Source organism: Equus caballus, chromosome 28, assembly GCF_041296265.1.
Source record: "Equus caballus isolate H_3958 breed thoroughbred chromosome 28, TB-T2T, whole genome shotgun sequence".
Lineage (NCBI taxonomy): Eukaryota > Metazoa > Chordata > Mammalia > Perissodactyla > Equidae > Equus > Equus caballus.
The window spans coordinates 40,465,753-40,533,885 of record NC_091711.1 but is presented as its reverse complement, the minus strand read 5'-3'; the positions used below and the strand labels follow the sequence as shown (position 1 = coordinate 40,533,885).

General features: G+C 52.0%; 5 protein-coding genes and 1 long non-coding RNA gene across 7 annotated transcripts in view; 2 read left to right on the top strand and 4 right to left on the bottom strand.

Annotated features, from left to right (window-relative positions):
- EIF3L (eukaryotic translation initiation factor 3 subunit L) overlaps positions 1-23,092 on the bottom strand; it is a 24,330-nt gene extending 1,238 nt beyond the window's left edge. Inside the window, exons 1-11 of the mRNA XM_001501206.7 lie at positions 22,689-23,092; positions 22,097-22,145; positions 20,979-21,189; positions 17,542-17,621; positions 15,149-15,210; positions 12,197-12,266; positions 11,911-11,984; positions 8,113-8,284; positions 5,789-5,943; positions 4,867-5,037; positions 3,559-4,056 (exon numbers count right to left, since the gene is read on the bottom strand). Of these exons, the coding sequence (XP_001501256.1) occupies positions 3,559-4,056; positions 4,867-5,037; positions 5,789-5,943; positions 8,113-8,284; positions 11,911-11,984; positions 12,197-12,266; positions 15,149-15,210; positions 17,542-17,621; positions 20,979-21,189; positions 22,097-22,145; positions 22,689-22,721 (1,575 nt within the window). The 5' untranslated portion in view covers positions 22,722-23,092. The remainder of the gene's footprint in view (positions 1-3,558; positions 4,057-4,866; positions 5,038-5,788; positions 5,944-8,112; positions 8,285-11,910; positions 11,985-12,196; positions 12,267-15,148; positions 15,211-17,541; positions 17,622-20,978; positions 21,190-22,096; positions 22,146-22,688) is intronic.
- Positions 23,093-31,167: 8,075 nt separating this feature from the next.
- Positions 31,168-43,271, top strand: ANKRD54 (ankyrin repeat domain 54). 2 transcript variants are annotated; one of them, XM_023631877.2, is made up of 8 exons: positions 31,168-31,679; positions 33,415-33,462; positions 38,206-38,304; positions 40,604-40,675; positions 41,204-41,251; positions 41,322-41,446; positions 41,648-41,755; positions 42,106-43,271. In XM_023631877.2, the coding sequence occupies exons 1-8, from the start codon at positions 31,355-31,357 to the stop codon at positions 42,178-42,180; spliced, it is 900 nt and encodes a 299-aa protein (XP_023487645.1). In that variant the 5' UTR covers positions 31,168-31,354; the 3' UTR covers positions 42,181-43,271. The 2 variants fall into 2 exon arrangements, with proteins under 2 accessions (XP_023487645.1, XP_023487646.1); XM_023631878.2 differs by lacking the exon at positions 38,206-38,304 and having other exon boundaries at positions 31,186-31,679.
- A 5,693-nt stretch (positions 43,272-48,964) lies between these two features.
- Positions 48,965-51,113, top strand: LOC111772323 (uncharacterized). The gene is made up of 2 exons (XR_002806163.2): positions 48,965-50,067; positions 50,716-51,113. It is a non-coding gene; the product is annotated as an uncharacterized lncRNA (long non-coding RNA).
- A 428-nt stretch (positions 51,114-51,541) lies between these two features.
- On the bottom strand, positions 51,542-54,710 carry GALR3 (galanin receptor 3). Its single transcript, XM_070254037.1, has 3 exons — positions 54,339-54,710; positions 53,026-53,403; positions 51,542-52,337 (listed from the first exon to the last, which is right to left on the bottom strand). The coding sequence occupies exons 2-3, from the start codon at positions 53,382-53,384 to the stop codon at positions 51,557-51,559; spliced, it is 1,140 nt and encodes a 379-aa protein (XP_070110138.1). The 5' UTR covers positions 53,385-53,403; positions 54,339-54,710; the 3' UTR covers positions 51,542-51,556.
- Positions 54,711-57,952: 3,242 nt separating this feature from the next.
- GCAT (glycine C-acetyltransferase) lies at positions 57,953-64,593 on the bottom strand. The gene is made up of 9 exons (XM_001499606.6): positions 63,910-64,593; positions 62,354-62,484; positions 60,997-61,098; positions 60,381-60,527; positions 59,714-59,868; positions 59,499-59,581; positions 59,125-59,296; positions 58,553-58,674; positions 57,953-58,272 (listed from the first exon to the last, which is right to left on the bottom strand). The coding sequence occupies exons 1-9, from the start codon at positions 64,376-64,378 to the stop codon at positions 58,121-58,123; spliced, it is 1,533 nt and encodes a 510-aa protein (XP_001499656.3). The 5' UTR covers positions 64,379-64,593; the 3' UTR covers positions 57,953-58,120.
- Positions 64,594-64,615: 22 nt separating this feature from the next.
- On the bottom strand, positions 64,616-66,974 carry H1-0 (H1.0 linker histone). Its single transcript, XM_005606617.4, has one exon. The coding sequence runs from the start codon at positions 66,803-66,805 to the stop codon at positions 65,933-65,935; it is 873 nt and encodes a 290-aa protein (XP_005606674.2). The 5' UTR covers positions 66,806-66,974; the 3' UTR covers positions 64,616-65,932.
- Positions 66,975-68,133: the final 1,159 nt, after the last annotated feature.

Genomic DNA, 68,133 nt, shown 5'->3' with positions numbered 1-68,133 from the left:
CAAGTGCTAGCTACACCCCTACAGTGCTTTAACGGGGGTGGGGGGCAGACGCTGGAAGAGCATTACCAGTTAATTTCTTCTTTTCTAGATGGCTGATTTTTATTTTCTTCTTGTTAACTCATTTACTTTTATTCTCCAGTCTTTTGAATGAACACGAATCTTTTGCAATAAACATTTAAAATAGCATTTCATTGTCATACACTGTTGATAAGAGTGCAAAGTAATCCAGATTTTACATTTTAGTTTTTTGCCCAAAATCTTTCGTTGAACACTGCTTCACTTGTAAACTCCTACATACTCTAGGTTAAGATTCCAGAACTTTCTGAATCTCTTTGACAGGCTTTTTTCAAGTCAAGGATGAAAAAAGAAAAGCCAAAAAAACCGTAAAGCAGCATTTTGCCAAAGATGAACCAGAACCAATAAGAGGAACAATGATTAAAAAAAACACATGTAATCAAAACCTTTTCGATCTAAGTCATATTACTAATATTTTAACATATTAATTTAACCTGAATATAACCTCATAACAAAATTTTTCTTTTAGTAAGCAAATTGCTAATTCTTGAGAAGTGTTTTATCAAAGACTATCCAGAGAGTCAGGACTCGTGCAGCTGGGTCACTAGGTGAGGACAGAGGGCGTGCAGGTTTGTACGCCAAAGGACGAGCGTATGTCAGGCCCTGAGAAGCAGCTCAAAAGGAATTTAGGTCTTTCCCCTGAGACTGCAGGGGAGACAGTTTTGATTTTTAAAAGCATGATTTTAAACAACATTGAAAAACTGCCACTACTGACGTGTTTCTACTTTCGGTGAGTCTCTGAGCTACGTTCTGCCAAACAGGAAGTCTTCCAAAAGCCATAAACTCCAAATGAGAGCATTCGGTTTAGCAGGATGAGCTTTCAAAAACAAAGTACCCAACCTGGCCGAGCAATCCCACAACCAGGTGTGCACTCGAGAGGATGCTCACATGAAACCCTGCACGCAAATGTTCACAGCAGTGTCATCCACAACAGCCCAAAGCTGAAAACAGCTCAGCTGTCCATCGACTGGGCAACGAATGGATAAACAAAATGTGGTGTATCCATACAGTGGAACGCTCTTCAGCCGCAAAGAAGAGAGTCCTGACACATGCTACGACCTGGATGAAACTTGAAAACATGCACAATGAAGGAAGTCAAACACAAAAGGCCACACAGTTTATGGTTCCATTTCTATGAAATGTCAAGGATAAACCAATCTACAGAGACGGAAAGCAGGTGAGTGGTCTGCCAGGGACTGGGAGAACGCGGGGACTCGGAACGACTGCTGATGGGTAGGCAGTTTCTTTCTGTTGTGGAATTAGATGTGGAGGTGGTGGCACAACGTTGTGAATATACTCATCACGGAATTGTACCCTTCGAAATGGGGAGGTTTATGTTATGCAAAGTATATCTAAAAAAACAGTCAGAAAGGTATTATGTTTAGACCAACACACTTCCTGAAAACAACTACAAATGCAGGATAATTTTTTAAAATCTCCTTATGGCATCAAGGGGTGAAAAGAGAAGGAAGAACTGTTTAAGAGAAAACAGAAACCATTCTAAGCAAAGCACAGAAGCCTCCTCTGCCCTGAGGGCATTTGCTAATTCTGGGAAACTTGGGCAGCGGGGACAAACCCAGGCCAGCCTAACAGAAGACCCTCCTTGTAATGCTGGGATCTTCAAGGGCTGAACCCTCAAGCTAAAGGTGAGCCAGAAGTGAACTGCCATCCAACTCCTGACATCAGGCAAAGGTTGCCAAGTGGAACAGGGATAGAAAAGAAAAAAGAGACCCATCCCCAAGACCTCAGAAACACAAGGCAACTCTTCTGACAATCCGTTGCCTGGGCTTGTTGGCTGGCTGGTCCAGGGACCTCACAGGCTGTGAGCTGCATCGCTGGTGGTCCCAGACCAATAATATCACCAGGCACCTTGCAAGGCAAAAGTTCCGTTCTAGAGGAACAAGGAATGAATCTCCATCCTAGGCTTCAAAGAACGCCAACAGTGTCTCAGGAACAATGAACCATGAGTAGTAAAAGATAACCAAGCACAAGGAAACGCTGCACCATGAGTGAAAAAAAATTACAGCAAGCAAGAAATAGAGCTGAAGAGATTAGAGATAGAATGATTGATCAAATGAAAATGATCCATAATGGAGGAGACAAAACAATGGAAGAAGGATTTAAGAGACATGGAGGACAGAGTGAGGTCTACCAAAAACTCCAGAATGCGGAGAATAGAGCAGAAATAATATCTAAGAGATACTAAGAATATTCTAGAAGAGATGAAAGATTCAGTCTGTTGATTTTAACAGACTGTTGTGAGTCCACATCAGGGTTCCAAATATGTCTGAATAGAACGTTTTCTTTACTTGTGAGTGTATGCACGTGGGCGAAACAAAGAGGGGACATGGTATTTCATGGAAAGAACTAGGAGTCCAGCATATTTTAAGTTTGAAAAAACTCACTAAGAAAACAAAACGACTTAGTTCTTTAAAAAACCTCATTAAGAGACTAAAATGTCCAACTTGAAATTAAAGTCCAACAGTGAAAATCAACACCTCCTCAAGCCCACCTCTCCTCCTGAGAGAAAACCACTATATTGCTTGCGCATCCTTCCAGAAATAACTGTGCATGTAGAACAACATATGAATGGATCTCTTAAAAAAAAAGAAACCTTATTTGAACCATTGACAGCCACTCTATAAAACCATATGTGTACTTCTGTAATAGGCAAAACCACCCAAATGTCCATCAACATAAGAACGGAAAAACTGCGGTCAATAACTGCGGGAGAGGTTGGACTATCACAGAGCAATAAGCACGAAGTGAGTAATACACCTGACAATGCTGGACGGCGACTCTCTCAATATAATGCGGAGCAAAAGACGACAGACACAAAAAGAGCACAAACTGATAATTCCGTCAAATGAAGCTCAAACCAGGAAGCACTAACCTAGGGTGGCACAGGTCAGGACAACGGCTTCCCACTCGCTAAAGTACTTTCAACAGTCTACAAAGCACCCCCCCCCCCCCCCACTTCTCCAACCTCATCTCCTGCCACAGCCTCCACTCTCAGGCTACTCCAGCCACACTGCAACTGTCCCTCAAACACACTGCACTTGCTCCTGCCCCAGGGCCTTTGCTCTGACTGCTCCCTCTGCCTGGAATGCTCTTCCCCCGATAACTGCTTGGCTAATTTCCTGACCTCCTTCAAGTCTCGGCTTAAATTTCACTTTCTCCACAAAGCCTATCCTGAGCATCTTACCTAGTACTGAGACCTGCGCCTTCCACCACCACTACCCTCACCCTGTAGCACTTGGCAACTTCTAACGTACCACGTGATTTGCTTAATTATAATGTTTACTGCCTATTCTTTTTTACAGTAGAATATCAGCACAAGGGCAGAAATCTTTGTTGGTCTTACTCACTGATGTATCCCAAATGCCCAGAACAGGGACTGGAAGACAGTGGCGCTTAAGAAACATTTCGTGCTGAACAGGTAACAGAGTGCCCCAGAGAACCGAGCTCGGGGGGCAGCCATACCTTATCGATGTAGAAGTCAACCTCGGAGGCTGACTGGAACTCGCCGTCGAGGGCAGAGATGCCACTGGTCCACACCAGGTTCTTCATCTTGTGTTTGAAAACAAGCAGCTGGATGCGGAACTCCTGCTCGGTGAGGTCTAGGAAGCCGGCCAGCTTGGCCACGGGCATGGTGGTGTAGAGCTTGAGGAAGCTGCGGATGGTCGAGAGCTGGGCCTGCTGCTGCACTTCATCAGAAAACACCTTCAGCTGCTGCAGGAAGGGCTCCTTGTGGTAGTTGGGGTGCACGTTGTCGTAGTTGGGCACTACAGGCGACAGGAATTTGGGGCAGGAGTAGCTGAAAAGCTCCTCATAGACCTGCGGGTCACCTTTCTGCATGCGTAGCATCTTGTCGCCGTATTTCTCCCGCAGCTGGAGGTGAATGCTCTCGTCTATACGCATGGGGTACATGGTGAGGGCGATGGCCAGCAGCGCGTGCATCTGCTCATTCTGCTTGTTAATCTGGGGGCGGGGGAGAGAGATGGGTGCAGGGTCAAACGCAACCGGCCTTCTGAGGTCCCCACTGCCAACACCGCCCCACCATCCTCCCAGGTACACTCTGCACAGATCTTAGATCTCTCCCTTTGTCCTACACCAGCCAGTTAACTTTCCCAATGTCTCTCCCAATCCTTCCTCTAGCTCTACTCAACTTCTGGCCTAGTTCCAGGTCCTCCTGAGTTGTCTCCTGGATTCTTTACTGGTACCTCTGTCTCAGTCTCTCCAGTTCATCCCACACAGCACTGGCAGGTCAATCCTCCTAAACTGGTTATGATCAAGTCACCAAGAAACCTCTGATGGCACCTCAGTGCCTACAGAACAAAGGCTAAGTACCTTATCCAGGTAATGAAGCTTACCCCAGAATCGACTAGTCTCCTGCCCTCTGGCCAAAATGGCTTACTGTGCTGCTGCATCACCGTAGTTCCACGTCCCAACGCCTTCGCGCTGCCTGAACACCTCCTCCCAATTCTCCGCGCACCTTACACTCAGCTCAGCTAAACACCCACAGCCCAGTGAACACTCAACAAATCATTGCTGGATAAATAAATGTAGGCACTCTTGGGGGATAAAAGTGAAACAAAAGGCACTGTCCTCATTGTCAAGCTGTCAACAATCTGAGGTAACACACATAACTAAAAACACTCTTAAGAGTAAGCGAGTCATTAAGAAATCACGGTGTTGAAAAAACACACAAAACAGCAAAATTTTGGACGGTGTTTACCAAAAACTGTTGTCCTAGGTGTCAAGGGCTCAGCTGGTCAGAAGCCCCCTTACCATCTCATACTTGTACGTGGTCCTCTGGAACATGCTCTTGGTCCTCTGGATGTAGAGGAGGATGTTTGCAAAGACGCGGATGGCATCCTGATAGCGACGCATCATCAAATACGCAAAACCAACGTAATAGTACGTGGTGACCTGGCACTCGGGCACACGGGAATACATGCTCTGCGGAAGGGGGTGGGAGAAGCATCCATGAGTCCCAAGACCAACTCATCCCAGATAGGATCTGAAAGTCAGCAGGGCCTGGCGTCAGCGGAGGTGGAGGCGCTGCAGAGGCCCTGAAACACCCGGAGGAAGCCCTGGCTCTGGAGTCAGAGGCTCTGAGTGCAAATCGTGAGTTACGTGACCTGAGGCCTCCATTTTCTTAGCTGTAAGAGAAAGGGACTGGACCAGGAGGGGCTAAAATCTCTCAGCTCTAAAACCTTCTACATCTCGTTTTTGTATTCTTCCTTGCTTTCTTTCTACTCCTTGCTTTTTCAAATAAGCATTATAAAGGAATGGAGAGAGAAGACAGAAAGACAGACAGACACACATCAAATAAAAAGGTACCGACTTTTCTGTGGCGAGGAAAAACCACCACAGCTAGTCATAGCATGGCCATCTTAGAATGAAGTCTTCTCTTAATTCTTTAGGACTAGTGAAACCTGAAGAGTGAAACCTGCCGTTATCGTCTGTTTGGAAGAGAACCAAACGATTGCTGAATATGCTAAGTGTTATTAAGCAGCAGAGAGAAACTACCTTGTCCAGGTTCAGACTTTCACGGCAATGCTTTCCCCAGTTCTTTTCTCAACTTTCACCTGGCCTGGGGAAGGGTCCCCCTCCTCCTTCCTGAAGTTTGTCCTGAGAGATCAGAGGTTCTCTAGAAGCAGACAGACTTTCTGGCTCCGGGAAGGTGGGCGGGGGAACCGGTAATTACCTTCTTGTTCAGTTCAATGTTCTCCAGCACCTTGATGGCCTGGTAGTAATCGCCCAACAGGGAGTGCAGACGCAGAAGCCCCACCAGGCTGAAGTAGCCAAGCATCTTGTAGAGGGAGTGCCGTCCATACTCCCCAGCCACACTCTCGGGGTCACCTGAGAGAGATAGACAGTGAATGCTCAGCTGCGGCAGGGGAAGGCAGGCAAGCCCGGCCCTGAAACGTCATTCAGCAAGCTCTTCCCCTGCCACCAGCCTCCAAAGCTTCCTTCCTGCAACAACTCTGCCTTGGAAAGAAGAGGAAACAGCATGCCTGGCCTTACGCAAATCTTAAATTTACCAATAGTTGCGCAGAGGATGACAGCTTTTTGCTGGGGGGAGAGGGGGTTGTGATATAAAAAAATTTTTTATATTTTCAAGTACATGCGGAAGCCTTCCGGTTTGAAGCTGATTTGGCCTGAGCTTTATTTAAATGAAGAAGCCTAACTTACGACCTGTCACACACTGTCCGTCTGCTTTAACTACGGCAGAGAATGTACCCTCTGAAGATGGGACCACTGCCCTGCCTATGGCGCCAGGATCACATGAAGGAACGCTGTGCGTGTGTCAGTCTGACGACCATCTCCCTGAAGGAAAGTGTCCGTCACGCTGGCTGGATCTGTGCTCTGAAATGGTAGACAGCTGTGCTGAAAACTGCTCTTCTCCGGAGAGCTCTTCCCTCATGAAGGCTGACTCCTGGGCTACGGTCCTTTCCTTTGCAATACAATGATCACTGGGGTCGACATTTCCAACACACTTGAGAATACCAGAGCCCCTCTTATCAGTAACGGTTACTCATCAAGGCCCCGCCTTTCAGGAAATTCATGAAATCAAAGCTGTTTTCCTAATAGCATTAAGATGCTATTTGCTTTTCTCACTGAGTTGACATTTGCCCTAATGATGCAAAAACAATGCTGGGCAAAACTACTGGCAACTTAGCATAACTCGGGCAGTGCCATCAAACTGTACTAGCAGTTATTGTATTCTTAACCACCACACACTTGCAGCGAAAGAACCAGCCACTTTCCCCACAAAACAATATTTTTACCTGAATGACTGACACACAAATGATGGTTATTTAGATTTGAGTATTAAGCAGACATTTTCTCACAAATCAACTAAGTGAGCCTGTTACACTTCAATGAAGAAAACTGCTATTTGCTGCCAATGAAAATTTGAGCTTTTAAGCAAAAATCAGAATTTTATAAAACATATATCTGCCACTATGAGCTCAACAGCTTCCAAATAAAGACTTATCTGACGAGGCTGATGGCAAAAATAACAGAAGTGGTTTTTAAAAACTGTAGATAAAAAAAAAAACTTCAAAAAAAGTAAATAAAAAATTTAAAAAAGTAAAAACTGTATAATAAAAATGTGTCAATATTTAGAAAATCTTTATAACTCGGTGAACCAGTATTTTACAAAATCATGCATGGGTAGAAGACGCATTCAGGCTGCAGGACAGACCAATCAACTTTAATGCAGTCACGGGCCGCATGACGACGTCTCAATCAACGGTGGACCACGTATCCGGCGGTGGTCCCATAAGACCAGCACCATAAGGCCTAGGAGTGTGGCAGGCTATAGCATCTGGGTTTGTCTACGCACACCTGATGACGTCACACCACGACGACGTGGCCTAACGACGCATTTCTCACAGAAGGTACTCCTGTCATTAAGCAGTGTGTGACCGTTGAACACAGCAGAAGTTCACTGATGAGGTTTCAGATTCCTCACTGCAACCACCCTGCACGAAACTACCACTTGTCAAGCTCTGATGTGCTATCAAAGGAGAACATGGCACTACCTGAAAAGGCTGGTAAGATGCTCCTCCCTTTCCCAGCTTAGTACCTGAGGCCACATGTCCCTCACGTACGTCAACCAAAGCAGAATGTTTCAACTGACTGAGGGCAGCAGCAGCAGGAGAACCCAGCTCTCTTTCAAGAAACTGGACGCTAAAGAGATCTGCAAAAACACCACTCTTCTCACTGAAAAATTTGTTACACAAACTTTGTGATTTTCAGTCTTTTAAAAGTGTAACATGGTCCTGACACCCAGAAGTTTGAGAAGTGCTTATCTAAACAAAGGCCCTGGAGACACAGTAGAAATGTTTACACATGCAGATCGCAGAAATGCTGGATCAGCCTGTCAGCCAACAGACCGTCAGGGCCAGCAGCCCCCGACAGCAGCCCCGGCTACCGCTCACGGCCAACACCACAGAGGAGCAGCCTGAGAGGACGACTCCCGCAGCCTCTGTCCACCTGGAACAGACGGCAAGCAGCACTCACCTCCACTTGTGTACACCTCCAACTGCCGGTTGATGTTGGACTTGTCTACGAGGGAATGAAGGACATTGAGGACACTGTGAACATTCCAGATTTTGGGATTGGAACGAAGAAAGTCAATCTCCTCCTCTGACTTCTTGGCGGTCTTACAGCGGTACTGACTAAATGACTGGAACTGTTGAGGGAGAAGGCAAAGATGCAGCAGATGCAAAACTCAGTGCCAGCCCAAGCGCACAACCCCGAAGATGAGGCGATGCCTGGGGCTCTGGACCAGAGAAGGTGAGAGTGAGACTACTAGTTCTCATGCTAAATCGTTCTATGCACTACTTGTTTTTTCACAGCTATCTTTGATTAAGCTGTGAATTTTGTTCATTACTGAATATGTTACTCATTCCACAGCTAAGTAAAAATCTCTAAGATGAGAGGTAGTTTTTGAAAACAACAGTCAATTTGGAGTCAAATACAGCCTAAAGTCACTTAATGTCTCTGGGCTTCACAATGCAGTCAACTTGGCCACCAGAATCAGGCGGCTGTAACAAATCTGTTCATACTGGCCTTGCCGTGCCACGGTCAGGATTATGAATGATGACACGGTGGAGATGGCATCTTGCTTACCAGAGCTGCCCATCAATTCACCTGGGACAGAAACCCAGTCTGAGTCACCTCTGTGCCAACCACAGCCTGGGCAAGTGGAAGGCACATATGGGGACATAACACAGGTATTTTTGGAGGACAGTGGTTTTATCTGGGACCAGAATCAAGCCAGCCCCATCATTCACCCAAAGAGCGCAAGAGACCTACTTACCTACCTACTCAGTCAGAATTTTTAAAAGTTCCTTCGTTGATTCTGGTGCGCATGCAGGTTTGAAAAGCAGTGACCCAGAAATCTCAATCCTAAACGACCTAAGATTGCTCTTCAACTCTAAAATAGCCTCTTCCTCTAAGAGTGCAAGAGAAAAAGTTTCCAAATTGACAGGGAACAAAGAATAGTATCCAGAATACAGACGGAATTCTCATAAGTCAATAAGATAAGATAATTCAATAGAAAAACGGACAAAGGATACTGATGATCATTTCAAAGAAAAAAAGGACTGGTCACTTAACAGGGAAAACGCTCAATTTCTTCAGATATCAGAAAAATGCAAATTAAAATGAGATTATCATTTTTTTTAAGAAAGCTATTTTTTATTTATTTTATTGATTTTAAAATTTTTCCTTCTTGTCCCCAAAGCCCCCCAGTACATAGCTGTGTATTTCAGTTGTGGGTCCTTCTAGTCATGGCACGTGGGATGCCACCCGAGCACAGCCTGATGAACAGTGTTAGGTCCACGCCCAGGATCCGAACCTGCGAAACCCTGGGCCACCAAAGCGGAGCACGCAAACTTAACCACTCAGCCACAGGGCCGGCCCCAAGATTACCACTGCTTAAATTAGACACACCGATAACATCTAGCATAGAGAACTTGCTATCAAATGCTGATGGTAATAGCATAATTTGATACAGCCTTTTTGAAAGGGGAATATATTACTATATGTTAAAATTCAAAGTGATTGAAATGTTCTGTATCTTGCGTGTGGTGGTGTATACATTTGTCAAATCTCATCAACTATACACTTAAAATCTATATATTTTATTATTTGCTAATTATGACTCTATAAAGCTATTTTAAAAAATTTTAGAGCCAGCCCTAACAGCCTAGCGGTGAAAGTTCAATGCTCTGTCTGCTTCAGTGGCCCAGGATTGCTTCCTGGTCATGGAACCACACCACCTGTCTATCAGTTGCCATGTTGTGGCAGTAGCTCACATAGAAAAACTAGAAGGACTTACAACTAGGATATACAACCATGCACTGTCGCTTTGGGGAGGAAAACAAAGATTAAAATAACTGTAAAAACCAAAGATCTTTCCACCAACAATTCCAGTGATTGCTAGAGACAGACCTATGCATAACACACACAAGGAAATCCACTAGGCAGAAAGAGCAAGAAAGAGCAAGGCAGATTCTCTGTGTAGAAGTTGTAAGTGTTCCAAGTCATAACCAGTGACAATACAGTACGATACCACTTTTTAAATGATGTGTTTTTATATGTACACGCTTATGTAAATGCCTGAGAAACATTAATGTGGTGCCTATCTTTCCAGACAATAATCGATGCCTCTGCAAAGGCAAGGCAAGAAGACGTTTTTACTTTATCTGCAGTTTGAAAAAGAAAAAATCTTTCATCAGTAATAACACATTCATAAATTACTTGTATCAAAAATAAATGAAAGAGTAGCGGGAAAGAGGCTGCCCTCCCTCCCTCGCATCTACCTGGGCAGGAGGAATCATGCCCAGCCCTCGCTGGTCAGTCTTTCTTGGAAGTGGGAGCACTCTAAGCCCCTTAAGAAGGGAGCAGCAGCTAAACCCAGGGGATTAATGATTATCTTAAGAAGGATGATCCTCCTCGACTTGCTCTGAGTCCATGAGACTGCCAATCTCCTAAAACAAGAGGCTGACACAACCCAAGGAGCCAGAGGGGCAGACAAGGCCAGTGTGGTTTGCCGCCTTCGCTGCACAAAGGCAGTGAAGCGTCATCTTGAGCAGGAAGCCTCTTTCAAAAAGAACCCAGGAAGGTTTTCTCAGCTCACTAATCACAATTATCAGCACTTCGTATTCACAAAGTCTCTCTGGTCCACGGACCTCAAAGTTTTATTCAGAAACTGATTTCTCCTGAAATACCCACTGAGAGCTAGACCATCTCCGTAAAACACAGGGAAAGTGAACTTTTCCAAATTCAATCATTTTATGTTTTTTAGTCTATATTATATTTTTAAAGAGTAAAACTGGGCTAAAAGAAAGTGGAGACGAATGATGATGACAGTGACCTCATGAACACCAGGCATCCCCCGTGCAGCCCCGTGGCAGGCACTGCACTAAGCACTCCATGCGCAGCGCCCCAGTGCTCCTCCCAGGACTCCGCTGCAGAGGAACCAAGGCCCAGTGTGGTGAAGCAACTCGCCCTAGGCCAGGGATAGCGGACAGCAAGAGGACATGCACCCCCAGGCCCCAACTGCTGCATTTTTACATCTAGCACGGTTCACAGTGGAAACCCCAGCAGCACTCTGCAGTAGGTGACATTTCCGTTCTGACAGTAACAGCTGTTTCACTCTGATCTAGCACATACTCAAGGAACCACTATCACCATCGAGACACAGAACATTTGTTTTGTAGGTGAGGAAAGTGAGGCTCGGAAAGCTTCAATACATGTCACTGTTACAGAGCTGCCAGGTGGCAGCCCCCACACCAGCACCCACTTCTGACTGACTCCAAAGCCTATGAGGCCTGCTTCTCCCTGCCAGACCATCTCTCCAGGTCAAGTAAGAACTTGGTGAGAGCCCGAAGTTCTACTCTCCTCACTTCCAAGTTCCTATCTGGAGCTCTTAAGCCTCACTGGCTCTTCAGAAAACCATGACTTGGGAGTCCTCCACCATGGGACATTTCACACTACGATGGACACATTTTTATACCATATATCTTTTTGGTTTTTGGTAAGGAAGACTGTCCCTGAGCTAACATCTGCACCAATCCTCCTCTATTTTCTATATGGGACGCCACTACAGCATGTCTCGGTGAGGCATGTGTAGGTCTGCGCCCAGAACTGGAACCTGCGAACCCCGGGCCACTGAAGCAGAGCGCACAAACTTAACCACTATGCCACGGGGCAGCCCCTCCGTGCATCTTTGTAACAACACAAACAATGGTAACAACCGCTCCTAGTTTGGAGCAGTTATTTCAGATTAGGCCAAGGCTGGTCAGACACCTGATAGATGAACTCATCGATGATATCCCAGAGCCACTGGTTGGGCAGTTCAAGGGGAGCAGGACCATCAGCATCTGTGCAAGAGATCACAGTAAAGCTAAACTCAAAGCAGGGAGTGTGCCCGTTCAGTAAGGTGTAGAACACCTTTTCTAGTTTCCCTCTTAAGGACTATGAATCACAAGACTTCCCCTCTTCCCACCTGCACATTAAAATTCTGCTAAAAAGAGCTGGAGGCCAATACTACACCTCATGACAACCTCACCCCTCGGCCAAACCTCAGACTCACTAAGAATGTAGTTGAAGAGATTGCAGTAGTTGTAATAGGATTCAAACCTCTGTTCCAAGGAGGGTCCTCCCTGTAAAGAGAACAGTAACATCAGGACACAGATACTCAACTTCAATGTATTTTTACGGTGACAGATGGTAAGTAGACTTATCATGCTGATCATTTCATAATGTATATAAATATCAAATTACTATGATGCACACCAGAAACTAAGGATATGTTATGTCAATTATCCTTTAACTAAAACAAAAAGGTGTTTTATTCATGGCCTAACATGACTAGTGAAAATAAATACATGAGTCGATCTCTGCTCTCTCCTTAGTATGCAAAGAGCATCAAGTGAGAGGAAGGACAGTAAGTGCTACAGCAGCTCAAAAGGGCACTGAACACCCCCCCACAACAGTCAGGTTTTAGGGCAACAACCTTAACCGACAGTCAGAGAACAGCCATGCAGGGCTGGTGAAGCAGAGGAGAGGCGGGAAGCTGTTTCAGGAAGACAGTACTGATGAAGGCAGAGAGCTGAAAGCACGGCGCTTAAAGGTTGCAGGGTGAGAGCAGACAACACTACACTGGGCTACAGTGGACACGAACAGCCTGGAACGCAGAGGTCTTTCAGTGCCAAACGACATTCCAGTCCAGGGCGTCCGGAAACCCACCATCACTTGTTTTTGTAAATAAAAAGCTTAACTTGGACACAGCCATGCATACTCACTTTCTATGGCTGCTATATGGGCACAGCTGAATAGATTCGATAGAGACCATCCGGCCCTCACAGCCAAAAATACTTACAACCTGGCCCTTTACACAGAAGGATGCTGAGCCCCAATCTAAACTGTATGTTGCTGGCACCTGAAAATCACTGCAGGTTTCTGAGCTGGGGAACAACATGACAAGTGGTGTATCTGTGATGGAACAGAAAGAACAGTGCTTCGGAGTTTTAGCCCCACAGCTTACTAACTGTGGGGTTCTGAAAAGATATTTAATCCCTTTGTAAAATGAGACTATGCAGATTCAATGCCTAATATAGAAAATGCTCTTTCGATGAAAAATCTACCCCCCTCCCCGCCCCTGCCCAGGGTTTTAAAATTCATTGTGTATATGAAAGTACCCCCAAAGTAGCTGGCAAAGAGTTTAAGGGATCAATAAACTTCTGCTGAATCTTCATGCACAGACCAGAGGGAAAATGAGAGGAAGCAGCTACCCTGAAGGCTCTGATGCCATGGCCTTCGCAAAGCAGCCATGTTACACAGGCTGCCAGATTCTTGGCCTAGCCCACAAAGCACCTGAGCCACGGCACTAACGGCAGGAGGGAACCTTTACTTTCTATCAGCCAAGGCAGTCAGAGCTCTCACTGGGATGCCAGAAACACATGGCCCCCTGCATTTAGCAACAGGAACTCCTCCAGCTACCACCACCGATGATGGTTCCTATGCCAAGGCAGGAGCTCTAATCAGGTCAAGTGGTCCTCAGGAGACGAGAGGTGAGTAACTGTGAGAAGCTGGGACCTTCGTAAGTGGAACACTCTTAAGGCGACATTGTGGGGCCAGTTTCCTTCATGTACACATGCACACACAAGCTCCAACAATTAATGTGTCTCCGTCAAGGATCAGGCACCAGATTACAGCAGTGAACAAGATCAAATCCATGCCCTGGGGGAGATCACCGTCTAGTGGGGGAGGCAAACAAAACCAAAGAAATAAGTAACACACTGGATAGTGCTATGTGCTCTGAAGTGCCACAGAGCATGGCAAGGAGCCCAAGGAAGGAGAAAGCTGTGGGAAAAGAGACTGAGAAGGGAGGCAGGGCCAGATCAAGCAGGACCATGACTAAGACTTGGGATTTTATTCTAAGTATGACGGGAAGTCTTGATAGGACTGTGAGGAAAGGAGCGACTTGATGAGACTACGTTTCACAAAGCTCATGCTAGTCCCTAGGTTGAGATTAATCTTAACTGGACAAGAGTGAAAACTCAGACCAGGTGAGTGGCTACGCAGTAGTTCAGGCAAGAGATGATGATGCCTCGAAGTGGCATAGCAGCAAGAGAAATGTCAAGAATGACACCAAGGTTTTCAGCCCAAGTAACTGAGTGAATGGTGGTGTCATTTAGTGAGATGAAGAACAGGTTTAGAGGGAAAATAAGAGTTCCGTTTTGGGCATATTAAACTAGAGATGACTATCAGACAACCAAGAGGAGATGCTGAGCAGGCAAGTGGATATACAAGTCTGGATTTGGAGAAATTGGGCCTAAAGATAGAGATTATGAAGTCACTGGTGTATATAAATAGTACAGATGGTATCTTACGAGATTTAGGGCACTCTAAAATTTAGAAATCAGGAAGAGAATAATTGAGCAAATGCCCGAAGTTGGAGGAATGTGGTAGAAAGAACAACGGTGTCACAATAAGACAGGCCTGGGTCCAAGGAGTTTTGCCACCTGCTGGTTGAATTTGAGAAAAACCAACCCTTTGCACGTCGGTTTGCCTGCTTTGCAGGATCACTGTAAGGATCAGAGATGTGTAGATGTGTGCCAAGTGCCCAGCTTTGCGTTCGGCACATCGTGACAGATTTATGCACAGTTCAGAGGGCAGGAGGCTCAAGAGCAATGCACTGAAGGAAGAAGCAAGGGCACCGCAGGCAGAGGCAGAGGAAGGTGCTTGGGAACACACTATCGGGATGGTGGCCTGCAACCCAGTGCACGTGGTAAGGGCCCAGTCAAGAACTGTGGGGACAGAGAGATTAAAAAGGAGAGACATGCCATGCAGTGTTACTGTTTGTCTGGAACAGATATCCAGCTTTCTGGGTTCGATCATTCCCTCTGTCATTTCTTAAAAGAACGCTCAGAAAACACGCCAACCACTCTTGGGCACCGAACCAATATAAACGAACGACTGTGTTCCAGGGACAAAAATAGCAGAGAGTTTAAAAAACTGACAGCAACATTTAGATACTCACACTGACTTTGGCATATATGTGCCTGTAGTATAATTCTTTGTACAAAATCAGGAAGACAGCATCTGAAAGAGATGGCAGAGGAGTGCTTTAGCAATCCACAAAACTAGCGTCTTCTGGAAGTTTTAGCCCTTTGAGGAGAGTTGAAGGGATAAATGTGATTTCAGAGACTAAACAACATCTAAACTCCAATGCTTACACCCCAAGAATACACGCAACAAGAAAATTCATTTCTCACTTTACTCTGTCAACCTCATCTTAATCTCATTCAGACCCATTTCCCTTCGCCATTTAGAGACTCTTGCCACATATCTGCTTAAATAAACCAGCACATAAATAGTAATAGCTCCATAGAAGGCAATATGACACTATCTATCAAAATTGCAAATACATGGATATCTTGGACTTAGAAATCCTATTTTAAGGAATTTAGCCCAATAATACAAGTGTTAAAAAGAAAGGAGGGGAAAAAAAGGCATCTCTTTGGGTACTGATGTTATGCAGAAAAGAGTTAACAAAGCAGGCCTGAGACTGCTATCCTTGGAAAGGCCTGCTAGTAAAGTGGGTCCCTGTCTGGCATCTGGGAACCTAGATTCCAGGAGGGCTCCCACCACCCTGATAAGGGTGTTCTGCTGTGCCTAAACTGTGTGTGCAAATGTGGTTTAGGCTGAACACCCGCTTTCCTTTCTGGGAATCTGGAATTTCGGTGCATGCTAGGCAGAGGGTGCGCCTAGATCACCAGCCGCCAACCCCGTGGACACAGAGTCGGTAATAAGCTTCTCTGGTAGACAATTTTGCACACATGTTGCCACAATTCCTTGCCCGAGGCATTAAGTGCAACCCGTGAGCCTCCACGGGAGAGGACTGTTGTAAACTTGCGCCTGCTTCCCTCTGGATTTCACTGCAGGCGCTTTTTCCCTCTGCTGATTTTGCTCTGTATTCTTTTGCTGTAAACGCTCACAACTGTGGGTACAACTAGACGCTGAGTCCTATGAGTCCTCTTAGCAAACCATCAAACCTGGGGGTGGCCTTAGGAATCCTGGAGATGCACAATACTCTCCAAAAATATAATAAATTTTAAAAATGGAAAGAAAGGGGCAATTAGTCTATGTAAAAAAGGAACAAAAGAGTCATTCCTATTTGCTTACATATGCATAGAGAATAATGGGAAGGATAAACAAGAAAATGGTAACACTAGACGGCTCCAGAGAGAAACTGAAGACCTGTTGAAGCAAGTGGGGAGGGCATCTTCTACCAAATCTCCTTTTATACGGAGTCCTGTGAATCCCCACCTGTGTCAAAATACGTCTTATGGGACTCCTGTTGTTCTTAACATACACAATATTACATTCTTTACAGGCAAACAGGCTCTATAATATAGGCTCTATATTAAACACAGAATAAAGTCTGAGCAACATAACATTTCTTTCAGAAATTCTAAACCTACGTAATGATGATGATACTGATAATAAAGTAATAAGTGTGCAAAAATGTTGGCTAGGGGGCCAGCCCCATGGCCGAGTGGTTAAGTTCATGTGCTCCGCTTCAGCAGCCCAGGGTTCACCAGTTCAGATCCTGGGTGCGGACCTACACACTGCTTACCAAGCCATGCTGTGGTGGCATCCCACATAGAAGAACCAGAATGACTTACAACTAGGACCTACAACCAAGTACTAGAGCTTTGGGGAGAAGAAACAGAAACAAAAAACTACATCAAAAAAAAATGTTAGCTATAACAAAAGATTCATACATTTAAAACTACAAAACACTGTTGAAAGAAACTGAGGACCTAAATAAATGGGAAGACATCCTGTGTCCATGGATTGGACTTAATGTTGTTAGGATGGCAATAGTCCCCCAAATTCGTCTTCAAATTAACACAATCCCTATCAAAATCCCAGCTGGCTTCTTTGCAGAAATTGACAAGCTGATCCCTTACACTCACATGATAACCAATTTCGACAAGGTGCCAAGACAATTCAATGGGAAAGGATTGATCTTTTCAAAAACTGTGCTGGGAGAGCTGGATATCCACATACAAAAGGATGAAGTTGGATCCTCCTACTTCACAGCATATATAACAGATCCCAGCAGAAAGGGAAAGCTGGGAGGAGGTTAGAGAGCCCATTCCAGAGTGACCATAACCACCCCCAAATCACAGAGGGAGTGGAAACAAATCAGGACCAAGATCTCGATTTCTGCTTTCGTCACGTGAGAGATCTGTCCTCTTCAATGATTCAGCCTTCATTCAACAAGTTATTTACTAAGGATTTACTACATACCAAGCCCTGGAGAAATAAAAGGGTGAACGAAACAGACACAGATCACCAAGCTTTCCATGATGCCCTGTCACAGGATCCCATCCAGCACACAGGACACAAAGAGCTCACACCTACCGTTGCCAACCTGTGGAGCAATGGCTTCAGCCTCAGGCCAAGGTGTATTCTTGAAGAATCTTTCTGTCAGCTTGGTCCAGCTGAAAACCAAGAAGAAAAATTCTAGAACTCCAAAAGAGGAAGGACCAGAGGAAAGCAACCCTCACATTTTACAGAGAAGGACTCAGGCTCAGAAAGGAGAAGATGTCACAGAAACAGAGCCAAGGTCAGAGCCTTCCAAGTCTACAACTTTCCTCAACCCAACTCTGTACCTCAGACAACCTTTCTTAATACGTAGAACACTCCTTTTCTCTCAGTTAAGCGCCCACCAAGCTCTTCAGGATCGTCCCCTGCCCTGTATCATGGACTCCAACCATATTTAACAGCTTGCTGTCCCCAGATTTGAGAACTACTTTTTAGACACTCCCACCCCTCTCCCTTAGCAGTCCTGTGGCCACTTGCTGGAGCTCTGTGCCTACACCTCCTCTCCAAACACGGACACGCAATCAGTGTGTTGTCTCATGCCACAACGGACCTAGGGCATCCAACCCAAATGCTGCTGCCCAAGATGCTGCCCAACCTTGCAAGAGGTTTCTGTTCCTTTCAACCTCCCCACTCTCCAAGCCCCACCTTCCCCTCCTCTTCGGCTCTCAGTGCAGCATGGAAAATGCTCAAGTCCCCCTTCAACATACAGAACAGAAAGTGTCTCAAGGAGCCCATGAGTCCTCTACACTTACCAATTCCCTTTCCTCAACCCCAATTTCTTGCCTCAGCGTCACCTGGCTTCTGCCTCTACCACTCCACTGAAACTGACCTTGCTGAGGTTACCAAGGACCTTCTAAAACACCAAATTCAACCAGCGCCTTTCTCATCTCCACCTTGCTGGACAGCTAATATCTGCTGACCATTCCCTTCCTCAAAGTCTCTTCCCTCTGCTTTCTGTGACCCTTCTTTCTGCTGATTTACTGCCTATTTTTCTGAGACTTCTCTTTGCTCATTTACACTTTCTGCTGTCTCCTTTACTGTTTCCTCCTTCGTTGCCCACAGCCCCACAGGAACGTATTTCCCAAGATGCCAGCCGTTCTCACCCACATTCTCCTAGGGACACATCTACCACAAGCCTGGCTTCGACTGCTGTCTCTATCCGCCTGCACTGTCCAATACAGTAGCCATGGCCCACATGTGACTAAACAACCGAGTTTCATATTTTAGGTAATTTTAATTAAATTTAAAAAACAATACTTAACTCAGTTATTGGAAAACTTTAAAGTATATTTGGAACAAATCGGGTATATGAATCTACTTTTCCAATTGTAAATGTTATGAAACCTAAAAAGATCAAGTATTTCTCGTGCACACAAACTAAGATGTGCTATAAACGTAAGATATGGGATTGAAAAGGCTTACTACAAAGAGAAAGTAAAATATCTCATTAATAGTTTAATACTGGGGCTGGCCCAGTGGCGCAGCAGTTAAGTTCACACGTTCTGCTTCAGGGGCCCAGGGTTCGCCAGTTCGGATGCCGGGTGCAGACATGGCACCGTTTGGCACACCATGCTGTGGTAGGCGTCCCACATATAAAGTGGAGGAAGGTGGGCACGGATGTTAGCTCAGGGCCAGACTTCCTCAGCAAAAAGAGGAGAACTGGTAGCAGATGTTAGCTCAGGGCTAATCTTCCTCCAAAAAATAAAGTTTAATACTCATTATACGCGGAAATATTTTAGATATATTGGATTAAATAAACCGTTAAAATTAATTTCACCTGCTATGCTTTCAAAACTGTAGCTGATAAAAAAATCCTAATTACATCAGGTAAGCATTATTTCTATTGGACAGCACTGCTCTATATACTTCTAACCAGAAAGACCTGGGGGATGAAGGAAACACAGGACAGGGGTTAACTCCTAGTCACTGACCCAACAAGCCTTTAGCTATTTGCTATTTGTAGAAATTCTACTTCTTTGGTGAAGTCTTTCCTGACTATCTCAACCCTGACTGGCCTGTCCCTTCTCTAATGCCCATTTTACAAGGGCAGTCCCCTCAAAACAAGAAGCAACCACTCAAAGCTTAGCTCACCCTGTTATGCACTGAAAAGCTGTAGAGCACAGTCCAGAAATGAGGCTCCAGTGTCAGACTGTGCAGGTTCAAAACTCAGCACACCCACTTAACTAGCTCTGTGACCCATCCTTTCTGTGCCTTGTTTCTTCATCTGTAAAATGAGGAAAACAGGGGCCGCCCCATGGCTGAGTGGTTAAGTTCGCACGCTCCATTTCAGCAGCCCAGGGTTTCAGTGGTTCAGATCCTGGGCACGGACATGGCACCGCTCATTAAGCCATGTTGGGGCGGCGTCCCACATGCCACAACTAGAAGGACCCACAACTAAAATATATAACTATGTATTGGGGGGGATTTGGGGAGAAAAAGTAGGGTAAAAGAAAAAAAAAGAAGATTGGCAACAGTTGTTAGCACAAGTGCCAATCTTTACAAAACAGAGGAACACACTAGTACAGTAGTCCCCCCTTATCCGCAGGGGGTATGTTCCAAGATTCCCAGCAGATGCCTGAAACCGCAGACAGCACCAACCCGATGTATACTGTACTTTTTTCCTACATATGCCTACCTATGATAAAGTCTGCTTTACATATTAGGCACATTAAGAGATTAACGATGAGAACAAGAATAAAACAGAAAAATTCTAACAATACACTGTAATAAAATTTACTATAGATCTTAGCAACCTCAGTATACGAGTTTTTTTCTTTCCTCAAATCCAGAACTTTTGTACTTTCACTTAAAGCACTTCACGGCTTCTCTTTGGCATATCTGGATTGCCAACATCACTACTCTTGCATTTTGGGGCCATTAAGTAAAACAGGAGTTAACTGAATACAAGTACTGTAATAAGAAAACTACGAAGTAACTAACAGGCAGGTAGCATATACAACGTGGATACACTGGACAAAGGGACGATTCGCGTCCCAGGAGGGAGAGTGCGAGATTTCATCAAGCTACTCGGAATGGCATGCCATTTTAAACTTATGAATTGTTTATTTCTGGAGTTTTCCATCTAATGTTCTGGGGCCACAGCTGACTGCAGGTAACTGAAACCACAAAAAAGGAAACCGTGGATAAGGGGAGGCTACTGTACCTACTTCATAGGGTTACTGTGAAAAGTAAACGAGAAAATACGGGAAAAGCAACCTAAACATTGTCTGGTATATACTGATTATACACACTAATTGCCATTGTAATTATTGATACTGACATTATCTTAGGCCTTGTACACGTTCTGGGGATACAGAGACCAACAAAATAGCACGTCCCTAGCCCCAAGGAATGACAGAAAACCCTTGGGCACTCTCTTTACAGAAAAATGATTAAACATCACCCCTTTTTAGGGGCAGCATCACTAAGCCAGTTCCACCCAAAAAGAGGTTATTTCAGCCAGCAGCTAGTACCTGTTTTCATAGATGTCCTGGATCTCATACACTTTCTGGTCAATGACATCACTGGAGACACGACTGGCCTGTAGCTCATACACCTTCTGGTCAATCAAATCCGAGACGGTTTTGTGGAAATACTGGATGAAGTTTTTGATCACTTCGGGGATCACCTGATAGGTCTGCTGTTCATACTGACGTTCGTAAGCCAGATCCTGCTTTGGGTCTCCTAGAGGTTGGATACGATACCTTACAACGTGCTTTCAAACCCAGATGGATGACGTAGGAAAAGGGCAATCCCATCCCCCAAACTAAAGTCTATAAAATCGGATATAATTCTGTTTTAAACACTCATAGAGATGTATCCTCCTCAAGTCACTCCCAACCTCATCACCTTTCTTTAGAACATTTACCACTACTCAAAGTTATTTGTTTACTTCTTATGTTTCCCCAACAAGAATCTAAAGTCTACGAGGGCAAGAACCTTGTCTATCTTGTACCCTCAGAACCTAAAATAGTTAGGGTACGTCAGAAGAGAGAGGAAGACTGGAAGACCGTGGGAAGGGAGAGTAAGTAGGAGGCACTTAATACTTTTTGAATGAATGATTGCCATTTTCTACCTCTATGACCCAATGCAAGTTACTAAACTTCTCTGTGTTCACTTTTCTCATCTGTAAAATGGACATCACATTAATTTACGTACTTTATAGAACTGTTGTAAGGACTAAATGCAATACTTCACACAAAGCGCCCAGCACAGTGCAAGTGCTAAGTCAAGCCATGTCCCTATGACATTTCAGGAAACCTCAAATACCTTCCAAAGAGAGTCCATTTGGACTTGGTTTGAATCACTTTAATTTTTCACAACAAGCTTTTCTTCTTCGGCTAATAGCTTAAATAAGAAAACCACAGCCAGGATAGCAACCCCTCTCTTCTGAGACTTTGAGGTGGACCATGAAAAAGGCCTGGTTTATTAGGCTCTATATCACCCTTCTGCAGAGAGCTAATAACCAACTCCAAACATGGACCATCAAGAAGCAGTTTTAAACAGGTGCGCGTCAGAGCTGTTCCAAGACATTAACAAAGGTGCCAGTCCCTACAAGTGCCCAGCTAGCCAGCCAAGCCAGTGGTCTCACCTGTATGCATATCATAGTCGCCCGGGTAAGCATAAGGATCATAGGCAGCCTGTTAACGAAAGAGACAAAGACAATAAAAGTCACCAAATCGTGAATCCAAAACGCTCTTTCTAGGGCCTATGTGCCAAGCAGGTTACTGAAGATACAAAAATGGGTAAGACACAGTCCCTGCCTTTGAGGACCTCACACGCCTGCAAGAAAAGGAAAAACAGACAATGACAACACAACGTTACGGGTGCAATAAGGTAAGCAAAGCACGAGAGGCCGTGGGAATCAGCGGGGTTTGACCAGACGGAGCCCAGACCACGAGAAGAGCTCAGTTACAGAAACACAGAACCCCATAACCAGCTTCCGTCCCGGGTCCTGGGAAAGGAGAGGACGAGGGGACCGGCGCCGCGAAGTGGGCGGGCAGAGACAGGACTGACGAGGAGCCGGCAGCAGCACGCGGGCCGCGCAGGCGGGGAGGCGGACCGGACCTGGTCGGCCCGCCGGGGCTCCCAGGGAGGCCCGGACACCGGCTCGCCGCGGAGCCCAGCATCCAGAGAGCCCTGCCCCCACCGCGGAGCCCAGCACACCCTTAGGCCCAGGTTACCTCGGACTCGTAGTCATCAGCCGGATAAGACATGGCTGCGGCGCTCGCGAACACCGCGGCAGAGACCGAAGGGACCGCCCCGCCCCTGTGTCGTGAGGCCGGAAGTTCAGCCCCACCAAGGCCTGCCGGGAAACCGGAAGCCCTTCCAGGGCCGCCGGCAATCTCAGACAGCCACGTTAGGAAGGACAAAAACGACGAACACCTAAACTTTTCTTCCCTTTTCAAATAGGGACTTTGCCTGGAAGGTGACTCTACAGTACTTGCTTAAGTTCAGAAGTAAAGACATGAAATAGTTCGGCATAATAAGGGATGGGCAGAGTAAGAGAAACCAGAAGTAGTGCCACACAAAAGATGGCTGACAACTTTCTCGAGTCCACTTCTCGCGTGAAGGGAAATTCAGCTATGCAGGGGCCTGATGTTGGATTTAGATGTAAGCGGCTTGCCTGCGGCGAGAAATGTCTTCAAACGTTCTGGCCTCAAAAGACTAAACTTACTGGCGTAAAAGTTGAGACTCAGTCCCATGCAGTGAGACGGCATTGAGAAAAGGCGCCTCCCGACTTTGGACATTAAGGTTGGAGCAGGCAATGATGTGGCCAGCTGTGGTGTGAGGCCCTGTTGGGAGTCCTGGGACCCAGCCGTAAGGCCGTGAGCGTCCAGCCTCTGGGTGGTGTTCGGAATCCTCTGTGGTGTGGGTTCGCGTCCCGGGGACTCGCTGGAGTTAGGGACGGGGTTACAAAACAAACCAACACAAACTCGTATGTGGTCAAGGGCCTTAGTTTAGGCGTCTTCCCCTCCACAACACCTATTGGAAATCTGGGTTCCAGTCCTTCTTGCTCTGCCACTGACTTGCTGTGTGACCAGGAGCGTGTCTCACGGTCTCTAGGCCCCATCCTCCGCCAACTCTTGTCACACAGCCTTCCTTGCTTTTCCCAGCGAGGCACACTCCGCCTGCTTGGGGCTTTTGCATTCACATTTACCTGATCTAGATTCTAGAATGCAGATGTTCCAGATAGCCGCAAGGCTGGCTCCATCACCCCCTTCAGTTGTTTATTCTGATGCCAGCGACTCAGAGCATCCTACACTTTTAGAATTGCAACGTCCCGCCCCAACTCCATGTGCCGCATTTTTACTTTGCCTTCCGCCTTTGCATCATCACGGAAAAGTGAGACCAAAAGTAAAACTTGAGTTCGTGGAACTAAAGCTTGCGTTTAGGGCCCCTCGATTCCCTGGGATTCTTCCATGGCTCAAGGAGGGCCCCCAGCAATGCGCTCACATGGTCCTATGTTTCTGTAAAATTTGCGAAAGTAATATTTTTACTGCAGTCGCTTAAAACCGCTCTCTCTACTTAGACTTCCCCTCTGTCATGCTTCCTCTTGTGTTTAATGGCGCTTGAGATCCAGCTACAGGAAATCCAGTTGGGAACATTTGAGTTCAGTAGAATATATTTATGCCATACTCTTGGGAGTATAGCTAAGTTATTGCTGGCCTTCTGAGTGTAGCTATACCTCCCATCCACTGTGATGAGTGAGTGTCCTCAATGAAAGGAGTATTTAAGGTGAATCAGAGTACTAGAAAGCTTGAAATTTTACAGTTCATATGTGACAAAAATTTGATACAGGTTGCCCCCAACTTTGACAAAATTCTCAAAATGTTCATGACAAGGGGCCACCTGGTGGCGCAGCGGTTAAGTTCGCACATTCCGCTTTGACAGCCCGAGGTTTACCGCTTCAGATCCTGGGTGTGGACATGGCACTGCCTGGTAAAGCCATGCTGTAGTAGGTGTCCCACATATAAAGTAGAGGAAGATGGGCATAGATGTTAGCTCAGGGCCAGTCTTCCTCAGCAAAAAGAGGAGGATTGGCAGTAGTTGGCTCAGGGCTAATCTTCCTCAAAAGAAAAAAAAATGTTCATGACATTACTAAAAAGGAATTGTGAAATTGGAAGTTTTTCAAAATTATCCATAAAAAATTTGATGGAACAAGCTAGAGGAAAGGCTAAATTTTCTTTCCATTCTCATTATGAAAAATGATGATATAAAATTGTTGGCATATAAAGAGGCGATCAAAGCATATTCCGCCTAAAAAAGAAAAATTATTATAGGGGTGTTTAAGAAAATTAACAAATATATTTCTTTTCTGGATTTTGTTGATGTTTGTATTGTCAGCTTTTAAAAATTACAAATTGCAATTTGTAATTGCATGATTTCTCCCACAATTTGTGTTGTGATTTCTGGTTCTGAATAAATATTTTCTTTCCTGCCTAGTTTCTGTCTTGCAATTTTCTAGTCTTTATTCTTCATGTAAGCTTCAGTCACCAGAAACATGGATCCCTTATTTACAACCATCTAATATATATTTTATTTATTTATTTATGACTTTCTACCTCTTCCAGAATGCACACTAACTTAGCGATTAGTGAAGGCTCTGAGAGGACTTTCCTCACCAGCTACTCCTTCTCACTTTCCTTTGTTGGTTGCTCTTCCTCTCTCCAATCGCTGAGTAGTGGACTGCCCCTTCTCCCTGGGCTTGCTCTTTTCTCCATCTACCTTCACTCCCTGGGTGTCTCATCCGTCCGGTAGTTTTAAATATCATCCATCTGCCGTTGACTCCCCACGTTTATGTCTCCCTCTGGACCTCACCCCTGAAGTGGCCTCAATGGCCCGTGTGAGTACCCACATCTCTAACAGTCACCTCAAACTTAACACGTCCAAAGTGAGCTTCTGATTTTCTGCCTCCCCCTTGTTCCTCTCACAGCTTTCCCCGTCTTAGTTAAGGGTGACTTCATTCTTTCAGTTGTTGGGGCCAAAGCCCTCAGAACCACCCCTACCTTGACTCTTTCTCACACCACACGTTCAGTGCATCTGCACTTTGTTAGCTGTGCCTTCAAAATATTCCCAGACTCGCCATTCTCACCACCTTGTCTCTATCATTCTCGTCCAAGCCACCGTCATCTCACTTATATTCTAATGGCTTCCTCACCCTTCCTGCCTCCAATTCACAATCCGTATTTGTAGAATTGCGTTTGAATTCAAACTTAGGCCATTGCTTGGCAGCACATTAAGTCTGCTTGGAAATGCGACTTTGACCCGAAAGCAGCTGGAACCCCATTACAGACTCTGAAATGTCTGAGCCCCGGGTGTTTGATTTTGCAAGGCTCTCTGTTAATGGAAGCAGTACTTCAAAGGGAAAAAAACTGTGGACAGACCAAAGCTCCCAGAATAATTTTACCTGGGAGAGTTGCCGAGAGGATTTAGCAGCTGAAAAGCTGCCCTGTTTCTCTTGATCTTCTTTTGCCTGGGATTTGAGGCAGGAATCTCTGACTCAAAATCCATTAGGTATGTTTTACGGTCTGCCTGGGCTTTTCAGCTGGGTCCATTTCAAGCTGCACTCCCCAAGAACCTGGTGTGTGTTCATAGTTTACATCCCGTCCTGTTTGTGTCACTCCCCTGAGTGTGATCTCACCCCTCTTACTGCAGCCCTGTGTGGGCCCTGGGAGAGCATGGCTCAGTCTTCACAAATCACGGCTAGAAGCCTCCTTAGGCATCATCTGGTCCAGGAGTCCACTAGATAGAAAAAAACTGAAGCAGCGGGCTGCTTCCTGACCACATGTTAGGCTGTATCCCTTCTTTCACCATAAATGCTGAAGACTCTTATTCTTTCCTACAAATAAATATTCAGTTGCTTTTCTGAAAACACAGGGCCCTCTCTCTGTAGTCTAAAAGATCAGTTAAAATTGTCAAATAGTTAAAAATATAATTGCCATGTTCTATATCTTGATAGGGGTGGTGGGCACATGAGTATATACATTTGTCGAAAATCATTGCCCTTGGGGCTGGCTGGGTGGCGTAGTGGTTAAGTTGGCGCCTGCTGCTTCAGCGGCTGGGGATTCGCAGGCCCAGATCACAGGCACAGACTAGCGCTGCTAGTCAGGCCACACCATGGTGGCATCCCATGTAAAGTAGAGGAAGATTGGCACAGATGTTAGCTCAGGGCCAATCTTCCTCACACAAAAAAAATTTTAAAACGATAAAGTTGATTTAAAAGTTATAAGTAAGATTAACGACAAATAACTAACCAAAAAACTTTTGGGAACTTATACAATAGACAAAAGAGTAATACCTTTAAGAGATTAAAAACATAATTCTCATACCAATAAAGAGTGGGCTTATCTAATCATTAAGGAAGGAAGTAACATTATGACAGCTGGTTTGAAAATAATTTGAGGGGCTGGCCCGCTGGTGCAGCAGTTAAGTGCACACGTTCCGCTTTGGCAGCTCGGGGTTTGCACGTTGGATCCCGGGTGCGGACATGGCACCGCTTGGCAAGCCATGCTGTGGTAGGCAACCCACATATAAAGTAGAGGAAGATGGGCACGGATGTTAGCTCAGGGCCAGCCTTCCTCAGCAAAAAGAGGAGGATTGGCAACAGATGTTAGCTCAGGGCTAATCTTCCTCAAAAAAAAAAGAAAGAAAGAAAATAATTTGAGAATAGTTGATGAGCAAAGGAATGCTAAAATGTGATTGCTGAGTTAGAGCCAAACCTGTTTCCTGCTCTACAGAGGGATAAAACTATAACCTTTGGGGTTCTCTCTCCATTGGACATACAAAAATTATTGTACCTTATCAGTTTCCTATAAGTTAACCTCTAACTTTACCGAGTTGTAAAACATTACTGGGTGCTAATCAATTGTTAAATTTCTCCAGGGAGTCAGATGTCCCTTATATGGGTTTATTAGAAATTCTTTAGCATGATATTAAAAAGTCACATAATCCCCATGTGTCATGTTTTCAGACACTAGGTAATTTTTCTCCACACTAGTTTTCATTATTCCACATTTGATAAAGACAAGAAATGTTTTAATTTCCTGTGAACTCTACTTAAGAAAAACAACAGCACCAGCACAACGGAAAACGGCCACTGCCTTTGGGCTTCAATGCGGAGGCAACAGAGAGCGGTGGGGACTGTGGCAAACCAGAACACCATTGTGCCCCGTTGAAAGGGGGGAGTTGCTATGCAGCCCCAGCCAACTGTTGCCATGTGGGAGAGCTGGTCCTGTATTGCCATATCTTCCTGTTTTTAAGAGAATCTGGAAATAAAACATTTTATGTGAAACCTCTCAATTTTTAGATGTTGGCGACCAGTTCAAATTGCTCTAAAATACTGTGAAGACCAACAAGATGAGGGAAAGAATGAAAGGAAAGCCAACCTGCCTAATGAGGCCTGAGCCAGTGTCCACATCTGACCTAGAACAATACCTTTGGACAGGAAGACTGAGGCCTTAAGAAGGGAAACGCTTACCCCAAAATCAGGAGGTGAGTTTAGGCTGGACAAGACTTAGCACACAAGTCCCTGGGTTCCCAGGCAGAAGCTTTTCCCACAAGGCAAACATTACAGGTACTTTCTTTGTCTCCCACCAAGTGCTTCCTGTTTTATCTGCTGATTGACCAAACACAAATGACTTGTGTGTGATGCTTGCAGTGCCCTTAGGTCCAGTTCAAGGCAGTGTGATGGGCCCCTCTGGTATAGGGTTTGCATGGGCCCTGGCCTGCATCCTACCCTTGTTTACAATAACAACAACAATAGCTACCATCTTTTGAGCGCTAACTGTATGTCAAGCTCTGTACTAGGTGCTTTACTTACATCATATCATTTAGTCCTCTGATGAGTACACGATATAAGCACCACTGTCACCTCTATCTTACGGATGAGGAAACCGAGGCTCAGAAAGGTCAAGTCACTTGCTCAAAGCCATAGCCCCCCACATTGATGGTTCCCAAGTGGATGGTGTTAACCACTGGACTATACTATCTTTACCATTTCATTCATTCATTCATTTGTTCAATCAGTCAGTCAGTCAGTCAAATAGCTACAATGTGTTGGCACCAGTTGCTGAGCCAGGCATTACAGGGGAATACAACTTCATAGACCCAAGTTCCAGTCTAAAACCCTGAGGCTGGGGCTAACTGGGTTCACATTCAACATCCTATTCTTTTTTTTTGTTTTTTTTACATGAGATGTTCGACACTTTATTATTCAACAGGCTTTGTGTTAGATGGTTTTGCCCCACTATAGGCTAATGTAAGTGTTCTGAGTGCATTTAAGGTAGGCGTGGCTAAACTAGACATCCAGTAAGTTAGGTGGATTAAATGCATTTTCTTTTAAATATTTTTTTTTCCTTTTTCTCCCCAAAGCCCCCTGGTACATAGTTGTGTATTTTTAGTTGCGGGTCCTTCCAGTTGTGGCATGTGGGACGCCACCCCAGAATGGCTTGATGAGTGGTGCCATGTCCGTGCCCAGGATTCGAACCGGCGAAACTCTGGGCTGCAGAAGCAGAGTGCGCAAACTTAACCACTCAGACACGGGGCCGGCCCCTAAATGCATTTTCAACTGAACAATATATTCAGCTTATGATGGGTTTATTGGGACTAACTCCATCGTAAGTCAAGGAAGACCTGTATAAATTTCTCAGGGCTTAATATTTATGTGGATGAGAAATAATACATGCATTAGGGCAGCATCCTATTCTTCTAATCCAAAACAACAAGTGGTTCTTGAAACACACGGAGGCTTGGGCTATGTAATTTAGACTTCAACAAAGTTCATTTAAAAATTAGAAGTAACAACCACCTCTAGATGTTTAGGGATCCTGTTCAAATTAAAAGATTTGTGACAACGCAAATATCTTGGTAGACCAGATGGCTTGAAGACCAGACCCACTGGCAGGCAGAAGACAATGCTCTAGGACAAAGGGTTTGGACTTTAGCCCGAGCTCAATGGGCAGGCAGAGCCTAGAGATGTGAAGAGAATTGTGCTTCAGGCAGCAAGCACACCTTGGATTCCACAGAGAGACTGGAGAGATAAAGACTACTTTGGCAGTTATGACACGGAAAAAGAGGAGGAATGAATAATGGTTTTGGGGTACGTTCATCAGGAGTGAGGTGTAAATACCTAGAGGTCACTTAAACTCTCTGGAGCCAGGTTTCCAGCAGACTCTTCATTAAAGAAAGCAGTGTGGGGCCAGCCCATGGCTGAGTGGTTAAGTTTGCGCACTGCACTTGGGTGGCCCTGGGGTTCGCTGGTTTGGATCCTGGGCGTCGACATGGCACCGCTCATCAGGCCATGCTGAGGCGGCGTCCCACATGCCACAACTAGAGGACCCATAACTAAAAATATACAAGTATGTACCAGGGGGCTTTGGGGAGAAAAAGGAAAAAAAAAATCTTTAAAGAAAGCAGTGCGATGGAGAGAGGACTTTTCTGGGTTCCAATCTCAGTTCTTCAACTTTCTAGCCCCATACTCTTGTACGATTCGTATAACATCTCAGGACCTCAATTTCCTGATCTGCAAAGTGGGTATAATAATATCTACCTGGTAAGTCTCTTGTGAGGGAGAACTAAGACATACCATTGAAATGTATAATACATGTGTCAACCACGTGGCAAATGGTCCGTGTTCAGTGTTTATTTCTTTCCTCTATTTCCTTCTAGCTACAAGTGGAATTGGCACACGTCCTTATCAATTACGGTGCAGAGGAGGAGAGTTCAAATAAACAGTATTTTCCTCCGTACAATGATAGACCTCACCTTGGTGTTCTGAGAGCACTGCAAAATCTGAAAGTGCTTTTCAGCTGTCAGAGAAAGACTACATTTTAAGTGAGCTGAATGAGAGGGAAGAACTTTTGCCTGGACACAAGCCTCCGTCCTAAGAGAGCTAGGCGTCCATGAAAAGTCCCTTATCTCTCTGGTCTCAGCTCCTCATCTATAAAAAGGGGATGATCTTCCTTGCCCACTTTGTAGAAGGGTTTGTGGGGTACAGGGTTGTGAAAACTCATAGAACAGTGCACACGTGAGGGGTTGCTAAGCTCATCGTTGTTTGCGACTTCCTTGTTTCCGGCTTTGACTTCTCCCATTGGGCCATGAACATGCATTTCGAAGGGCACTGAGTCGCATCCTGCGTCCAGGACCCAGCACAGAGAGCTACCTGGTTCGGACTGAAGTGTCGCTCTGGTGTAATTACGTTGAGTTATAATTCTTGGTAGATCAGTCATCAATGTCGGGGTTACCGAGAGAACTAAAGGGATCTTCTGCATTCAGAAGCTATCACTCCACAGCTCGTGGTGATAGCTCCAAATTTTAACACACTCTCACTTTCCTACTTACACTCCGCGTTTGCGGGAAGTTCTTTTACGTTCATTGATTTAAAGTATGATTTGACTTCTTCACTTTCCTTTGTGATTGGCTGCAGAACATCTCAACGTGACTGGCTAAGGCATCTGCCCGTCACCGTTCCCATGATCCGACGGGGGAAAATGGAAAAAGGAAGAGCGGCTGACGCTCAGCTTTTTTATTGGCTCCAGTAGTTACGTACAGCGAGGACGTGGGCATCTCAAATTGGTGATTGGTTCTTATGTCCGTCAGTCACGCTGCCGGAAGCCAATCCTTTTGCCCTACGGTGACCGGCGGACGGGAGGGGATTCGGCTGGAAGGGTTTTCATTGGTCCGGAACGCGCCAGCTCGCGACCCGAGCCCGCCCCCTCTCGGTTGCCGTGGCTGCAGGCCGGGCCCGCCCGCTCGCCCGCTGACAGCGAGGCTTAGGGCGGAGGGAAGCGGGTCCGTTGGTCGGCCGGGAACGAGGCTCGGGCGGCCTGGCCCGCGCCGCGCTGTTGCCATGGCAGCCGCCGCCGGGGGCGCGGACGACGAGCCGCGCTCGGGCCGCTCGAGCTCGGATGGCGAGTGCGCGGTGGCGCCGGAGCCGCTGACCGGCCCCGAGGGCCTGTTCTCCTTCGCCGACTTCGGGTCTGCGCTGGGCGGCGGCGCGGGCCTCCCGGGCCGGGCGTCCGGCGGGGCCCAGTCCCCGCTGCGCTACCTCCACGTCCTGTGGCAGCAGGACGCGGAGCCCCGCGATGAGCTGCTCTGTAAGATCCCCGCCGGCCGGCTGAGACGCGCCTCCAGGCCCCACCGCCGGCTCGGGCCCACCGGCAAGGAGGTGCACGGTGAGCGGCGCGGCGGGAGGCGGGCCCCTGACCGCCCCGGGCCCTGGGTCTGGAGTCCTCGGACGTCTGAGCTGCGGGCCGGAGTGGCCCCCGAGTGTCCTTTCAGCGATGATCCTTGTTATTGTAGCTGCTAAGGACCGTGAAGGTAGACGAGAAGTCTTGCTGCCCAGAGCCCGTCATCCTAGACTTTTCACGTGGTAATTCCTGAACAGAAACTTTGTCCGGCTCCAGGTGTTCATTAGTAGGTCGTAAACCGGGGCCCTGGAGAATGCTTTTGTCAGAGAGGGGAGGCCAGAGCCTGTGGCTGCAAGTCCTGCCAACTTGTGTAAATGCGCAGACCTGGATTGAACTCCTCTGCCTCGTTTAGGCCTTAGGCAAACTGTAGAACCTTTCAGGCTTAGTTTTCTCATCTGTAAAATGGGTGCAATACCTACTTTACAGGGATGTTGCAAGGGTTCAGTAAGGTAATGAATGTGGAGCTGTTATTCTGCCTTTGTTGTGTGCCAAACACTGTTAGGTGATACGTGATCATTTCTGATCCTGACCTTGACATTGACTCATTGAGATCCAGGTACTGTTCCCATTCTACTGAAGGGCAAGCTGAGGCTCAGAGAAACTGCCTTGCTCCAAGTTACGCAGCTAGACAGTGGCTGTGCTGGTGTTGGAACCCAGGTCTGCCAGACCGAAACTCCTGCTCGGGCATGTCTCCCTTTTACGTTTTGTTTTTTGTTGTTGTTTTTTAAATATTTTTTCGAGGAAGCTTAGCCCTGAGCTAACATCTGCCAATCCTCCTCTTTTTGCTGGGGAAGACTGGCCCTGAGTTAACATCCATGCCCATCATCCTCTACTTTATATTTGGGACGCCTACCACAGCACGGTGTGCCAAGTGGTGCCATGTCTGCAGCCGGGATCCAAACCAGTGAACCCTGTGCCGCCAAATCGGAACATGGGCACTTCACCGCGGCGCCACTGGGCCGGCCCCAGTCTTTTACGTTTTGTGGATGGCGTGAAAACCAATGCCCTGAAAGATTCCAGAGTGAGGATGTTTAGGGTTCCTTCTAGGACTGTAATTCCACCCACATCTTAGTAGAGTTATGAAGAGTAAATGGGAATTTGAAAGTGCTGTATAAATCACAAAGTGCTATATGAATGTAGGGAATCACGTATCTGAGTTGCAAGTTTTGATCACTTCTCTGATGACAAGACATGGCTTTCTATTAGCCTCTAATGTAGCAGTAGTGTCGTTGTAGGAGAAAAAACTTTCCTCTTAGGAATTCCCACATTTAAGTCAGTCATTTGGGAATGGCCTCCTTTGAAGGAGGATATAAGATTATCTATGTAAGCTGCTCACGGAGAGCGTCGTGTAAACATCTCCTTTTGTCTTTGCAACAACTCAGGGCTGTCAGGACAGAGCTGAGGCTTGTTTGGTGGATGATAGACCTGAGGCCCAGGTGGGTTAACAAACTTGCTCAAGGTCACTCAGCCACTACAAGTGACAGAGATGAGATCTGGCTCCAAAGGGCTTGGAGGATTTGCTGCCGAGTGTGGCTTTTGCACTAGCTGGGCCACATTTCACGCTTCTCCTTGTGCCCAGGGCAGTGTCTCTTGCATCCTGGCACCTTTTTTCCCTTTAGATGCTATCGTGGCTCAAGGGTGGGCTAACTGGGAAGCCATCCACTTTCTGCTTCATCGTGGCCATTTTTTTTTCTAACCAGCACTCTCTTACTCTTCACAGCTCTGAAGAGGCTGAGGGACTCGGCCAACGCCAACGACGTGGAAACAGGTGAGTGTGCAGAGCAGGGCCAGCTCCATGGGCTGGTTAGGGAGGGGCTTGGTCCCCCTGGGAGGCAGTGCTTGACTTCAGTCTGCCAGCTCACCCTTTGGACCGGGCTCGTTGTATTTATTCTGTAACTGCAGTCACCTTGCAGAGAGCAGTCTGGCTTAGATGCTCACCCTTCCCATGCTTCCCTGTCACTGTGAACTTCCTGACATCATAGTGTCTGTCACCTTGTGGGCTCGCTGATGGTGGGGACCATGTCTGCTTTCGTATTCCTGGCGCCCAGCAGCAGAGTAGGAGCTTTTGGAACTTCCGGTTAATGGGAACGAACGCTCAACTTTAACTGCCAGGGCGGCCACCATCTTCACAGAGCCACCACCTTCAACTGCTCCCTGAGGCTTGTGGCAGTTGAATCAGTGGTCCTCAAGCTTGTTGAGTTGACAGATCATCTGGAGGGCCTGGGAGGCCCCTAGCAGGCCGCCACTCCACTTTTTTATTGTTTGCTCTCTACTGAAACAGTAGCAGCATCAAAGGTACAAAGACAAGTTATAGGGAAAAAACTTCAACTTTTTTTTTTGAGGAAGATTGGCCCTGAGCTAACATCCGTGCCCATCTTCCTCTATTTTATACATGGGTTGCCTGCCACAGCATGCCTTGAGCAGCATGTAGGTCCGCACCGGGGATCCAAACTGGAGAATCCTGGGCCGCCGAAGCGGAAGGCGCAAACTTAACCACTGCGCCAGCAGGCCAGCCCTAAAAATTTTAGTTTTATCCACCGATTTCATTCTTTCTGTGAATCAGGGAAAAGTGGTATATTAGTTTTCTATGGCTGCTGTAACAAATTACCGCAAACAAGTGGTAGGAAACCACACAAATTTATCCTGCAGTTTCGAGGGTCGAAGTCCAAGCCGGGTCTCGCCAGGCTGAGATCCAGGGTGTCAACGTGCCGTATTCCTTTGTGGAGGCTCTAGGGAGAATCCGTTTCCCTACCTCTTCCAGCCTCTAGAGGCCCCCACACTCCTGGCTCAAGTGGTCTGCGTCCTCCCACTGCCATCTCGCGGCTTCCCGCAGCAGGGAAAGGTTCTCTGCGTTGGAGGACTCCTGTGGTTAGATTGCACCTGAATAATCCAGGACGTTCTTCCATCTCAAGGTCTTCCACCTGCGTCATATCTGCAAAGTCCCTCTGGCTGTGGGAGGTATTCTGGGGACGAGGGTGTGGCATCTTTGGGTGCCCTCATTCTGCCTGCCTCAAGTGGACATCATTCTGTGCTGGTGGTGGGGTGCTGTGCTGTGGTCAGGAGATAAGATGCGCGCGTCGATTGAGGGCCGTGGGCTGGGAGGGCTCAGGTACAGCAGGCGCGGAGAGGAGGTCCTGCACCTCAGGGAGCTGGGGTGTTGCGCCTGGGCCTGGAAATGCTTCCCTCCTCCGTGGCACAGCGGTAGTGAGCAGGCTTAGAAACTGGAGGGCTTTTTAACTCTTCACTTTGGTCTCTTTTCCCTGAACTTTAACATTTTTGAATATTTGGACAGCAACCTAGATAGCTTTTCAAGGAAAAATGAGAAGTGTTCTCTTTTCAATATCTCTAGTGTGTGGCCAGAGAATGTTTTGTTTTATTTATGTATATATATTTTTTGGTGAGGAAGATTGGCCCTGAGCTAACATCTGTTGCCAATCTTCCTCTGTTTTGTACGTGGGATGCTGCCGCAGCATGGTTTGATGAGAGGTATATAGGTCTGCACCCAGGATCTGAACCCGTGAACACCGCGTCACTGAAGTGGAGCACACTGAACTTAACCACTATGCCTCCGGGCTGGCCCCGAGAATATTTTAATTATACTTTCCTTCCACAGAAAGTCTAGTTCATCTTTTTTCTTTTTTAAGTTTTAAATTTTTTTAATTGCAGTAACACTGGATTATGACATTATATAACTTTCAGATGTACATCATAGTGTATTTTGAATTCTGTGTAGATTGCCTCATGTTCACCACCGAAAAATAGTCTAGCAATTATAGTGGACATAAAATTTATACTCTGCTGGGGCTGGCCCCGTGGCCGAGTGGTTAAGTTCGCGTGCTCCGCTGCAGGCGGCCCAGTGTTTCGTCGGTTCAAATCCTGGGCGCGGACATGGCACTGCTCATCAAACCACGCTGAGGCAGCGTCCCACATGCCACAACTAGAAGGACCCACAATGAAAAAATATACAACTATGTACCGGGGGCTTTGGGGAGAAAAAGGAAAAAAATAAAAAATCTTAAAAAAAAAATTTATACTCTGCTATTGTTAAATCATAAGTCCTTATCTATGAATTCATAATCATTTAAAATATTTTAAGCAGGAAAATAGTATATGCATTTAAAATGTTTTAGAAATTAGAGAAATATACAAGAAAAACATCCATAATAAACAGCAAAAGCTGATTCCGTGAAATATTAATCTCCGTTAATATTTTAGTGAATATCTTTCCAGTCCTTTTCCCTGTGCAGAGGAATTTTCCTCATGGGCTTGCAAACTGCTGAATACACAATTTTGTTGTCCAATTTTTTATGTATCTTAGACATTTTGTTTTTTCATAAAACCATTTGTTTTTTTCAAAATGGAAGCATCATTTTTTTTCCTATTTACAGAATGAATACGTGGCTGTATGACTTTTTTTTAAGCTTATAAAGTAAAAAGCAAAAAGCACTTTGTCATTCCATTCCCCAATTATAACCACAGCTTTTAATGGGTGCACACTATGCCTTCAAAGGGACGAGAGTTCTTTAGTCAGTCACCTTGGTTTTTCATTTTTAAGATAACTTCCCAGGTATGGGGTTATTCCTTCAAACGGTATGCATATTTTGATGGCTTCTGATAGATGTTGCTAAAGGTACTTTCCAAAAAGACTATAACTGCACAAATCACAAAACGGAACCAGCTGTTTTCTCTCTCTGACACTGGCTGTCTTTCGGGGAATGTACTGATGGACGCAGAGATGGCCTGAAGCTCTTTTTTTTTTTTTAAAGATTTTATTATTTTTTTTCCTTTTTCTCCCCAAAGCCCCCCAGTACATGGTTGTATATTCTTCGTTGTGGGTCCTTCTAGTTGTGGCATGTGAACTTGACCACTTGGCTACGGGGCCAGCCCCGGCCTGAGGCTCTTACTTCTCCACTACCTTAAGCCTTTTCCTCCCACCTCTGTTCATTTCTAAGTCAGCAGCATCCACTGAGCAGGACAGCAATATCTTGGTCCAAGGTATTAAGATAAAACAAAAAGCTACAATATAGTTGGAGAAAAAGAATATAAAGTGATACCACTTTCAAAATGAAAACCTCCGAAAAACTGAAGTGATGTGTTTAATTGGAGGAGGTGTACGTTCTGGAGCCAGGGGAACGTGGGTTTATATCCGGCCTCGCCTCCGTTAGCTGGTGAATGGAGCTTGGGCGCTTCACGTGATCTCTCTGGGCCACAGTCACCTGGTCCGTAAAATGGACACGAGCCCTCGCTGGGTGGTCGAGGGGCTTAGCAGTCAGGTACCCTCCGCTTCGCTGGTGCTCAGCGTACAGATGCAATTACCCAAAAATAGCACAGCCCGTTAATGTTAGGGTGGCAGGGAGGCGGGGTGGACAGGGCACTGAGGAAATGCGGGAGAGGGAGTGGCTGACTCAGCCTGGGGAGACAGGAAAGCTTCGTGGAGGAGGACATGTCTGGGCTTCATCTGGAAGGACCCAAGTCCTTGAGAGGTTTGCAAGGGAGAGAGACTGAAATGTTGCTTGCTGTAAAATGATGGTTGGCAGCAATTTCTACATTTCGTTGGTCATGTCCATGTAATACATAATGCCTCACATTTTATAATGGCTCCATCCTTTTCACAGAGGGAATTTCATGTCCATTATTCTTGTCACGGCAGCTCTGGAGATCGGCAGGGCAGAGGTTATTCCCATTTGCTGGTGAATGGGGCCTGAAGCCAGGCTGTCCTCCTGCCAGCCAGCTCTCTCCAGTGCCCTGTGCTGTTGCCACTGTACTTCTACGTTTTTTTTTTCTTTGAGAAAGATTAGCCCTGAGCTAACTACTGCCAATCTTCCTCTTTTTGCTGAGGAAGACTGGCCCTGAGCTAACATCCATGCCCATCTTCTTCTATTTTATACGTGGGATGCCTACCACAGCATGGCTTTTTGTCAAGCGGTGCCATGTCCACACCCAGGATCCGAACCCGTGAACCCCAGGCCGCCACGAAGCAGAATGTGCGCACTTAACTGCTGCGTCACCAGGCTGGCCCCAACTCCTCCTTTTTTTGCTTAGCTTAGTCTAGGACTTTGTCTGTGTGGTTCCAGAACCTGGCCTCTGTCCACGCTAAACGGCTGCCTCCTGGGAGCAAAGTAGGTGTCAGCCCACAGCTTGGGCAGCTGTGTCCAGCTGGAATGGATGCACGTCCAAACTCAAGTTGAGGGAGAGGACCGAAGTCTATGCTAGGGGCTTCTGTGATTCCAGAATTCCTGACCCTGAGGGTCAAGATCCTTCTATGACATTCTATGCCTAGACACATAGTTTGAGCACCCAGAATCCATGGCCCTCAGTTGAACCCTCAGGAAAATAAGTCCCTTGTCATGGCAGTCCCTGTGGGGCCAGCATCCAAGGGGGACTGGCTCTCCCACGCGTTACAGACACCTTGCCTGGAGGGGCCTCTGAGCATCCTTCGCCACCTGCTGGGGCTGCAGCTTGGCTAACACTCTGCTCTTTCCCCTGCCTGCCTCTGTCTTGGTGGCGTCAGTGCAGCAGCTGCTGGAAGATGGCGTGGATCCCTGTGCAGCTGATGACAAGGGCCGCACAGCTCTACACTTTGCCTCCTGCAATGGCAACGACCAGATTGGTGAGTCCTGGGGGGGAAGAGGGAGTGTCTCTGGAGAGATGCTGGGGGATGATTTGCTCTCTGCACAGCCAGAGGTGCTGGATATAAGGAAGACTCAGCAAGGTGGTACCCACCCCCTCACTCCCTTCGCCTGTGGAACTGGCACTGCCAGACTGGGGAAGGGGCAAACCTGGGGAGAGAATGTGGTGGACTCGGGTTGGGGCCAGTCCTTCAAGACGTTCAGGCAACATTTACTCAGCGCCAAGGGCGGCAGTGGGACAGCCCTTTTTTTTCGGAGTTTTTGGATGTGGTATAACTTAAAAACTGAACTTTCTTGTGTATACACTAACAAGCCCCCAGATCAAACTATAGAATATTTTCAGCACTCCAGCAGCCTGCTTCATCCCCCTTCTAGGCCTTACCCCCATGTGGACCTTGTTCATCATCGACTGGTTTTGCCTCTCTTTGAATTTCACTCTTTTGTATCTTGGCTTCTTTCATTCAAAATTATATCCTTGAGGGGCCTGGCCCTGTGGCCGAGTGGTTAAGTTCACTCGCCCCGCTGCAGGCGGCCCAGTGTTTCGTTGGTTCGAATCCTGGGCACGGACATGGCACTGCTCATCAAACCATGGTGAGGCAGCGTCCCACATGCCACAACTAGAAGGACTTACAATGAAGAATATACAACTATGTACCAGGGGGCTTTGGGGAGAAAAACGAAAAGAAAATAAAATCAAAAAAAAAAAAATTATATCCTTGAGGGGCCAGCCTGTGGTCAAGTGGTTAAGTTTGCACGCTCCGCTTCGGTGGCCCAGGGTTTCGGATCCTGGGCGCGGACATGGCACCGCTCATTAAGCCATGTTAAGGTGGTGTCCCACATGCCACCACTGGAAGGACCCATAACTAAAAATACACAACTATGTCCCAGGGGGCTTTAGGGAGAAAAAAGAAAAATAAAATCTTTAAAAACAAACAACAACAACAACAAAACTATATCCTTGAGATTCATCTCTGAACGCTGTGTCTCAGTAGTTTGTTCTTTCTTACTGCTGGATGGTGTTTCATTGTGTGATGCTCCACAGTTTGCCCAGTCTACTGTGGATGGACGTGAGTGTGGTTTCCAGGTTTGGGCTCTTGTGAGTAAGGCTGGAGTGCGATTGTTGGATCACTAGGGGACACATATATTCAGCTTCAGTAGGTCCTTCCAAACTTCTCCCAAGGTGCTTGTACCATGGACATTCCCACCAGCAGTGTCGGAGAGTGCCGCGTTTTTCCACATCCTTGCCAATGCTTAGTGTTGTTTCTTTTTAGTTTTAGCCATTCTGGTATAGTGGTATGTCATTGTGGTTTAATTTGCATTTCTCTGATGGCCAGTGATGTTGAGCACATCTTTGTGTATTTATTGGCCTTTTTTATATCTTCTCTTGTGAAGTATCTGTTCAAGTCATTTGTCCATGTCTTTTAACAAATTGCCTGTCTTTTTCTTATTAATTTGTAGAAATTCTTTATTCTGCATACAAATCGTTTACTAAATATAAAGGACTTACCTTTTCTGAGCTTGCCTTTTCTCTGAATGGTGTCTTTTGATGAACACAAGTTCTTAATTTTAATAAATCCAATTTATTAATCTTTTCTTTTTTATGGTTAGTAATTTTGTGACCTATTTAAGAAAGCTGTGCCTATCCCAAGCTCATGAAGATATTCTCCTGTTTTCTTGCACAAGCCTGACTGTTGTAGCTTTCGCATCCAGGTCTGTGGCCCCTTGATTGGTTTGTATGTGGCATGAGGCTCGGCCTGGTCTCCCTGGTTGTAGTCTGCCGGCGCATCCGTCTGGGTAACTGAGGAGCCCTGGCGACACCACAGCCTACCCTTGAGGTGGCCTGGAGACCCTGAAGGTGGTGTGCTCAGCACCCTCTATTGGCCTAGTCCCCACTGTGGCGCTTGGCTGTGCAAGGAGCAGAAAATGCCCTTGAGAGCCCTCACAGCAGCCATTGCTGTTGGAAGAACTTTCTTTAACCTTTAAAATCTCGGTCCTGTAGCACCTGCCTAGGCCAGGAGGCCCTCCTGGAATGCTCAGTTCCTGGCCCTCGGAGTCCTGCCTGTGAGCTCTGTGCGTGCGTGCGTGAGTGCGTGCCTGAGTGCGTGCGTGTGTGCGTGAGTGAGTGAGTGAGTGAGTGAATGAAAGAAACAGCATGGGGAACCGTGTTTGCTTTCAGTGCTCCACGCCTTGAGTGAGCTTCTTTAGCTAGGTTAGGGGTGGGGCTTAGGGTCCAGCTCAGAGAAGCTTCTGATAGCTCCTCTTGGGTTTTCCCGTCTCCAGTGCAGCTCCTCCTGGACCACGGGGCTGATCCCAACCAGAGAGATGGGCTGGGGAACACGCCGCTGCACCTGGGTAAGTGCCTGAAAAGCCACCAAGACACCTTCTCTGCAGCACAGACAGGCCCCTTTGATGGAGAGCCTGGGTCCTGCAGGCTCCCAGCAGGATCTCCTGTCATCTGGAGAGAGCCTGAGCCCTCAGGGCCACACGCCAGTCTGTGTCCCATGGACTTCGTCCCTCACTAGTTGGCTGTGCCCTGAGCAGAGCTGAATGAGCAACCCAAACTGGCTCAGCAGCATCTCTGCTAGGAGAGGTGAGACCTGTAGCCGGTTCCTGCCCTGTGGCTGGTTCACACCATGGCTCATCGTGAGGCAGTCCCATCTCCAAGCCTCAGCTTCCTCAGCTTTACCCAGGGGGGACGGGGGCTCGGGGGTGGATAGGACTTGATTGCTGAGTCCCGCCCAGTTGCTACTTTGGTGATGCCTTCTCAGGAGGCATCACGTGGTGCAGGCACACTCAGAAACAGTCCTGCTCCCTCCGGTGGGCACACAGGGCCAAGCCCTGGTGGTCCTGTCTTCTCAAATCCCTGTTCTTCTTCCTCAGCGGCCTGCACCAACCACGTGCCTGTCATCACCACCCTGCTACGAGGAGGTACGTGGGCCCTTTCCCCCACCCCCCTCAACCTCACCCCCAGCATGCTCACCCCTCCCTGCTCCCGCAGGGGCCCGTGTGGATGCCCTGGACCGAGCTGGCCGCACACCCCTGCACCTGGCCAAGTCGAAGCTGAACATCCTGCAGGAAGGCCACTCCCAGTGCCTGGAGGCCGTGCGGCTGGAGGTGAAGCAGGTGAGTGCCTCTCATGCTGAACCCATGGCACAAGCAGGCACCGGACAGATGCTCCCCTAACCACAGACACGCCTGCCTCCAGTGCCAGGGCTCCTGGGTCGCTTCACACGGACCCCAGTTGCACCTGCTCCGCTGTGCCTCTTGGCAGCAGCCTCCGGCCTCTCTGTGCCCCCAGCGGCTCAGCCCCGACTCTCGCTGCAGATCATCCAGATGCTGAGGGAGTACCTGGAGCGCCTGGGGCGGCACGAGCAGCGGGAACGGCTGGACGACCTCTGCACCCGCCTCCAGATGACAAGCACCAAAGAGCAGGTGAGTGGTCGGTCCACACCCGGGGCCAGCGGGAGCCTCAGGGCCAGTCCATCCCTGCTCTGTGCAGCCAGACTCTCAGAGGAGACAGAGGCCGTGGCTGTGGGCTTGCAGCCCACTGTGGACCTCAAAGCCTCGTCCACTTCCCTTGAAGCTGCTCGTGGCTCTTCTCTCTGGGGCAGTCTGAGACCAGCCGGTGTCAAGGATTAATCCTTGGACAGCTGTCCCATAGTCACAGTGAGGCCATCACATGCCCTGGGAGGAGACACAATGCCTGCCCTCATGCCTATGGGACTGGGGAGGCGAGCCGGGGTCCGAGGCCCCTGTGACAGAGCCTCGGTTTGGTCCTGCAGGTGGATGAAGTGACCGACCTCCTGGCCAGCTTCACCTCCCTCAGCTTGCAGATGCAGAGCATGGAGAGGAGGTAGCAAGAGAGGCTCCCTGCCTCCTGCTCCGCCAGCGCCCCACCCCTGCCCCACTGCTCTCCTCACCAGGCGGAAGCCCGATGCCAGGGACTTTGGAGCAATCCTTGTCTGGTGAGGCCCTCGCCCTCGCCCCCAGACACTGTGGGCAGGGATGCTCTCTCACCAACCTCAGAGCCGCTCCCAGCCACGCTCTGTGATCTCTGTGGGCAGGGACCCCGCCCCAGCTGCTGCTTCTGGCTCCCGCAGCACTGCAGCCACGCCTCGGCACTGGCCAACACGCACTGTCCTCGCAGGCCTCACTCGTCCCGGCCCCCTAGCCCCCTCAGCAGGCCCAGCCCCTTCTCTGTGTTTCTTGCTGGCCATGGCCTTGTTGCAGCCAGCAGGGTGTGGGCTTCGGGCCGGCTCCCCCGCCCCCACCCCCCGAGACTTGGGGCTTCTTGGCTGGCCCTGCACCTCTCACCAGCACTTAGACTTAGCCTGTCACTGACTCTCAAGGAGACGTTGCAGTGAGTTTCTCTGGTTGCAAGGGGAGGGTTGGTGAAGCCCAGACCTTTGAAGTACAGGGTTAGAAAGGACCCTGCCGCACCCAAAGCATAAAATCCCCAACCTTTTTCTCCCAATCCCTGACGCACCAGGAGTGCGTAGCAGTTCTGCAGCCTAGTTGGAGTGGGCTGAATGGTGGCCGCCAAGGCGCCCACATGCCAATCCCAGGACCCTGCAAACGGGCCCTTACATGGCAAAAGGACCTCGCAGCTGTAATTAAGTTCAGGATCTTTGGACGAGGCAGTTATTCTGGATTGTCCAAGTGGGCCTGATGTAATCACAGGGATCCTTGTGAGAGGGAAGCAGGCGATCAGAGAGGAAGTAGGAGATATGGTGACGGAAGCAAGAAGTGGACTAATGTGAGGAAGGGTCACAAGGCAAGGGACGCAGGCAGCCTCCAGAAGCAGGAAAGGCAAGGAAGTGGATTCTCCCCTCAGAACTTCCAGAAGGGACCAGCCCTGCTGACACCTTGACGTTAGCCATGAGACAGATTTTAGAATTCTGACTTCCAGATCTGTAAGAGAATAAATGTCTGTTGTTTAAGCCACTAAGTCTGTGGTCATTTGTTGCAGTAGCGACAGGAAGCTAGCACACTAGTGGACTCCACACGCACCGTGAGGGAGGTGCCCCCTCCCGCCCTGCAGGAGCAGGCGTTCCCTCTCTTGGGGCCTGACACATGCAGACGGCCGCACCCGCCATGGCAGGGGTCTGTGAGCCACCAGAGGGAGGCCTGAGGGAAGGCACCGCAGGCCCCGCTCCCGGGAGGCGGATGACTATGGAGTGCAGACAGGCTGTTTCCTGCGCGTCAGTCCGTGTCCGCTCTGGCTCTGCCCCACCATCCCTCTCACCAAATTGGAATCCTGGCTACTTTGCAGAGGAGGGGAGCGTGTCCCCCAGATCCCAGCTTGATCAGACTGAATTGAACTCAGGGAACCCAGCCGTTCCCCAGGCCCTGAAGAAAAAGGTCTCTGTGGGTGTGAGATACAGAACCCGGGCTGCCTCCAGGACCCTGTGTGAGGGGAAGCCAAAAGCCCCACCAGGTGGGCAGGGTTGGGGAAGGAGAACTGTGGTAGCCCCCAGCCTGGGGGGAGAGGGGCGGGGGCAGCAGTAAAGCGTTTCCATGGAAGTCAGGCTGCTGCTGCTGCGAGTGCGGCGGCTACCGGCTGGCTATGTGCCGGACTGAGGCGCGGAGCAGGTGGGAGAGGTGTGGCGGGTGGGGTGGCTTTTCTCCCTTCCTTCCTGTCCATGTTATCACCTCCCTCCGGGTGGGCCTGTGCCCTCAGGCCCGGGGGCCACATTTGAGTTGCCCTCCCACAGGGGCTCAGCCACTGTGCCCGTGGCCCCCTGGGTGGGGCTGGGCAGGGAAGAGTCTGCGGCAGTGGAGAGGCCGGCGGGAGGCAGTGGGCCTCAAACTCGGCGGGGGGCCCCCATTGGGACCTGCTTCTCTGAGCCTCCCCCCACCACACGGGGCTGACCGCCCTGGAGGGAGGTGAGGCAAGGGCTCTCAGCCTCGGGTCCAAGGAGTGCAATTACTGGCCCTTAGAGAGATCTGAGCCCCTGAAGGGTGCAGGCATTTGTGGGGAGAGTGTGTTGTTTCTGATGAAGGCCCATGGCACTCCTTCTTAGCAGTGTCCACTCAGAAAAGGTTAGGAACTCTTGCTACAGACTTTGGGAGCAGATAGGTGAGGGGCCTGCCGAGGGCTGCCTGGGGACTTCTGGGACCCGTTATTCCCTAGGGTGGCTGATTCGTATTGGCAGAGCTGAATGAGTGGAGCGTGCTGGGACTTGGTGAAATTGTGAGGTGACTGCGTGTCTGTAGGACAGGCTGACACACAGACTCACTGGCTGCCTCCTAACGAGTCCTTGGCCTGAACCAGGCCGTCCCCCAGGAAAGTGGGGCACCTCCCTACAGCATCCTCCATCCCTGTGGTTCCTCACCCACCCTCTTCTGGCCCTGTAGCCACGTAACCGTAAGAACAGGCCATTGGGGCAAGTGACGGGGCTTGTCAACTCCCTCGCTGGCCGTGTAGACAGTGAACAAAGGGCTTGACACATGAAGGTGGCTTGTAGGCCAGTCATCAAGCAGCTGCCGGGCCCCGAGGCAGTCAGGCAATCTTCCTCGCCCCGTTCCAGCCAGGATTTCTCCTGCAATCCCAAACCTGCCTGAAGAGCCAGCCAGTTAAAGTCCCAGACACTGGAGTGAGTCAGAAAACACACAAGCGGGCCCTGAGCTCGATGGGCTGGGCCGGCAGCAGGATGGAGAGCACAGAGTTTGCCTGTCAGGAGTTAGTTCATCCTGTCAGAGCTGCTCTGGGGTCCTGAGTTAGTGGGGGAGGCAGAGGGGAGCTTGGCGGTGGCAGGAGGAAGAAATCCCCGCTTCTCCATTTCACCTTCTGGGCAGGGTCCTGTGCCTTACACCTCACGTTTCATCCATGTTAGTAACACGTAGTGAGCACTTGCTGTGCGCTAGGCAGTGTGCTAGGTGGGGACACAGCAGTGATGGAAAGGACAAAATCTCAGCTGTCACCCGTGGCAAACCGTGGTAAGCGCTTGGAAAGGAACATTCACAGGTTCTCACAACCATCCTGCGAGCCAGCTGGCCTTGCTGCTGCTTTTGGTCGGTGAGAAGATGTAGGTTTGCCACCGTGACCCAACCCGGCACTGGGCCGGAACCCGGACCCACCCCCAGAGCTCCTGCTGTTTCCACCGTGCCTGAAATGAGAGCCTCTCAGAAGCAGTTTCCTAAAACTAAGGGCGACATTTGCTGAGCTCCTACTGTGTGCCAGCAGGCCCTTTACACAAGCCCTTCGATTTTCTCTTTGCCATAACATGTTAGGGAGCCAACGTGGGGAGCCACTATTCTACAGATGCAGAAAACTGAGGCTCCGAGAGAGTAACTTGCCTGAGGTCAGATGGCTGCGTGTGGGGCCCAGCCTAGGTCTAGCAGTCAGTGTCCCCAGTGTTTCTGGGACACAGTTGGTAGGAACCGACAGACCTTACTACGTGAGCACCTCTGTCTCTGTGACCATCTCGGGGTGAAGAGGGTCTGGCCCTTTCCTTGCTGAGCATATGACGCAGTGTGCTTGGTGGACAAGGCGTGCACCTGTCACCTGGGGAAGAGAAAGGACAGTACAAGGTGATGGGGCTGAGCTGGGTCTGGAGTGGTCCTCACTGATCTTTGGTGGCTGCGTCAACTATTACAGGCCTCCCCAGGTGGTCGGAGAGCTGAGTGGGTGGAGGGAGCAACATGAGCCAGGCCTGGAGGCTGGAGGATGGGCACGAGCTGGCTGTGGGACCAGGAGGCTGAGAGGCTGGCCAGAGAGGGAGGTGAGACCAGGTTACAGACCAGGTCTGAAGATTTGCCCAGGTGGCAGGAACCAGGTGAGGTGGCAGGAACCAGGTGAGGCAGGCTGTCACCTCCACTCGGGGTCAGATGCATCCTTACCCAGAGCAGGCACCACGAGCTCTGGGAAAACACCCTCTGGGTGTTTTCTGGGTTTCTCTCCCCACCAGGGCTGCCTGCTCCCCAGACTGCTTGAGACGCTGAGCCCAAGCCAGAGGTAGGAGGTCAGGAAGCTGGACTGAGGCCCGGGGAATCCCAGCAGAGACCCTTGCTCCCCCCGCTGTGGGGCCCAAAGCCCTGCTGCCAGCTCTCGAGCCAACCCGAGGCCTCCGTGCCTGCAGGGAGGTACGGTCAGCTCACCTCACGGATGAGCAAACGAGCTCAGAGCAGCAAAGGAGTCTTGCCTGAAGCCCTAGACCAGGGATCAGAGTGTTTGTTCTCTTGTCACTGGGACTGGCCCATGCCAGCCTGGTGACTTTCTCCCGCTTTGGAAGGCCAGGAGGATAGCACGTGTTATAGAAGCCTCTGGTGGTCAGCACGCCCAGAGCGGCAGAGGTGGGCAAGCGGCACCTCAGCTGGATTGTGAGGGTTTGGATGGAGACAAGGATCTGCCTAGGAGAGAGCCCTTGAAACATGGCAGCAGCGGTGAGCAACCCGAGGCACTCTGCCTCCAAGGGGAGCTGGCTCAGACGGCTCAGTTACACAGTCACTGAGGCACAGAGGTCAGAGCCGAGAAGTGCAGGAGCCAGGATTCACACCCAACGGTGTGGTCAAAGTCCATGCCTTGACCCCTGCACTGTGCCACCTCTCTGAGTTGACCTGGCAGGTCCACCAGATGCCCAGGCCTCTACCCTCCCCAGCACCACGGCCATCCAGAGCACCCCAGGTGCTCCAAGCTGGCAGCCTTGTCCCTCAACCTCCCTCACCACCCTTCCTCCTGCTTCAGTCTCGGCCACAGAGCCTGGGCCACTAAAACAACCTGGCACCAAGCAGATGCCTCAATAAATCAGGGTCTTGTTCTCTTAAACCAGAAACAATTCCACCCCTGCACAGCCTGGGCCTCTGGCCTCATGCCATCTTGGAGCCAGCCAGCAGCTCACAAATGAGCCCTGCAGCCGGCTGAGGGGCTGATGTTCATTAATAGGAAACCTCAAGGTGGTTAATTGGGATTGATGGCCCCAGGTGCACAGCTGGGAGTTGATGGATGACGCTGTGCCTGCCAGCTTTAGGCGGGGAAAGGGCTCAGTTAATGTGGCCGTGCCAGGCCCCCACCTTGCCCACCCTCCCCAGGGCTGAGTTTCTACAAAGGGCAGGGGGATAGGGGGTCACCTTCACACATTCAACTTCCCTCCTCCCCTTCCACCAACTCCTTCCTGCCTCTTCTCCCTAAAGACCGTGGAACCGAAATCAGAGCCCAGCTCTGTTTTGGGCTAGCTCTGTGATCTTGGACAAGTTCCTTAATCTCTCTGCGCCTCAGTTTCTCCATCTTCAAACTCTAAAGCAGATGAGACACACGTTCCAGGGCCAAGCACAAGGCCTGAAACACAGGAGGGGGCTCCACCATGTCCCCTAGGCCCGCTCAGTCTCAACATGTTCCAACCGAGCTCAACACTTCCCCCTAAACCTGACCCCCTTCATCCCCCCTGCCACCCTCAACAGCCCAAGCCAGAAGTCCAGGATGTCATCTGGGACACCCCTCTCCTCCTCCCTAACGTTTAATCGAGTCCCAACAATTGTATTTCCCAAATGGTTGTCCCGTCTGTCCACATCTCCCCACCCACTGCCAACATCTCGGACATTTTCATCTCTCTGGAGTCTCACGCCAGCCGCCTGCCTGCTCTCCCAGCCCTGGCCTCACTCTGCTCTCCCTCCCCAGGGGAGCCTGCCTTGCAGACAGGAAGAGCTCCCTAAAGAGGACATCTGGTCAGGTCACCTTTTTGTTTGAAACCTTTCAGTGGCTCCCCATTGCCCTCAGGTCGAAGCACAGCCTCAGTTTCAGACAAGACTTACAGAATCCTTTGCAACTGCCTCCCACCTCTCCCACCTCACTTCCTGCTGGGGCTCCCGTGTCCCCTGTCCCAGGTGCACCATGCTGTGCCTTTCTGCAGGTGGCCTGTGTACACGTTCTCCCATCTCTCCCGTCCCCATCTGCCCTGATTAACTCCCACTTCAGGACTTGGCTTGGACGCCAGCTCCCCCAGGAAGTCTTCTCTGCCTCCCCAAGCTGGGTTGGGGCCTTCCTCTGGGCTGCCACAGTCCCCCGTGCTGCTGTCTGTCTTTCCTGCAGGAGAACCCTGTATCTAGGAGGTGCTCAGACATGAATGCTGCAGGCTCGTCCCTAAGAGCTTTGCACAAATAGGAGGGTGAGAGGGCTGCAGAATTCAAACACCCCTCCAACGGAGAGGGGCTCCTTCCCGGGACCCCGAGGCTGCCCCAAGCCCAGCCTGAGACCTTGCAGGGGGCTCAGGTTGAGTGGGTTCTCCTGGGTCCCGTGGCAGCGACCAGGGCTCATTCAGCCTCTACTCCAGCGCCTGTTGCCTGCCTCTGGCCCTACAGGCCTCACAGCTCTCCTGTAACCAAAGTATCACGGCCATGTGCCCTTGCAGGCATTTCATTAGCCCCTGCCGCAGACCCAGGGGGCTCGGGGGCCAAGCTCAAGCCCAGCAGCAGGCGATCAATCCTCCTGCCAAATCCACAGCGAGAATAATTCCCCAGCCCTAGGCCAGGCCCTTGGCGGTGGCTTTCATGGCCAAGGGCTCACAGAGCAGCCTCTGGATTGGGCTCCTCATTGCCGGCCTGGCATCTCCAACACAGCAACCCTGGGGGCTTTGTGACTACACGGCTGCTGGGGCCCCTCCACTTCTGAAAACCTCCAGTGGCACCCCCGCCAGCCTGAAGGCTGACATTCCTGCTCTCCAGCTGGCCCAGGGGCGCAGGTCTCACTGCAGGCGCCCTCCTGGCCTCCCCAGACCCACCCCCCGACCCCACTTCGGCCGCACGAGACCACTGACTGCCCCCTCCCGTACCCTGCCTTGGCACAGGTGGATGTTCCACCTGGCAAGCTCCTCCTACCTTTTTCTAGGAAAATGCATATTAAATGTCACTTCCTCTGGGCTTCCCGCTTGGATTGCCCAGGAAAGCAGGAGTTCCCCCTCAGGGCCCTTTCAGAACTGTGCGTTTTCTCTGTCAGGGCCCCGTCACACGCTGCTGTCCTTTCGTCTGTTGGTAGTTGGCTCTCCAGCTGGAATGAGCACTCCTGGAAGGCAGGGCCCAGGTCAGAATCATGCCGTCTCTGTCTTCCCCTCAAGGCCTAACTTAGGGCAGGTACTCCAATGTTTGGGGATAGAGGAAAGAAGGAAGGAAGGGTCATGTCATTCCTTCGCTGGCTGTGGAACCAAATACCTGCTGTGCCAGGCTGCACGTTCCTCCATTAGCTGGGGCCCTTGGGCTTCTTTATCTGGCTCCCATGGGCCAGAGAGACCTGCTTCAGAAGCAGGAGGCCTCAGAGGCCAGCCAGGGGCCTGGACTGTATAACTGTCCCTCTGCCAGTTGAGCAGAGACCCAGACCACTGTGGAGGGCTTCCACCAACCAAGCCCCTGCCCCAGGCCCGGGTTTCAAGCAGGTTCAAACTCTGGCTCTGCCACTCCCTGGCTGGGTGGTCTTGTCTCCTGCCTGTCCTAGAAGGCTATTCCCAGTCAGTCATCTGTCCGTGTCCACAGAGGTGACTGTGGAGGACAGCAACCCGGCTGGGTGGCTGGACTGACCACAGCAGGAGTCACCCGTGGAGATTCTGTTCCTTACCTCTCCTTTGCAGGCACTCAGCTCACCATCGCCGCGTAGCGAACCATGTCAGCTCCTCGGAGATGTTTCCCTGATGCTGCCTGGGCTGCCGGGAGAGCTAGCCCTCAGGCCGGGAGGATCCCAGCCCTCGCAAATTTCCCGCTCAGCTCTGGTCAAGCTACCTCACCTCCTGGAGCCTCAGTTTTTGCTTCTGCAAATGAAGGTAACATCGCTTGCTTGCCAGGGTTGGTGCGAGGCACAGATGATCCAGCGGCGGTGTGAGTGCTGGCCCCAGGAAGACAGAGGCCACGCTGGATGCTGTGGAAGGGGCACCCTCACACCTCCTGCCCTGCAAGCCACACTCCCACTCCTGCAGCCTGAGTCAGCTGTGCGACCTTGGCAGAGATGTGGGGAAAAGAGCATTGGACCAGGTGTCAGGCCCTCGTGCTGGGCCCTTGAAGCAGTCACTCCCCCAGCTGGGTCTCAGCCTTCCCCTGTAAAGGGTGACTGCCACTCTGACTCCGAGGTCTGTGGCAGGTGGCAGGCAGTGACAAGGACTCAGCACCTGCCTAATGTCAGGGAGGGGGTCTTCCCTGGGTGCCCAGCAGCCAGGAGGTGTGCTGGGGAGACACGGAGGCTGAGAGGTCTCAGGCCTTGGCCAGAGCGAATAAACATTGGCGTGTGGTGAGGGAGGGAGGGAAGTGGGTAGGTCTGCAGCCATGGAGACTGATATCTTGGTTAACCAGGAGGTTTCCACAGCCACAGACTACCCAGCTGTAGGCAGGGACAGGGAGGGAGGGGCCACAAGGCAGCAGCTGCTGCTGGGGGCCAGCTGGGGCCTGAGTGTGGCTCATTTTCTCTCCTGACCCAGGAATGCCAAAAGGCTGAAGGAACAGTGCAAGAGTTTTGGGCCAGGCAATGGACCCAGGACCCACTGGCCTGAGCACCTGCACAGAACTCCGCGAGGGAGGGGACTGGAAGCCCTCTGAGGCTTCCCGGGCATCCAGGCGAGCGTAGGGAGCTGCAGGTTTGGGGAAGAGGGCTGATGCAGAATCAGGAAGAACCAAGAGAAACCTTGAAAACCATGGAAACTGAGAGCAGAGGCCCCGGAGGTGGGGAAGGAGGTTCCACTGAGTAGAAGACAGACAGGCAGCAGTGGGTTTGAATCCAAACTCTGCCAAATACTAGCCATGTGGCCTTGGGCAAACCACTAAACCTCTCTGATTCTTGATTTCCACATCTATAAAATAAACTAATTCTATCTTGCAACACTGTTTCGATAATTAAACTGAGGAACGTAGCCCTGCACAAGATACATAGTAAGTACTTAATAAATATGTGCTATATTAGCTGCTAGTGTTAAATGACCCAGGACGGGGCCTGGAAAGGAGAAGAGGCTCGGTGAAGGGTGGTGGAGGAAGGCAGGGCCTGGCAGGTGCTGGCAAGTTGCAGAGATGGGCAGAGGGACTGCCCTCCTGCCACACCAGCTGTGGACACAGTCTGGGGCTGCCGAGCTAGGAGGCTCCGCTTGGCTGCGTTGACCCATTTTCACGGCCCAGGGGTGTCCAATGGGCTGGAGCCTCAGCTCAGGCCCTGCTCCTCAGAGGGCTCCTGGCGTTGGCCCCGTCCCTAGCCCCCATCCCTCGTAGCGTCCTGCCCTGGGGGAAGAGGAAAGACAGACGGACACCCAGCAGAGGGGAGGCGGACAAGGTTTATTCCGGTCCTCGGGCAGACAGGGCTCGTCCAGCCTCTCCGCCGCGGGCAGGCTCCCCCGCGGGCTGCCCGTCCCAGCCGCCGCCCGCCGGCAGCCTCCCGCGAGGCCAGGCGTCCCCGGGGCAGCCGGCAGGGCCCGAGGACGCCGGGCCGATGCGACGGAGGGCGCGGCGCGCGCCCGGTGGGCAGCGGGCGCGGTGGCGGCGGCGGCGGCCGCAGGGCCACAGGCGGCGGAAGCGCGCGCGGAAGTGGCGCGAGGCGAGCGCGTAGACGAGCGGGTTGAGGCAGGAGTTGGCGTAGGCGAGGCAGTGCGAGGCCAGGCGGCAGGCGTAGGTGGCCGGGCTGAAGGCGAAGCGGCCGTACCAGAAGCACAGGATGAGCGCGTGGTGCGGGCCCCAGCAGAGGGCGTAGAGCGCGGCCACCGCCAGCATGGCGCGCCCCGCGCGGCCCGTGGCTCTGCGCCGGGCCTCGGCCGCCGCCGCGCCCGCGGGGCCCACGGCCGCCCAGAGGAAGCGCAGCGTGCGCCCGTAGGCCAGGCTCACCACGGCCACAGGCAGCAGGTAGCCGGCGGCGAAGGTGGCCACGTCGAGGGCGCGGCGGCGCGCGTCCTCCCAGGCGGGCACGCAGAGCTCGAGCGCGCCGTAGCGCACCGTGCCGTAGTAGCTGAGGTAGGGCGCCGAGCAGAGCGCCGCCAGCAGCCAGACGAGGCCCACGGCGGCGCGGGCGTTGCGCGGGGTGCGCAGGGCCCGCGAGCGCAGCGGGTGCCGCACGGCCAGGTACCTGCGGGCGAGCGGGCGGGCGCGGGGTCAGCGCGGCGGCGGGCGGGCCCGCATCCGCGCCCCCATGCTCACGCTGCCCGGGGGAGCGGGGGCCCGGCGGCCTGGATTTCCGCGTCTGCACGGTACGGGCGATCGCGCGCCCGGCCTCACAGGCTGGGTGGGAACATGGAGGCAGTTAACACACAGCGCTTAGAGCCGCGCTTGGCACCTAGCAAGGCTGGGTCGGAGGCTCAGAGAGAAGTGACTTGCTCAAGGTCATCAGCTAGAGCGTGAGCCTGGATTTGACCCCAAGTTTCAAGCTGTGAAAGCAGCTATGAGCACAATCTGGGCCAGATGTGGGCGGTAATAAAATACCCGATGAATTAATTGTGTTCCTTTTGCCATTCATTTCACTTACAGGGCACCTACTATGTGCCAGGCTCTTTGCTGACACGCAAGACAGAGAGATGTCCTGGGGAAGCTGACACTGGAGTTGCGGGGAGGGCAGGATGGTCCCCTCAAGCATGCCCTGCAGGTGCCCAGACACTGGTTGGTGGGGACCAGACAGCTGATCCTTCCCTCCCTCCCATCTCCCTTCTTGGTCCTTCATTCTCTCCTTCCTGTGGCCAATGGGAATCTGCTCAGATCTTCCCTCCCCAGCCAGACCCAGCCAGGCCCAGCCAGGCCCCGCCAAGCCCCGCACAGCACACCTGTCCACTGAGACGGCGGCCAGCGTGAAGCTGCTGGCGTACATGGTGAGGTAGATGAGCAGGTGCACGGCCTTACACACGAGGGCTCCAAAGAGCCAGGCGTCCAGTGTGTAGATGGCAGCCTGGAAAGGCACGCAGCACAGGATGAAGCAGAGGTCGGCCACCGCCAGGTTGAGGATGAATAGATCCGTAGTGCTGCCCGGCTCCTGCCAGGCACTCGGGCCGGGCTGCAGCAGCACCGCTAGCACCAGCCCGTTGCCCACTGTGCCCAGGAGGAAGATGAAGGCAAAGACCACAGGCACTGCCACAGCCCCCACACTCCCTGGGCTGTCCAGCGAAATGTTCTGGGCATCAGCCATCTCCCCATCAGATGGGCACCTGGGGAAGAGAAGCTGGAGTCCTCAGGCAGGAGCCCCCAGCTCTGGTCACTCGACCCAGGGGTCTAGCTCCCCAAGCCTGGGCCCCGCCAGGTCTCCTGGGCTGGAAGTTCATGGGGGATGGGGGTGGGAGTGGGGGAACAGAGCAGAAAGTCATTACTGAGCCCCACTGTGCAAGCTGCTAGCACAATCACATTGGTTTTGGGGGTGGGTTTCTCAGTTTCCTAGGGAACACCCCCCACAGCCCAGGGCGCGCAGGGCTGATTAGGTAGTTGACAGATACCGCCAGGCAATGATGCATGTAAGACACAGGCAGAACAAGCTGAGGACACGGCGGATGGAGGAGGGGCAGCTCCAATCCCAGGAGCTGGTATATTTTCCGAGTGGGATCTGAAGCTCAAGGAAGACTCTCGGACATGGGTCATGGACTTCCATCTGGCTATAAGTTGTAGCCTCAGGTGACACCCTTGAGTCATTGGAGAGTCCAGTCTACTGAAAGCCCCACAGTGGCACAGCTGGGAAGACCATGTAGGTCACTGCCCCTTTTTTGCACACAAGGAAATCGAGGCTCAGAGAGGGGACGTGGGAGGCTAATACCACACTCTCGCAGATCTAGGTCTAATGCCACCCTGGTACCCTGATTCCCAGGCTGGAGCGCTCATCTGAGAGCCTGTAACAGGTGGTGCCTCTGAGAACCTGCATGTGTGTGCGTGCATTTGTGCAAGCTGTGCCCACTCTCACTCCTGCCCCACCCCAGAGCCCACATCGGCTACTACCTGTGGATCCCCCCGCATGCCCAGGACCTCTGGGGTGGTGGGACAAATTCAAGGCAAGGGGGACCAAGCAGGGAGGAGGGAAGGAAGGTGCTGTCTGCCCCCCCGCCCCCAGCACCCAGCATGCAGCAGACCCCCGAAACCCAGGATGGGCAACACCCACCTCAACCCTGGGCACTGGGCCCCTGCTCGATCCTGGGTGACCCGGCCAGGCTGAGGCTGCCTCCTGGCTCAGTGGCTGTCCCTTGGAGCCTCCCTGCAGGTACAGGTCTGCCTCCTACTTCTCCCTCTTCTCCTTTAAGGTCCCTTCTCTGCTGAGCCGGACTTGGGCACTCCCTCCCCAGGAGCCTCTGGACACCTCCCCGTCAGTCCCTAATTTCCCCCAGGAGGCATGCTCTTCTGCCTGGCTCTTCTCGGCCTCTCTGCGTTGCTTCTCTCTCTTTCTGCAGTGAGTAACCCATTGATCTCGCTCGCTGAGCTTCGCTTTGTAGTTAACCCCTCCGTACCCAGGGCTCAGCCCGTTCCTGGCGCTGCCTCCTGTGGCCCCGCCTGATGACTCCGCCCCCCATCCTCTCCCCTCCCTGCTTGAAGCAGGGCTCCCATCTAAGCTCAGAAAGGATTCCTAGTCTTGAGCAGGGTGTCCTAGGCTAGGAAACCAGAATGAGTCCCTTTTCTACAGACTTCAGAGGAGACTCCTCCTCTGGGGCCTGAGAATCCGGAGGCCCATCAGCTTCCCTGTTTGTTCCAGGAGTCCAGTCTGGCTGGAGAATAGAGGGTTTACGTGCCATCCAGAGTCTGGCTTTAGCCAGAGCGCAATGGGGAGCTAGTGAAAGTTCTTGAGGAGAGACATGACCTTTCCATTTATTTTGTAAGAAGTTTATTATGGCCTGGGGTGAAAAAGCGTGGGGGGGTGGTTTAACGAGTGACCTGTTAGGAGCCTCTTGTCCAGGTAACAACCAAAGAGGTTACCAGTTCTTGGTGAATGGCTGTGTGACTCAGTTATGCAGTTCTTGGAGGAGTGAGCCACATGGCCAATTGCTTCCAGAGGGTTAGAGAGGTCAGCATGGGGTTGGGGGGAGTGGGGGAGGAAGGTACATTAGATTTAGCAAAAAAGAGGTTGTTGGTAAACTGGACAAGTGTAGTGGGGCAGAAGGCCGTCTGCAATGAGTTAAAGGAGAGACGAGGCGGGAAGGACTCTTTCCACTCTTTTTGTGTGGAGTCTTTCTAGAAGCCAGGAGAGTGGGGGAATGTAAAGGGGAGTCTGTGAGAAGGGAGAGAAAATAGCCTGGGGGAACGTGAGGAAGCCAGGAGAACTTCCCAACTAGCTCCTCGAAGGCCCCGGCATTTCCCCCAGCGCTCAGAGGGGCTTCTCCAGATCTGACCCGCTCATCCCAGACACAGAGCGTCCCGCAATTCTTGGCAGCAGAAGACTCACTGAATTGCAGATATTAGGAATCACACCAGACTCTGCTAAGGCAAACTAGAGCTAACAGAACGGAATTAAGGAAGCAGAGTTGTAGACCAAAGGGCAGAACCGTAGGATTCCACGCTCAGTGTGCCAGGATTTCAGAATCACTGAGTGAGAGGCCCACAACCGTGTTGTGCGAAAGTAATGCACTAGACTCCCAGAAGCCTGGAGACACGAATGTGGCACGCCTGGACCCTGAAGCCCCTGAGATCCCTGACACTGTCCTCCCTCCCCCTGGGAGTCCCCAGCCCCCAAGGACCCTCCCCATCAGGGCTGGGCTCTGGATGGGCTGTGGCAGGACCGGCAAGGAGCTCCCAGGAGCCGCAAGGCTGAACGGCTGACATGATGGCAGAGATGGAGGGAAGGTCGGAGCTCTGCTGAAGGGCAGGCATGACCCCTGGTGCCACCTCTCCCTCTTGCTCCAACTGCTGCTCCTGGCGGCCTTGAACCTGGCGCCTGATGCAGAGGACGTGGACAGTGTGTCCTGGGAGCGTCCCCGGAACCCCGGGCCCCACAGGATGCAGAAGTGCAGCTGATCCACAGTCGGCCCTCGGGCCCTGCGCAGCCCTCCAGCCCGTCGCAGGCGTCCGGCGACTACCATAGGCGCCCAGGCCGAAGGACATGGGCCCAGGCCGAAGCACTGCTGCGCCTGCTGGCGCCTTCTATGACCCCTTCTGGATGGCGGCAGACTGGGCCGGCGCAGCTCCGCACACTGAGCGGCGAGCTGGCCCAGGGCCCGCAGCAAGCTGGTCTGGGATGTCGCTGCGCTGCTGCTGCCCACGCTGTGCCCAGGGGAGCGCAGCGCCAACCAACGGCGTCCCCTGGGAGCTGCAGGAGGCGGCGGCGCACACTCTCAGCCGCTGGCTGGTGGACCTGGGTCTTGTGGCCTGGCCCCGCTGGGTACGCCGCACAGGCTGCCTCGCGTCACTCTGCGGCTGCTCGTCACCGCCCAGTGTGACCTGCTGGCCTGCGCAGACCACACACATCAAGCTGCTGGTTGGGTCTGGAGCTGCCGCCAGGCCTTGTGCACTCCCTGCTGCAGCAGTGTGCCAGGTGCCGTACCCCGTGGTGGCGGCATGCAAGTGCTCATGCGGCTCATGTGGCCACAGCAGCCCCCTTCCCCAAGCCGCATCCCCCAGCTCCTGGACCCCAACCTCAAGCTCCTCTGGATCACAGGCTAGGATTCCCAGAACCACAGAGTTAAGATCCTGCAGGACTGGGCCAGAGCTGGCCCAGATCGTCCACCCCTAGACGTCCAGGCTAAGGGGAGGGCTGGGGGTGTGGGGCGCCAGGGACACTGTCCTAGTTCCCCGTTGTTAATGAAGAAGGGCCTTTTCATCCTCCCTGCACTACCTCCAGCAAATTACAAGCTTCCCAAGGCCACACCACTTAAGAGGCTTTAGCAGCGGTGACTCAGAACCCATGCCCCACCCCCACCAGGTGCCCATCAGGCTGCGCGGGGAGGGCAGGGGAGAGAGGAAGACCAGGAGCAGCGACTGTGGGAGGGGCGTTGGCATCTCCAGGAGGGGAGTAGCGAGCCGTTGTGGGAAGCAAGGGTGGATGGGGCCTTGACAGCAGCAAGTGGGCCCTCCCGGCCTTGTCCGCGGGGCCGAGTCCAAAGCCTGGGGTCTGGAGAGGGCGGGGCGAACCCGCGGCGGAGCGGCGGGAGCCTGAGCTCGCTGCGCCCCCTGGCGGCTGGCCATCAGGCTAGCGGGCCTTGGGATGAGCCAGACGGAAAAGCCCGCGATGATAATGTAACATCCATTCTTGGTACAGGGGAAGGAAACTGAGGCACACAGAGGGGATGGGGCCTGCCTGAGGCCATAGAGTCAGGGACAAAATGGGCCAGAATACCGGCTCCAGACTGTCAGGGGCCTCTCCAGCAGTGACCCACACTCTTTCCCTTGCGGCCTGACTCCTCTGTCTCTCCAAACATGGGTTTGGGCACCCAGCCTCCTCTTATCTGGGCAGCTGTAGGCCGGCCTTTGGACAGGGAGCAGAGGACAGGTGTTCACCAAGGCCAGACTCAAGGGGCTGTAGAGTAGGGTGGGGGTGGTGTGAGGAAGGGCCTGCAGAGCTGGTGCTCAGCTGCCCTCCACAGCGGCACAGAATCCAGCTGAACCCAATGATGGCCCCTGCCCATACTACCCCAGCTGCCTGGGTCCCCTCTTAATCTGGGGGAGGTGGTCAGCTCTGAGATCCACCATAGTCCTCAGGAGCCTGCCCTGAGCCCCAACTCCTGCGTGATTCCTCAACCAGTCACAGGACGGGGCCTGTCCGGGGGGAAGAAAGCAGACCAACACGTCACAGCCAGTTTCCACACTGTTGCCTCACACACAGCCACGAGCACAGGCCTGGCCCCAGCTTGAGTGCAGGACTTTGACAGGGCTCAGAGCCTCTGGCCTGCGCTGATGAAAGGCCCTCTTTGTCACTGTGGAGGGACGGGGCCCTTGGCTCTGCTTGTCAGTGCCCAGGGCTCAGGGCAGTGCCCCGTGCAGCCGCCCCACCTCCACGAAGGCCTCCACGCAGCGGTCGATGTCCTCCTCGCTGTGCACCGCTGAGATCTGTACCCGGATCCGGGCCTTGCCCTTGGGGACCACAGGGTAGCTGAACCCGATGACAAAGATGCCTGGGAGGGTAGAGAGGGCCAACCTGGGACTCACCAGAGCCAGACAGGCTTTGGGGGTGTGACATACAGCTTCTCCTTTCCTGAAGACCACAGGAGGCAAGGGAGCTGCCCAAGGTCTCTCAGACTCGGGACTGCCCGTGGCCTGGGGTTTTCAAGCTTAGACAGACAGCTGGACTAAGAGGGGCAGTAGGGTCGGGGTCAGGGGCAGTATGCATAGTCTAGGGGTTCCCCTCTTTTCTCCCAGGACCCACAGCTGGTCCTCTTCTCCTGGGCCCCTCACCTCTCTTCAGCATGTCATCTGCCATGCAAGAGGCCAGCCGTGCGTCACCCAGCATCACAGGGCAGATGGGGTGATGGGCTCCCGAGATGGCGAAGCCAGCAGCCTCCATCTTACTGCGGAACCTGTGGGAACAAGCCAGGTGTCAGAGGCACCTGGGGGGCTGTGGAGAATTCACACCTACTCTTGATGGACATGTGAACCAAGATGTGTGCCCAAGTCTGCAGGAAGGACCGACAACGACAGAGATGCAGAGCCAGAGAGGCAGACGGGGAGCCAGGCAGACCAAAAAGGGAGACAGGAAGACAGGACTGCGCATGCGGAGGAGACACAGGGTCAATCGCAGAGAAATGCACCAGGAAGTGGAAAGAGGAGGTAGTGACAGAGAGAAGAGGGAGGTGGGCAAGCAGGCAGCCCTTGGAGGAGAGAGCTGAGTCCCAGTGCAGCCTGCTGGGGACGTGGTGTGGGCAGAAGCAGAACCTGAAGGCATTGAGCTATGGGCCTGGGCAGGCACACAGGGCAGGCCCTCACATCTCCCCCACTCCAGCCTGCCCCACCCCTGCCAGGGACCGCACCGCTGGGTCTTTGCTGCCATAGACTGCACAATGGCATTGCTCTCCATGAGCAGGTCCAGGGCCTTGGAGGCACAGCCAATGACGGCAGGTGGCAGGCTGTTGGAGAAGAGGTAGGGCCGGGCACGCTGCCGTAGCAGGGACACCAGGGGCCCAGGTCCTGTCGTGTAGCCCCCTGGGAACAAGGTCAGAGGTGGAGGTGGGGGTGAGGGTGGTGGTCAGAGGCCAGGAGCCTGAGCCTGCCCCCAGCCCCTCCTGAGAGTACAGTCCATGCCGCCCTCTCTCCACAGCCCCACGTCTCCCCTCCCCACCTTCCGAGACCCCTCCAGGGCCCTGCACGTGGATAAGGGATCCCAGGGATACAGCCCTGCAGGCACCTGATGCTCCGCCCAGTGCCTTCCCCAGCGTGGAGTTGATGATGGTGACCTGGTCCATCACACCCAGCAGCTCATCCGTGCCCCTGCAAGAGAAGCTGCCACTGCCACCACTGCGTGCCTGACTGCCCAGGGATCATGGGCTGGGCTGGGGGCTCCCACTTTCCCACCCACCCTTAGAAGCCCAACCCAAGGCCTAAGGTGTCAGGTGCTCCCACCGTCCAGTGGCCCCCAGGAAGCCAGTGGCATGGCATTCGTCCACGAAGACTAGGGCACCATATCGAGAGGCGAGGCGGCAGATCTCCTGCAGGGGTGCGATGTCCCCGTCCATGGAAAAGGCCCCATCAGTGGCCACTAGGCGCAGCCGATGCTTCTGTAGCGAAGACACGGAGAGGTGGTGGGGGTGTTATGAGTTGGGTCAAACCACCCGCCCTCTGTGCTGCTTGGGGCTCCAGGAGCTCACCTTGCCCAGCGCCCAGCACCGAGTCGGGCACATAGGCCCCACCGTGTCGGGGCTACAACACTCTCCCTTTACCCATCTCTTCCAGGGGGGTCTGGAGCCACACTCAGCCCTGGACCATGAGAAAGCCCTCAGTCTCCTCTCCCAGAGGGCGGGGTGAGGCCGGGCCAGTTCTAGCCATAGATCATCTTACTCTGTGCCTAGCAGGGGCCTGCCACACGTACAGTGCTTGCTAACGCTCAAGGCAGCATGGTGCAACGGAATGAAACTTTGGTCTGAGGGATCTGGGTTCAAATCTTGGCTGTTTCAAATTTTCAGGCTGTTTGTGAGTGAGGAGTTGGCCTCCCCGAGCCTCATTTCCTTCGCCGGGGGCAGGGCTGTGGGTTAGCCCAGGCCTTGCCCCTGGAACCCAAGCCTTGCCCCACCTGGGCCTCCTGCAGCTTGGCCTCCAGATCGGCCATGTCCAGGTGGCGGTAGCGGTACTTGTGGGCCTTGCACAGGCGGATGCCATCGATGATGGAGGCATGGTTCAGTTCGTCCGACAGGACCGCATCCTCCGGGGTCAGGAGGGCCTGGAGGAAGGCAGTGGGAGTGGAGCCATCCCCCATCCCCCTTGGGGTTGTCTCTCCCCCATGAATCCCCACAAGTCCAAATTTCCCTGCCAGCCAGGGGGTTCCTCTGGGCAGGGAGGGAAGGAACCCTCTGCCTCTCTCTGGGTCCCCAGAGCCCCAGGACCGGGCTGGACAAGTGTCCTGCTCTAGTGAGAGCTGATGAGGACACATCTGGTGAGTGCTTGGCCCCTGCCACCCCAAGCCTTCCAGGTGACGTAGGTTACCCCTCAAACGCCCAGGCAGCTGGCCTCCTTGCAAGCCCCAGGATGCCTCCTGGAGCACCTGCCTGGCCCAACCTTGACCTCCATAAGAAATGGGCACCGGAGCCTCTGAGCACAGTGCTGGTGTCCCGCCAGTTCTCCTAAGCGCCCACTCCCGAGGCTTCCACAGCCCAGCTGGCCTCACCAGCCCACCCCCGGCCCCCACACACCTCAAAGAGGCCAGCGTTCGCATCAAAACAGCTGGGATAGAGGATGGCGTCCTCCCGCTGATGGAATTGGGCTATCTTTGCTTCTAGATCCTTGTGGATGCTCTGAAGAAAGCAAGTGAAACAGGTGTTAATATCTGCAGGGCCGCATGGGACACGTCCTGGGGACAGAGGCTAGAGGGCCAGAAACAGACCCAGCCCAGAAAGCCAGCAGCCTTGGCCTCACTCTTCCTTCACCATAACGGTTCCCCCAGAGCCAACAGGCCTCTGGCAGATGGTTCTCAGTGAGCAATCAGGGGCTTGCTAGGTGTCCCTTCCTGCTTGTGTCTTCGTTTTGTAATGGGGGTCTGAGGGTGGACTTACGGGCTGACGGTGAAGATGTGCCTTTCTGATAACAAATTGATGCCTTTTTTGGTTGCTTAATGGCAAAGAAGAGGATTACATTAGTAACTCCAGGTTCATTTGGGCCTCAAATGCTTAGATTTGAAAGTTGTCCAATCTGGGTGAGGGTTTGGTTGGAAAGGGCTCTGAGTGCGAGTTAGGAGTACCACCCCTGACATTCATTCACTTTTCTGAGAGGACAGGTAATAATCATCACAAGGAGTCAGGAGCACAGGCTACCTGCATTCACATCCCACTGTGACAGGCTGTGTGCCTTTGGGCAAGTCACTTAACTTTTCTGGGCCTCAGTGTCCTCATCTCTATAACAGAGACAAGAATAGCACCTATCACTTAGGATTGTTACCAGGACTAATGAGTTAATATTTGTAATGTTCTTAAAATAGTACCTGGGACATAGTAAGCACGGTAAGTTTCATGTTTATATAAGTTTATTTTATAACATTTATAAAATAAAATAATAACATTTATCAAGCACTGCTACGTGACGGGCGCCGTTCTCAGCATTTCTATGTGTGCTAATTCTTCAATTTGGAGCCATCTTACTAAGGACTGTCATTCTCACTTTACCAACGAAGACACTGAGGCACGGAGAGTTTAAGACACTCGCCTTTGGTAACAGAAACAATAAACGGTGGTGCAGGGAACTGAGCTCAGGCAGAACAGCCCCAGAACCCTCCATCTCAATCCCTGCCTTCTATTCTTCCTTTCCCAAAGGGGAACAGGTGTGAGGAGCTCTGTTCTGCACGTGGGGAAATGGATGCTCAGAGAGGTTAAGTTTTTTGTCCAAGGCTTCACAGCAAAACAGAAGCCTGAACCCAGCCTTTCTAGAGGACAGCTCTGGGCCCTGGGTCGAGCTGAGCTGGCTAAACCAGCCCTGCTGACTGTGAGAAGCAGACAGCTGGGGTCAGCGCCCAATGCTGGGGACAACCTTTCAACCCGCACAACCCCCACTGTGTACCTGGGTCCCACAGATGAAGCGGACAGAGCTAAGGCCAGCTCCAAACTCCTCCAGGGCCTGCAGGCCTGCCTGGATCACCTCGGGGTGGCTGCTGAGCCCCAGGTAGTTGTTGGCACAGAAGTTAAGGATTCCTGAGATGGAGGAGAGGGGACAGACACAGCAGCTCAGGGCAAAGAAGGGCCTGGAAAGTGTCAGTGCCAGGCCCTGGGGACTCAGAGAGGAGATGAACCTGGATTCACCCTTGGGGAGGAGACAACCACACAGTGTGATCACCCTAGGGGGCATGGAATCCGCCACTACAAGAGACGGAGGGTCAGGAAGGGACTGAGTGGCGCCTTGAAGGAGAGGAGGTTTACATTCTGGCTTTCAATCACATCCCACCCCCGGAGGAACTCAGCCCTGCCTCACAGGCTTCTCCCGTCCCTGAAGACCACCAGCAACCCCTCGTCTGGGCCTTGGTTTCCCCCTGGGTAAAAGAAGAGCGCCGGGTCAGATGCCCACCGTGGTCCTCAAACTCCACACAGTTGACCTTGCCAACTGGTACAGAATCGAATGCCCAAAGGGGGTGCCTGACACCCCAACCACCGACTTATAAAGCTCCAAGTGAACACACCTGACCTGAGGAGGAAACTGAGGCCCGAAGAGGGCAAGGTTCACTCAGCCTGGGAGAGGCAAAAACAGGACGAGAAGCTGGGTTCCTAATTTCCCTGCTCCAAGTTTCCCCTGGAGGAAGGCAGGGATGTCCCGGGACCTCCATTTTACAAATGCCTACAACAGCACCAAGGACTCCAGGCATGTGTCCTGGGCAGAAGGCAGGAGCGGGGGCCTGTTTATAACCAGCACCCACCTGGGCCTGGCACAGACGAGACAGGCAGTGACCACCGGTTAGACTGAAACGAGGGAGGCCTGGCGGCCAATTCATGGGGTTCTGCAGCAGCCCTTGCACCCCTTGCTCACTGCGACTCTGGCGGGGAAGCTGGCCTCTCTGGCCAGTTAGCTGACCTTCCAGCTCCAACATACCAGAGAGCCTCAGCCAAAGTCCAGCTCTGCCTGCAGCTGCCTGAGGCCTTTGGGCAAACCACTCCACTCACATCTCTGAGCTGCAGCTCTCTGCCCGGGAAGTGGGATTAGCCAGCCCTACTTTGGAGGTCTGCACCAGGCCCCTGCAGCAGCGAGTAGAGGCCTGCACACAGCAGCAGCTCCAGAAACGCAGGGCTCCTTGCTGCTGCCTCTCCCACCCCTCATTGAAGTGCCATGATGGGAGCCAGCAGGTGTCTCTCTTTCTTTCTCACGTCTCACAGGCCTGGGTCTCAGTCCAGTCCTGCCCTCTGAGCCAAAAATGTGGTCAAGGGCAAATCACCTCCCTCGCTGGAAACGGGTTTAACCAGGTTAGAGTTAACACCGGGAAGCCATAGTCTGCCTGATGGACGGGAAAGGAGCCAGTGGCCAAGTGTGCAGGTGCGCCCACTGCCTGCAGGACCTCCACTCCAGCGCAAACCTCGGAACGGCCCTTCACCCCCCGGCCAGGTCCGACGACTCCCAGGAGGAGCAGTTACCTCCGGAGACGCCGTCCACGTGGATGCGCGGTCCTTGACGGGACGTGATGACTCGCTCGCTCTTCCAAGTGCCAGCCCCGCGGATTCCTTCCAGCTCCTCCTCCAGGATGCCACGCAGCTGGGCCAGCGCTGACTGCGCGCGGCGGCCGCGGGGGCCCCCGGAGAGCGCCGCGTGAAGGACGCGGCCAGCCCACATCGCGCCCAACTCTCTGCCCCGGGCCCAGGCGCACGGTGGCCGCGGCTGGTGACGTGCAGGGGGCCGGGCCGCGGCAGCCAACCGGAGCGAGAGGGGGCGTGTTAAAGGGGCAGGGGAGGCGGGCCCAGGCACCGGTGGGCGGGGCCTGGTGGGATCCGCAGAGGACCAAAGTGGACTGATTTGTAAATTGAGACTGGAGCGGTCCTCGAGGCGGGGAGGGGAGGCGACGGGGCGGAGGAAGGTGCGCCTGGGCCCAAACCACCAGACCCCCATCTCAATCCCAACCCCTGCCTTTCTGAAGGGGGTGCCCTCTGGACCCCAGAGGCGGGAGCCTAGAAGCAGGCTGAGGCTAACCTCCAGCCCTGAGGTTTCCCGGGTCAGTCGAGCTCTTAGAACGCTCCCCCATTCTCACGTGCAAACGCCCCCAGATTCCCCCCACTGCTCGGCCGCCCAACTGCTCCGCATTCTCCTCCTCCAGTCTTGGAAGTAAGGAAAAATACACCGCTCAAGTTTTTTTCCTTTTTCAATTTTATTTTAAAGTTTTAAAATTACAAAGACAGCAAATTCTTCCCGGCACAAATAACACTTGTTAAAAAAAAAAGGGGGGGGGGGATGACGCGCAATTGCGCGTTTTCCTATTTTATTAAAAATAAGAGAAAGACGACTGTACAGGTTTTTTCTCCCAGCTCCCGGGTGTGAAACTAAGTACTAGTCCTAGATATGTATATATACATATACACACGTACACAGACCTAGCTCTGTAAAACTACTTAGCAATTCAAAGTCGACTGCGGTATGTCTTACTGTCCACTCCCCGCCCACTACCCCTCCCCCATCTACAACTACTTAAAAAAGACTCCGAAGTAAAGAGGTCGGAAGGTTTGTAAGTGGCAGGTGGCTGGGCCGGACCCCACCAGTCTGCCAAGCCACCTCCTATACAGGAAAAAGGAACAAAAAGCCAGGGAAAAAGAAAAAAAAATCCTCCTAAGATACAATCCAATTGTGTGGAAAAACCCAAGTTTCAACAGGGCACACTGAGGCACTTGGCTGACTGACTCCCCACCCTTCCCCAAAGTTTCCACTCCGTTCACCATGAGACTTCCCCCAATCACAAAGACCCCCCAATAGCTGGTTCCTAACTGACTGAGAAAAGCCACCGCTTCTCGGGCCAGCTGTCACTTCTACCCCCTCCCCTTCCTTAGGACAATAGGGAGGCCACAGGGGCAGACTAACAGAAGTGAGGAGACTGGATTTGGACCCCCCACTGCTCACCACTGGGAGGTGGAAGTCAGCCCAGAGAGAGATTTTTCCATCTCCCTCCTGTGCCACCCAGCGGCTGCCACTCCTCTCCTCTCCTCCCCATCAGGGTCCTGAAACTCACAAGGGGTGCTCAACTCAAAGCAAGCTCGCTGGCCTTAAAGATACTCCTACAAGCCTTAGGATTCCCAGGCTCCCTCTCATCTAGCCAGAACAAGTTGCTTTGCCCGTTCTCCTCCCACTTTTACCTTCCTAGCGACCAAACCATCCAACTAAACAAAACACACACGCCCCCAAATCCCTAACCCCATAAGTAGGTTAATAACAAATTAACAAAACAAAACATAAGTACATTCTCATCATGACACAGATGAGATCGGTTGTTGCTGTCCTTGCGTGACTGGTTAAGGAAAAATGAATTATTTCCTAATTTCTGAAGAGTCCAAATTGTCTCTTAAAAAGTCAGAACAGAAAGGGCCAAAGGGTTGCAGATGAGGATCAAGAGAGAAGGAGAACAGTATTTACAGAAAATAGGAGACAGGCAGGAGTGTCCAAAGAAAAGCCTCATTGTCACTTCTTCTTGCCGGCCCTCTTGGCACTGGACTTGGCTTTGGGCTTCACTGGTTTCGCCTTCTTGGGTTTGGAGGCCTTGACTGGCTTGGCTTTGACAGTCTTGGGTTTTTTGGTTTTCTTGGGCGTGGCAGCCGGCTTCTTCTTGGCCTTCTTGACTGGGGCAGCTTTGGGCTTCTTGCTTGGGGCTTTAGAGGCAGCCTTCTTCGGCTTGGCTACCTTCTTTGGCGTAGCCACCTTCTTGACTTCCTTCTTTGTCTTCTTGAAGGCCACTGACCTCTTGGGCTCGTCGCTCTTGGCCAGCCGGAAGGAGCCCGAGGCGCCCACCCCTTTGGTCTGCTTGAGGACTCCGGTAGTGACCAGGCGCTTGATGGACAGCTTGATCTGCGAGTCGGCGTTCTCACCCACCTTGTAGTGGCTCTTGATGTACTTCTGGATGGACTGGCGCGAGGAGCCAGCGCGGTTCTTCTCCGCCTGAATGGCAGCCACGATCATGTCTGAATACTTGGGGTGGTCCGTGGACTTCTTGGAGGCCTTGGCCCGCTTGGGCTTGGCCGCGGGGGTGGACGTGGAGTTCTCGGTCATGGTGGCCTGCCCACTCCTGCTGTGGAAGGTGCCTTCCGAAGGGCCAGCCCTCGTCGCAGGCCGAGGAAAGCCCGCCTCGGGATCTGCTCTCGCGCCCCTGACGCCCAGGCCAGCGCGCAGCGCGGCTCGCGGGGACCCGGCTCGGGTCGCGGGAGGACTCGCCGGGCCGGCGCTGCGTGGCCCAGCCCCGCCGCTCCGTCGGTGGCTCCCGGCGCCGGGCTCTGCCTCCGCCTCCGCCTCCTCTGCCTCCCTTTTCCCAGCTCCGCGTCTGGCGCTCGGGCGGCGCATCCGGGTATTTAGCGGCGGCGGGCGGACCGCGGTGAGGACAGGGCTGCTGGCTGCCTGCTCCCGGCCCGGAATGGCGCCTCGCCGCCGCCATCTGTGTTTCTTCCGCCCAGCAAATCCGACCTTTCGCCCCGGCCCGAGCCCTCCCGCTCCCCGCCGCCGCCCGGGGCCGCTGCCCGGCTCCCTGGGCTCCCCCGCCGGCCGCCTCGCCGGCCCGGCCGCCGCCCCCCGCGCCCGCCACGCGCCCCAAACGGCGCCGAGGACCGCCGGGGCGCCGGCACATTTCCCCTTTGCGGGGGGCTGGCTCTGCGGGGCCGGGGCGCCCCGGTGCGGGAAACCCCCCGTAGCAAAGCTGCCCCCTGGGGCTACCGGGGACCCCGCTCCCGGCCCGCGGCGGGGCCCCCCAGCCCGGCGGAGCGGCCCGAAAGCGGCCGCAACTAACACACGCCGCCCCGAGCCGGGCGACTCCCAGCCGGGCCGAGCCGGGACAGGGGGGAGGGGTCGCTCCCCCGGGGTCCGGTCACCTCTCGGGGGTCATCCCGCCACCCGGCCCCCCGCACCTCTACCCTCTCTCTGTCCATGGGGCCCCCAAGCAAACTTTCCCTGGAAGAGTTGGAAGGGCACTTTCAAACTTTGTCCCTTCCCCCTCCTCTGTCGTCTCTCCCCCAGCGCGCCCCCTGACCTCTGCATCCAGAGTCTCTCCTGAGGCCAATCCCCCAATGCTGCCTGGGTCCCCTGAGGGAACGAGGAGGGGTCTCTTGAGTCGCCTCCTCCCCTCAAAGACCCCCGCGTCTCCCATGTATCCTAACCGGGAATTCATTTCTATACCTCCCTCAGCCTAGGAGTGTTGGGGTGTCAGAGGCAGAGCTCGCTGCCCCCACCCCTGAGGCCCATCCTGGGGGTCCAGTCCGCCTCCCAAAGCCCCTTGAAAGCAGTTGGGGGTGGGGGGAGGCAGAGCGGGCGGTGGTCCACAATGGAGGAGCTGCCCTAAATGCTAAAACAAGAGACTGTCCTGGGGGCCCCTGGGATGAGGAGAGGCCCTGAGTGCTTTGGGAACTTGGGAAAACCGGGCTCTAGGGGAGCGGTCGGGGAGGGGGTAGTGTTCCTCGGGTCCTGACTAATCCTCGAAAGTGTGCAGTTGTTCAGGGAGCCGTGGCCGGGACCACCGCCATTTTGCTGGGAGGATGCGATGTCTTTGTTAAAATGTACACATCTTCTCCTGTGCTGCCTGGCAGGTATAGAAGAGGCAAACAAGGGGCGCCACCGTCTACACGGAGTCTTGGGGGCTCTGAAGGGCTTTTGGGGCCCAGAGGCCAGCGGAAGGGACTCCA

Excerpts from the sequence above, each read along its gene's own strand:
- ANKRD54 (XM_023631877.2), top strand. The coding sequence starts at position 31,355 with ATGGCAGCCGCCGCCGGGGGCGCGGACGACGAGCCGCGCTCGGGCCGC. Across the intron at positions 33,463-38,205 it reads CGCCAACGACGTGGAAACAG|TGCAGCAGCTGCTGGAAGAT; the intron begins GTGAGTGTGCAG and ends TGGTGGCGTCAG. Across the intron at positions 40,676-41,203 it reads GAACACGCCGCTGCACCTGG|CGGCCTGCACCAACCACGTG; the intron begins GTAAGTGCCTGA and ends CTTCTTCCTCAG.
- GALR3 (XM_070254037.1), bottom strand. The coding sequence starts at position 53,384 with ATGGCTGATGCCCAGAACATTTCGCTGGACAGCCCAGGGAGTGTGGGG. Across the intron at positions 52,338-53,025 it reads GCCGCCGTCTCAGTGGACAG|GTACCTGGCCGTGCGGCACC; the intron begins GTGTGCTGTGCG and ends GCTCGCCCGCAG.
- GCAT (XM_001499606.6), bottom strand. The coding sequence starts at position 64,378 with ATGGGGGTCTGGTGGTTTGGGCCCAGGCGCACCTTCCTCCGCCCCGTC. Across the intron at positions 62,485-63,909 it reads CGTGGACGGCGTCTCCGGAG|GAATCCTTAACTTCTGTGCC; the intron begins GTAACTGCTCCT and ends CCTCCATCTCAG. Across the intron at positions 59,582-59,713 it reads TTCCTGGGGGCCACTGGACG|GGGCACGGATGAGCTGCTGG; the intron begins GTGGGAGCACCT and ends CTTCTCTTGCAG.
- H1-0 (XM_005606617.4), bottom strand. The coding sequence starts at position 66,805 with ATGCGCCGCCCGAGCGCCAGACGCGGAGCTGGGAAAAGGGAGGCAGAG.